Raw genomic sequence first — 72,089 nt, forward strand, 5'->3', positions numbered from 1 at the left:
TAACTCTGGTGAAGTACAATGGTTAATGTAGCTCCATACTGTCCAAGATCATTGTCATTTCTGGGGGAGAAGATGGAGGAGGACATACTTGGAAAAAGGGAATTTTCTGTTTAGAAGTATTGTGTAAGAACCAAAAAAAATTGATATACTCCATCCAATTAATGGATGATCTTCCATAGACATCATCTCCAGGGGTGACTGAAGGAGTACAGAATTGAAGTGGAGAGGCTAGTCAAGTTCACAAGCATTTATTAAGTGCCTGCAGTTTGCCAGGTACTGTGCTAAGTGCTGAGGATACAAAGAGGCAAAAACAGTCCCTGCTCTCAAGGAGCTTACAATCTAAGGAGGGAGACAACATGCAAACAAGATACATATACAAAGAAGATATATACAGGATAAACTGGAAATAATCAACAGAGGGAAGGCACTAGCATTAAGGGTGACCAGGAAAGGCTTCTTGCAGAAGGCAAGAAATTGCTGAGACTTAAAGAAAGCCAGGGTTAGACAGGACATAGCTAGAAACGTGGCAGCTCAAAAACGAAAAATTCTCATGCCAAAATGCAGTCGAGAAGAGATAGCACAATATAGAACAAGAAGAACACAAATTGCTGAAGCAGTTAGAACATCCCCAGGTCACCCCTAGAAGACCTGAATGAATGAATGAGCATTTATGAAGCACCTACTATATGCCTGACACTTCATGGCGTTTGCCCCCAAGGATTCTTTAAGGTCATATTTAAACCAGCATCCTGGAAATGGGGCACCTAGGAAGTTCATAAGGTAAAAAACATACCTAGTTTAATTAGAGTGGAGGTGAGATGAGCTATATTTAGTGTTTTTAAAGATTCTTTAGATTTTCGATTAGCTGAACTATGGAAACCAGATTCTGAAACATTCAGCGACTTACCCAAAGGCAAACAACTAGTAGGGAGCAGAGCTGAGACTCTTAAAGCTGGGTCTCCTGACTTCTAGTACAGTGTAACTAACCCAGGTTTCTGTCACCCCAGGCTAGTGATCTCTCTAATAGGAATGGTCTCCCTACAATGCCTAGATTGGGTTCCAACAATTCAAAAAAGCCCAAACCAACAAAACCTTACCAAGGCCATGGCACACGCTTTGGGGCACTAAAGCTGTGGGAAATAAAATTCTAAGGGGAATACCAAGAGACAGGTCCTAGCTCTTGTGATTGACAGACAACTCCCATTTGGAGCCGTAAACAGTTACCTCATAGAGCTCCCATTTATCTAGAGCCTTCAGCATTTGCATATTGTCTCCCGCATTAGGTGAATTCCTTGACTTTTTTTGTATCCTCCTCACTAAGCACAAGTCCTAATAAATTAACTAACTATAATAGGCCCCCTGACCCTCAAAGTACAAACTGAAGTCAGCAACCAGTCCTGGACTGAGTTAATCTTTGGCCCCTGGGGGAAATCAAAAGATCAAAATTAGAGCCAGAAAGGACCACAGAGATGATCTAATTCAAGCCTCTCATTTTACAGATTAAAAAACAAGCAAACAATTGAGATCCAGAGAGAATGTGACTTGCCCACAACAAAAGGTAGCAAAAGGCAGCTTTGGCATCTGAATTTGTTTTCTTTGACTCCAAATCCAATGTTTATCCTTTATACTTAGATGCCCAAGTAAGGACCCCCTCACATAATTGTTCAATGCTCTCTTTCTTTCCCTTCCCCTCTTTCTCCTTCCTCCCCCACCCCGCCAACCTTTGTCATTCCCTTTTCCTCTCCTTTCCTGTTTCCCTCCCTCCCTTTTTCTCTCTCCCTCTATATTCTCCCTTTCTCTTCTCTCTTTTTTCCCTTTCCTTCCTATTTCCCTCCCTCCTTTTTTGTCTCCCTTCCTCTGTATTCTCCTTCTCTCTCCCCCTCCCTCTTTTCCTCTCCCTTCCTAATTTTCTCTTTTCCTCACCCAACCCTTTTTCCATCTCTCCCTTTCCCAATCCCTCCACCCCCATACTCTCCAAGGTTGTACCTAGTTGCTGCAATTCTGATTGCACAACATGGGTTCTCCAATTCTTTCTCAGTCTCTCTTTTCTCCAGTCTCGTTTTCCTAATGAGCACCCTGTAGCTTTTCACTACTCAGCTCCTTGAGCCATATTCCCCCTACCTGACCCAGATTTAAAAAGTATCATCTTCCATTCTGCCTCCTCTCCCTTTACCATCTTCCTATACAGTACTAATGTGCATGTTAAGGGTGTTCCTACTTAGACTTGGAGGATCCCCATTAACTTCTATTACAATGCTGACAATATTTACAATGTTGACAACATTTAGGACCCATGTTTACATTTTTATAGGAAATACACTAGTCTTCTTTACAGGTGCAGTTCCTAAATTCACAATCACTTCTTGAAAGGAATATTTTGCCACAACCTTCACATGGAATAAAAAGCATCATTCCATAAACTTTTTACTTGCCTTTTCTAGGTTCACTGGAGCACCAGGGGGAGGTGCTATGCCAGAAGTTAATAAAATCAGGAGGCCAAAGATGTGGGTCTAATATTGAATTTCTAATGAAATTCCAGGTGAGAAAAATATACTAAGGCAATGATTTATCTTCATGGGAGTTATAAAATCACAGGACTTTACATTTGAAAAAGACTTTAAAGATTATCTGGCTCATCCTAGTCCTTTTATACATTAGAAAATAGAAGAGAGGAAATGATTTGTCCAAGGTCACCCTGTTATTAAATGGCAGCGCCAGGATGTGAACTCAGATAATATAACTTAAAATTCAGATTTCCGTCTACTGCACCAAGGCCATCTGAAATCTAACCTGGACTACTTTCCCAATCTTAATTCCTACTATAAAAACAAGATTAATCATGATAACTCACATTTACAGCACACTTTACTCTTATGAGGCTTACTACAACCTGTGAGGAGATACTAAGTTATTTTTATTACCCTCCATTTTCGGATGAAGAAACTGAGATTCACAGAATTTACGTGACTTGTCCAGTGTTCATACAGCTAATGTTGGAGGAAGACCATCAGACCTGGAGTAAGGAAGACAAATTCAAATTTGATTTCGTATACTTACTAGCTGTGTGACTGTGGGCAAATCACTTAATCTCTGTTTGCCTCAGGGATACTAAGAGCACCTATTATTGATGCGAGGCTTAAATGAGAATAATTATAAAGCTCTTAGCACATAATAAGAGCTATATCAATGTTAGCTATTACAATTTAACTTATGTTCTCTTGATTTTAAGCCCAGGCACTAGGTACCTACAACCTAGAAGCACCTAGGTGGCATAGTGGATGGAATGCCAGGGCTGGAATCAGGAAGACCTGAGTTCAAATCCAGCCTCAGAAATTTACTAGTTGTGTGACCCTGAACAAGCCACTTTTAACCTCTGGCTGCCTCTGCATCTTCAACTGTAAAATGAAGGCAAAAATAGCACCTACATGCGGGGTTATTGTGAGGATCAAACAAGATAATATTGTAAAAGTACTTGGCACAAACCCTACCGCATAGTGCATCATCATCAGTGTTTGTTTCCTTTCTTTCCTACAACCTGGGTTCTATGCCCAGATCCATTATCAACTGGGAGGTGACCTTGGGCAAGTCACTAAATATTTTTAGATCTCCTTTTGCCTTATCTATCAAATATGAGGGTTGGATCACTTGATCCCTAAGGTCATCCTGTTAAGGGAGACACCAGGAAGGGTTCAAGTCTTGTGATTTCATGGGTAGAGGCTGATGGTGAGGGAACCCTCCACCCTCAGTAAAAATTAGCACCTCTACTGGGATACAAGTCTTAGGGAGTTGCCTGGGGCACCATATATATTTTATTTTTTATTCTAAAATTTCTTCTTTGAAATGATAAATCCAGTGATTCATTCTCTTAATCTAACATCTATCATCTTTGTAGAAGATTTTTGGTTTAAAAAAAAAAAGCAAAACACCAACCTGGTGTCAGGCTTTAGACTTGAGAGTCAGAAGACCAAGGTTACAATTCTGCCTTTCCTACATTTGCCTTTGGGCAAATTACTTCAGTTACTTCATCTGTGAAAGAGGCTGAACCAGATGATCACCATGGACCCTTCCAGTTCCCAAAGCTCTATCTGAATAGAACATGCTTTGGTTTTGCTCCTGCCAATTCTTTTTTCCTGAAATGTCTACTGGATTGTACCATTTATGATCATTTTTATTTCATCTAGTTTATGTCTTATTACATTATAAGCTTGAGTATGAGACAATTTTTCATTCACTTTATGCCTTCAACAATGCCTAACACCATATGATTTGCTTATTAAATGTCGAATTATTTTCTCCAACTGTTCATCCTACTCTAACTTAGCTTTCTCCAAAATGGTACTCTATACCCAAAATATTTTTTCGAGACTCTAGAAGTGTTTGTGTGGTGGAAGGAGCACTTGATTCAAATTGCTTCTGACTCTAACTGTGCAATCCTGGTGTAAACCTTTCTTTCCCAAAAATGGGGATAATGTCTATGATACACTAGACCTCACCAGGGTTGTTACATATGCTCCCCCACTGAGAGACTTTATGTAAAAGCACTAGCAAACCTTAGAGCATTATATAAGCGTCAGCTCTTATCTCCTGAAATCTGCTTCCTACAAAGCCTCCACAGACTGACTGGAGGACTGACAAGCTTTATCCTCTTCAGTTCAGTCTGGACAAGGAACTGCCTAATCCCAATTCTAATTATGTCATGTTTAATGTATCTCAGTGATCAGCTCTGTGGTACCTTTATAGCCATATTATCAACCTGATGGTTTATTTAACTGCCCTGAGGCCTCTTAGCAAATCAATTTATAATTTGCGTCTTTATCAATGTGCATTTTCCCTCCCACACAACCATGTCCTCTCTTCCCGAGCAAATCACAAAAGGGATTAAAAATTTTATCATGATCAGTTCAGAACTAAGAAAGTGGTAAAGACTGGAGCCGTTAGTTAAAAGACTACATTGTGGTACTATATTCATTCAACAAACATTTGTTAAGTATATGCTAAGAGCCCAGTTTAGGCATGTGGGAAATACAAAGTATAGATAAGAATTGAGGCCTATTACCTACTGGAAGGGGGTTACAGATTAGAAACAACCATTCTGTAACTTTGTAGACAGTCTTCTCTGAGCTGTTTTCCCTTTTCTGAAAATAAACATAAGAAAATCTGTCTTCCTTCCATCAAAGCATTTTGAGTAAATGCAGTATAACATAGTAGAAAGGCCATTTAATTTGGAGTCCCTGGATCTGGGTTTAAATCCCAAACTCAAAAGATTATTTCTTGTATGCCCTTGGGCAAGTCAGTCATTCTGGGCCTAAATTTCTTAATTCATGTATAAAATGAGGGAGAGGGACTGGATCAGGGTGAGGACCTTGAAGAAGCTCTATGAACCTGGCATCCATTAACTTCTAAAAAATATTTAACTATATTTTAATTGATTTCCTTTGTAAGCCTATGTATTTCATTTCATGCATTTATTCTGAGATGGGTCCCATAGGCTTCACCAGACTGCAAAAGGGGTCTAAGATAAGATTAGATGATCTCCAAGGTATCTAAGATCTAAGTAAGAGCTTAAGTAATATACATGGTAGAGCTCTGTAAACTGTAAAGTGTTATTCAAAAATAAGGTGAGACTGTGACCTTCCAGAGAACAGGGTAGAGGTCTACCGACCTTTTTCTGTAGGATACCAAGCACACCACCACAGAATTATGAGTTTGATAAGCATTGACTGGTGCTGATGATCTTATGTTCCCAAGGAGGAGTAACATTGATAGGAGAATATATTTTCCCTCCAACTCATACCATAGTTGTGGTGGCCTCCATCCCACCTACCTCCTTGGATAGAAATAAAACTCAAAATACAAACACATTTGTTAAAATTATTTCCTACAATGGAATGTACAAAAGTCAAGGTGACCATCATAGTTACTGTAAATAGTTCTGTGGGAGCCATGGATACTGGTGCCTTCTCCGGCAGCTGAGACCTGGGCCTTCCCATCACACCATGGCTCATATCACTCAATCCATTCATACCATTTTATTGTGTTTATTTGACAACTTATATACATATGTACAAAATCCCTACCGTTAGGATACTTTCTCTTTTTTTTTTCCATTTTCATTTTGATTTACAAAAAAAATGGGACAACAAAATAACTTAGGTCACTAATACTGTACAAAAATAAAACTGATTAAACAGTTGTCAAGATTGGTATTTTACAGTGTTATAGATCATTCATCTGTAGTGAAAGAAACAGTCTATCCAGAACGATGAGTACTGTGCTAAATCTATCTGCAAATTGACAACTAATTGGTTTTCTGTAATTATAAGCTACCAAGTATAGTTCTCAAAAGAAGCATGATGTAAGCCATACCTTTGAGCCACAGCATCTTTCCACCATGAGGAAGGGCTTTTCCCCCTCTAATCAAGGAGAGGAGTTATCACTAAAACTACTGTTTTCCCAGAATAACAACTACATACAGAATTATTAGATAAAACTTTTTTTCTTCCTTTTTAACACCTGCAACAGTCTTTCAAAAATTCAGTTGGTTAAAAAAGTAAACAAAAATTACTATCCTGAATTTGGATTTTTAATAAGTTAAATCCATGATCTTTTTAATATAAAAAGTAATTACTTCATAGTTTTAGTGTTCAATGAACTCTAGTAATCCTATTTGATCTATATCAAGATATAGTCATTCTAATCAGGATGCTGGTTCCTGTCTGTGAATTTTAAAACAGGATTTATCACAAAGAATAAAAAGTAGCCTTGAGTTTACCCGGTTTGTCATGGTAACAGGTAAGAGAATATCAAATGTGTGTTTTACAACTTGAAAAGGTAAGTAGCAACTTTAGGGAGGATGGGGGAGGGAAATAAATTGTGCATCTTATTTTAACAAGTGCTACATTTGTCCACAGAAGTGCTAGACAGAAGCCACAAGTAGACTTTTAGAAAGATTGTCTTGATTTACTTGGCTTTTTTTTCTTTTCCCAAATTTCCTTCTGGGGGAGGGAGGAAGATGAGGTTTGGGAAGTTAGTGAATTGCTAGGCAACCACCAACTCCCTGAGTCACCAAAGGCCACGTGCAGATTGTCAGCGAGCACAGTCGTTCTAGGAGTTCAGCAGGAAACAGGCGACAGGCCTATTTCATATGGAAGAACAAATGTCCCTAAAACTCAGTTTGGACACAGAAATGAAAGTTTGGTTTTAAAATAAGTGTTTCAAAAAGCTGAAACAGAGGTAGAAAGTGTTCATTATTTTCCTGACATGCTTTCCCTGGGGAAAATTCATTCCTATTTTTTTTTTTAATTCCTTGGACTATTCCAAGTCCCAAAATGTTAAAAAGCAGTTCTCCTTACAGAATTACAAAGACAAGCAAGTGCCTTCGATGCTCCACCTCTCTGGGAGCCTCATGTTGCCGCTGCTTCTGCATTAGAAGCAGGCTTCTGTCAGGTAAAATAATGTGTTCACTACAGGCATGCACCCTAATTTTACATGACAAGCTCTATAAACATGTATAAGTTAGAGTGTGTACCTTAGCTCCCTGTTTTAAAGATCTGATCACAAAATGCTCAGAAAGTTTTATTTCTGAAAAAAAAAAATGTAAACATTTCCCCACTGTCGCTTCTATTTTTCCTCCTTTGAGGTGTCTCTTTTAATCTGAAAATGCAGTTAATTTTTTTTTCTGGCCACTTAGCTTTAAAGGCCAAAAGTGCAGTTTTTAGGCCCGTGCTCTATTGTTGACATGGTGGTTTTTCAGTCTTTGTAGACACCTACATTCAGTACAAGGTGTGTAGTGGTGAAATCTATGCCGTAAAAAACATGGCGATATGTTTTCAGGGTGGTACAGTAATTCAATTGCCTATGTCCTCTAAAAGAGGCTGCTACGTAGGGTGCTCTCTGAAATCACTTTAGCAATTTTCATCGACATTACCTGCGGAGTATATATCTCTTTCTAGATCTCAGCTCAATTATCCCTTCTTTTTTGTTTTTGTAACTCTTGCTCCTGTGAGTGGGGGTTTTACATGAACATGGTAAGAAGAGACCTTTAACCCACCAGCAGGTTTCAAGATGTAGCTGCTGCCAGGCACCCATTCAAACACAACACAATAGAGGAAAAGCCCTGCCCATCCGTGGCATTATGGTACAGTAAGATGATGTGAACAGAAAGGTTAGGAAACCCTGACCAAATTAGTAGAGTTAAATTCAAATCTGAGCTGCTTGCATACCAGTGATCCCATCTTGATCACAATTTCCTAGCCTGTACTTGGCAACAAATGACACAGATCTACCTAAGCAAGTTTATAACATGATGCCAAAAGGGATCTTGGATCTCCACTTTAAAAGTATGTGCTTAACTTACTCGACTTTTGTAACAGCAAATAAAAGTACAACCTAGGTTCAAAAGAGAAGAATTCCTATAAAGAAGGTTGTAAAGGGGGTTGAACTTAGCCGTAACCTAGGAGAGAAAGGTTTGTCTTTAGTGGAAGTTGAATGTCTGCATACCCACCGCCTAGGAGTCGTCTGTTTTCAAGTCCTTTGAGGGGTGATCATGCTGTAGTAGATGTGATCTTGCTTCCGAAAGAGAAGGCTGTGCTACCCATTTTTATTTCCTAAATTAACGTGATTCAGAGAGTGGTTTTTGCTAAGGAAATTTAAGCACACTCAGCGTATACATCAAAAAAGGAAAACAAAAAACAAAATTCCAAGAGAGATAGCGAGCATAATGGCCCTGGGATCACCATGTGATAACCTCAGGTCGACTCACCCAGTCAAACATATGTACACCAGTGTTTTGATTCCTTAAATTACTACCCCTTTCCCCTTAGCCCACCCCCTCAATCCCTTCCTTCCCCTCCCCCCTCCCCCCAATGCATCTGCTCTCCCTCCTTAATCTGAGATGGTTTAAGACTGTTGACTCTGCAACCTCAGGTACATGTGCTTAAAAAAATGCAAGGAGAGAAACCTCTGAATGTCGACTGTACAGCAGTTGCCTTCCTGTGCTGAAAAGTGGGCCACCTCTGGGGCTTGGGTTTGTGTTTTGTTTTTCATTGTCTGTTTGCCTCTGAGGGTCTTTTTTCTTTCTTTCTTTCTTTTTGTCTTTTTCTGCTGTCCTGATCTCCCCTGGGACATCCAGGGTCTCACAAAGGATGTGCAAGGGCCTTTTTAGATCGCTTGATCATACTGGGGTGGAACTCAGTGTGACGCCGGGCATGCTTGGTCAGATGGTCACTCCTCATGAAGCGCTTTTCACACAGCGGACACCGGAACTGCTTTTCGCCGGTGTGGGTTCTGTAGTGGCGGGTCAGCTCATCTGATCGGGAAAACTTTTTAAGGCAGTCCGGCCACGTGCAAGGAAAGGGTCGTTCACCTAGGAGAAGGGAATCAAGACAGTATGAATTAAAAATATATATATATAAATATACATATATATATTTTAAAAGTCACAGGATCATAGACTTAGAGTTGGAAGGGACCTTAGTGGTCATCTAGTCCAATCTCCTCATTTACAGATGAGGAAACTGAGGTAAACAGCGGTTAAGTGACTTGCCCAAGTCACTTAGGTAGTAAGCATCAGAGGCAGCATATAAATCCAGATTTTCTGACTCCAGAGTAAAGTATTCTTTCCCCTGTACCATACTGCCTTCCATAAATCCATGTGTGTGTGCTCAATGCCATGGTTAATAGCATTAACTTGGGAGCAATGATATATAATGTACCTTATATTCCTATATCATTTTACTGATGACAAAAGGCTTTTTACAAGTTAGTGCTTTCAAAGAGATTCTCTCATTTGAACCTCATAACAGCTCTCAGGTAGGGAGGGCCATTATAATTATTTCCACTTTACAGAGGGGAAAACTAAGGCTCACGCTACTTGGCTGAGGCCAGGCAGAAAGTGGTAGAATTAGAGCTCTAATCTGACATAGTCCCTTTATATTTTTTCTAGATTCCTGAAGCTTCATAAAATTTTTCAGGGAGTAATTATATTCTATGCAAATGAAATTGTTATTTAGCACTTTTCCCTGGTCACACAGTACCTTGGAGATCAGAATAACTCCTTTTTTTTCTTCATATTGAGTGGGGTACATATTAGTCAGTAGTTTCTTGGTTTTTTTTTTTTTTTGGTCTTTGTCTTTGTTGGTTTGTTTCATTTTATTGCTAACAAGAGCCTAAAATTGCAGTCCTATTCACATTTCACATAGAATCTTCAGGTTGGAACAGACCTTATGGGTCATCTAGTCCAATCTATCACCTACTGCAGGAATCCTTCCTCCAATATAATAATAACAGCCAGCATTTCTATAGTGCCTTATGGTTTGTAAAGTACTTTACAAATATTATATCTTTTATCCTCACAACTATCCTGGGGAGTAGGTGTGATTATCATCTCTATTTTACAGATAAGTAAACTAAGATAGAGGTTAAATGCCATTCCCAGGATCACAGAGTTAGGTAATGTTTGAGGCTTCATTTGATTGAACTCAAGTCTTTTAGACTCCAGATCAAGCACTGTATCCACCATACCACCAAGCTGCCCAACTAGGTATGTATCTACCAAATGGTCCTCACCCTGTGATGGAACAGTTGCCAGGGAATGAGGACTGCACAACTTATTGTGGCAGTCCATCAACTGGCAGCCTGTTCAACTGTTAGAAAGTTCTTTCTTATAATGACTCAAAATCTCCCTTGCTGTACCTTGTACTCATTGGTCCTAGTTTTGTCTCCTAAAGCAGCACAAGGAGGATCTATTTTCCCCCCTTCCATGTGACAGCCCTTTTAAAGATTTTCAGTTTCATTCTCCCCTTAATTTTGCACACTTTTGGGTCAATACTCCTAGTTCCTTCAGCTATTCCCTATCAAACTTAATTTCCAGACCCTTCTTTCGCTAGCTGCCTTCCTCTGGGTACGACATGGTTTGTCATGGTCCCTCTTAAAAATGTTCTATCCAGAATAGAAAACAATGTCCCTGAAGTGATCTGACCAGCAGAGACTGTTAAACTCCAGCCTTAGGGAGAGGGAGTGAAAATGGGGGTATTTGTGAGGCCAAAGGAACTTAATATAAGGTAAATCTGCGCCCCCCTCCCCTTTTATAGGGACTTCTTCCCATCTGCCTGTCTACTCCTCATGCCTTTCCAAACATGGTCAACAGTGCTGCTGTTGGGAGATTTTGCATACATAGACCCTTCTTCTCCACTGAACTTCCTAGAGGCTCCTTTGGTAGGTGCAAGGAGTGACTATTTTTCTCACTCCCATCCTCACCTTCCTGGAGCCCAGAGAGACTCACAGAGGCTGGGAGCTGTCCAGCGTGGTGCATCTGAGACATCCAAAAATTATTCATTCTTTTTCCTCAGATTCTCTAACCTGTGCCAATGAGATGCAGAAATAAGGATAATAATAATAATATTAAATAATATTAATAATAATAAACTCTATCATGTTAGGGGCAAGTTACAATTAACTACATGCTCCCCTCTCCCCTTTTTTGTTAAGAGGGTCATTCACCATAAGAAACTCTACCACTGGCTTGCTCTCATCCAGACTAAAAGACGAGCCAGGCTAGGATGTAATAACTGACTTACTCCACCCAAGATTGGAACATCTTTTCATAGTTGCAAGTCAGCCACAGAGCACACTCCAAACCAAAAAGCTATGCCACTAAAAGGCAACCAGAAGCCTTTGAATCCTGAGTTCTGTATACGAAGGATGAGATATTATGGTAGAAGTTGGATGTGAACATTCAAAAGCAATGAATGAGTAAATGAATAATTAATAAATGAATGAAAAGGTATTTATTAACTGCTTACCATATGCTAAACACTATGCTAAATGCTAAATCCTGGAGATACAAATATAAAAACAAAGACAGTCATGGGCCCCTTAAAGTACTCATAATGGCAATAAGGTTTAAAATAGCTCATATCTTTTGCAAACTCCAGCGGATTAAACTGTACTATATATTACTCAGTTCAAAAAGATTGAGCTCAAAGGTACCAGACTACCCAGTGCATAAGTGTTCAAGGATTAGGTCAAATGTTTCTTTGTATCTCTTCCTCACCACTCTCACCCCACAGTACCTAGAAGTGCTGAGCACAGATATGGTGTTCAATAAATATTTGTTTACTCTAAACTGAATTCAACACAGTTGGTTCTGCCTATAACGTTGCCCACTCAGGGCGGGTAAAGGGTTGACTAGTGTCCCACTACCAATCTATCCTAGAATCAAGGGATTGCTACAAAGAAATATTCCACGAGTTATAATTTCCTCTTGAGACCAAAGATAAGAATGTTTAGCACACAGAAACAGAAGCAGTTTAACAATGCTAATCTAAAACAGTGATTTATGGAGAAGGTATTATTTTAAATTTCTTATGTTAGAAAGACAGCTTTCTAGTAGTGATATCCATTAGAAATTTCCCATGAGCTAGAAACAGGTGTATGAAATAGCTGGATCAGAAATGTATATGCATCTCATTTAGACGTGTTTCATAAAGACTTACAGTCAATAGCCAATCAACTAGTTATGCAATTTTGTTTAAATTTCAGGATTGCTCCCCTAACAGGTGTAATTTCATGTTTGCTTGTTTTTCTAAACTCAATTGCTTCTCAACAGCCACTGTCACTGAGTCATATCCTCTATCCTCAAAGCATATGGCAGAGCAGAAACCTGCAGAGCCATGAGCCATGGAAGGCCGCTAGCATCTTCTGCTAGACTTCTTTGGAAAAAAAATAACTCATAAGTTTCCTCCTCAGCCTGAAGTCAAAGCTGATTTTCAGTACACTAGAAAAAAAAAAAAACCCAACAACCCCTAAATTCCCAAGAGATATCTCAGAGAAAATGGTACTGAATGTTTATCTATCTCCTGGCACCTTTTTGAAAGAAAATTTTGAGGCATGTACCTAAACTAGCAAACATCCCCTTTCAAATTAAAGGCCAATCTCTCCATTTCTCTAAATAAAAGTGAGAGAAGTTTGTGTATCTTATTATATAATTAATACAGCACTAAACCAACATGTTTTAAAAATAAATATGCCATATTACTACCTATAAGTGAACTTGTATTTTAGGCCTGGAAAACTAAAGAACGGAGAAGGGAGAAGAGAGGATATCATAAGCATCTTCATAGAATCACAGACTATTAGCATTTGGGAAGGGAACAGGGAGAACATTTAGTCCAATGCCTTCATGATAAAGATGAGGAACCTGAGGCCCAGAAAAATCAAATGCTACAAGCCAGTTAGTGGCAGAGCCAGGAACTATAACGCCAAATCTCACTCTCAGATGAGAACAAAGGAAAATATTCAACATTCCTAGCACTGAAAGCATCATTTTTTTAAGGGGACAATCATACACCAAAGAAATTATCCAATAAAACAACTTACACTATCTTATGTAATTCTAACAATCATTTACATCAGAGCCAGAACTTTTCCTTTTGAAAAAGTTGAACACATCTATCAACAATGCTTTCTATCTATCATTAGCAAGAAAATGCACCCAGATCCTATAAACACAATAAATTCAATTTTACAGAAGACACTATTGAATACCTAACAGGCATTCTGAACTTTTACTGTTTACAAGCTGTTCTCCTTCCATTTATTTCCACACTGAATTGAAATTCTCTGACAAATACAGAGCAGAAGGGGAAAAAAAATTCATGGAGAAAGTTGCTTGCTATACACCAAGTATAGGCTAGGCCTTTTTTTTTTACAGTTATCTATTTCTCAGGGGACTTCTTTGTCTTTAGTTCATAATTGCCCTTAGTAAGTTCAGACAAACTGGAAGATATATTCTTTTTCTGGATAAGGATTTTCCCACTTTTCTCAAATAAAGTATAATTTTTTTTTAGAGCAATGACTTTACCTGGTTGACTGAATTTCAAATTAAGCTTATTCTTCTTGGTCAAAGTCCTGAAATGTAATCTTGATGCTTGGTTACAGGGAATGTCTTAGTGGCGGACAAACTCAAAGAAGAAAGTAGCAGGCTCTTTTCTAATTTTTTTTATACTCATTCCCTCTTCAGGCTTAGCCATCCCAGGATCGGGGAGACCGAGACTATTTCAGAAGTGTCTCCCCATACCTTCATTCTCCTACTTTTCTCTTCTTTCCCCTCAATTTTCCCTCCTCCAACTTAAGTCAGAATTAACTCTGTAGGTTAGTTTAGATAGGGAGAAGAAAAGATCGAATACTTCCACTCCTATTCTGTAGAAGCATTCTTTTGAAAAAAACAACTTAACCATGGAGATTTTGGCATTTCTTTGAATGCAAAGCAAACATCAATTTTTGTTGAGAATGATTGTTTCTGGCAGATTTGTAGGAATGAGACTTTGTTTAGAGAGACTTGGTGTTTAGTAATTGCTTAAAAGCAACCACAAATGCATTGTAGAAGAGATCTTGGTAAGGGGTTTGGTGATGTTTCTTAAGGTCTTCCAAACTGGGTACACGGGCCATCTGAACATATGTTTTCTAAAATGTGAGTTCATCTTCTGTAGAAAAATGACTCATTTAGCTAAAGGCTACTAAAGAGACAGTGAGAATGGTCCTTGGAGACAGGAAGACCTCAAATCCTGTCCCTGATTCATTTGGGGTGTGTTGTCCTGGGCAAGTCACTTCACCTGAGCACCTTAGGGAAACTTGTGTAAGCCTGTAAGGTGAAGAGAGGATGCTAAGCTACACTGGAAGGAGTTTTCTCACTGGAAGTTCCCTATATTAATGGAATCACTTCTGTCCCCTATCCTCAAAACTTCACCAATATATGGGAATGCCACTTTCAAAGAGTCTATGCTAGCACAATTCAAATTCTGGAAGGGTCTACCAATAAAGAAAAGTGTCCAATACGGGTCCAGCGATAACCTAGTTACCAGGCCAGTTAAGTTTGCAAAGGTTTATAATCAGAAGATTGACCACAAGGGTTATAGATTTATAGCTGGGAGGGTGCATGGAGGTCAACTAGCTCAACCCCTTCATTTTTCATGAGGAAACAGGTGCAGAGGAACTACATGCAGAAGTGGGATATAAATGCATGTCCTCTGACTCCAAATCCAAGGCTCTTTCCACTCTGTCATGCTGCTTAATGACTGCAATGATTCTGGGGAAGCCACAAGAGCAGTGGTGGAAATAAGATCTTTATTGGTGATCATGGACCCACAATAACAAATTCATGGATCCTTCAAGTATTGCTATGTAACAGGAATACTTTCCCATGCTATGTCTCCTTGACCAGGATCACCTTCTCTACCTTCTCCTTATTAGTCAACCTGTATTTCATTTCTGGGTTCCTTAACTCTATTATTTCAGTATGTCTTATTATTTATAGCGTTTCTCATACTGTTTAAATCTAACTTTATGTGATTAGAGATTGTTTGAACTCAGAATGTTCCCCGACCTCATTAACTCTCCAGGAATGCTATAGATGGTTACAAGGAATTTTGGGTTCTCCCAGTTTCTGGATTCACCAAAACATTCTTATTCTGTGTCTCCATACCCAGGTCTTGTTTTATAAAGGGCTACACAAGCTCATGCTATGAGTTCACGCAAATTTTATTGTATGTTTACATTTTCTGATATCCATCTCAATCTACCTTGTTTTCATGTTGCTCTCTGGGCAAAACTGCTTAACTGCGCATCCGTGGTTCATGTGCAGGTATCCTCGTCCAATTCCTATATCATACATACCTCCCAGAGTCTAGAGGAAAGGGGAGCCGCATCTCCTTTCTGGCTCCTTTCATCCCCGCTACCAAACCAACTAATAAATTTCGTTCTAAAACTATTTCAGATTTTGGGGCTTATTCTTGTAAACAACATCAGTTTTTGCTTTGGTTTGCTGGGGCCCAGGCCTCTCTAAGCTCTGCTTCCAAGTCACCACAGTACCCACTCTATCCCCTTTTCCAGCTTCCTTTTTATGTGTAGTCTTTCCCCATTATAATGTAAGCTTGTTTCAGAGCAGACACTCTCTTGCTTGCACTTGTATACCTAGTGCTTAGCATAATGCCTGGCATATAGTAAGCACTTAATAAATGTTCACTCACTAACTTTACCTTTCTATCTTTATCTAACTATTTCTGTCTGTGTCTGTCCATGTATGTCTTTCTAATCTCTCTTTGTCTCAAGGTACCTTCCATCTGGATATGGCAGAATGGACTTGCCTTCTAAAATGAGTTGAGTTGTAAAGCAACTTTTCCTAGATTTAGTGCATCAGACTTCCTTTTTTTCCTGCCCACCCCTTCCTCTTTCTTTTATATTTCTACCTGCAAAAGAGAAACCCTTTCACACCTGAGCTACCAAGATAGCAGTGCCCAGGTTGTTGGCCAGGGAATGTACTTAAGAAAATGAGCCAAACAGGAGGAAGAAAGAGGAGTAAGTTTCACAGAAGCATGTAAGTTAAAAAGTTCTTGTCTCTGGGGCTGCTCCTTCACAAACAGGTTTGGAGGTAACCTAAGCCATCAAGACAGCTTGTGGATCCGAAAACAGAGAAATATGGCGATCCATCAACAACTGGAATTCTTCTAGACATAAAGGCAATCATTACTTGCAGATACAAAATTCAAGTAGTTACCTTTCCCTCCTAAAAGTACAAAATATTCCAGTTCATGGCAAAAAAAAAAAAAAAGTTTGCAGGACCTTCATGAATGGAGAACATACCTTTTTTTTTGCTAAAGGAGTCATTTCCACTCATGCTAATTTTGAACATCGTTAGAAATCAAAAACCCAATTTTCTAGGATTATACTTGACTACACAAAGATGTTTATGTAAGGATGAAATAGTTTAATATGCTTTAAAAAAAAATAACTGCCTGAATGCCAGCATCCCATTTCATTATTCAGTCTTGTGCAGTAATCTAATCCCTCTTTGTGATTTAGTTTTCTTACCTATAACAAAGATTTAGTAAGGTAACCAGACAACCCACAAGTAGATCTTTAACGAGGATTTTGGATCTAGCCCTGGAAGGGACCTCAGAAACAATTGAGTCCAACCTTTTATCTTACAGATGAGGAAAACTGAGGCCCAGGGACGCCCTTAATTGCCCAAAGTCACACAAGTATAAGCAAGAGAGGCAAAAATATAAATTCAGGTCCTCTGAGTCCAGAGCCAAGGCTTTTCCTAGAGCACCAAGCTATCTCCCTCCCTTATGTAGTCTTGGAAGTCCAGGAAGTGGGAGTATATATGTGACATTCCCACTCCTGGTTCTAGCAAGTCAATATCCTGTAACTCTAACCATAATCTTAAATTTGCCTTGTGGTGTCAGACCTGGCATTTACTGGCAGAGGAGGGTGTGTATGTATATAATAATAGTAGCTTGTTATTTCAAAAATTAGACTTGAGAAGTGTGTATGTATACACATGTGTATATATATGCACATGCATGTACATATACATATGTATAATATACAGGCATGTATTAATCTGTTGGTGTGTATATATGGTGGCGTGCTGCCCCCTTTCACAGTATATCTGTATTATTTTTTTCCTGATTGCAAAATTGGAGCCTAGAAAGCTACTTTCCTTGGGAAGGGAGCATGAACCGTAATGGAGTACCCTTGAACATGAAATTGGCATTTACAGTAGCAATTATTTAATTCTTTGCATTTGTATCCCCAGCACCGAGCATGGTACCTGATACATAGTAGCATTTATCACCTATTCACTGGTTGATAGGAGGAATTGAAATAGTATCTGAACTAGGGAATTCCTGAAACAACATGGTGGGAGGGCTATTAGAGGAGGCCTAAGCTAAGGGATTGTAGAGGGTCTTACTCTCAAGGTCTGCTGGAGAGGGATCATGGCAGCCTTGTTTGCAAAGTAGAATAGGGAAGGCCAAAACATTAGTTTATGGCCAAAGGTCAACAGTGAAAGGTATTTTATTAGTAAGGGAAGATGCTTCTAGCCAGTAAATTTACTTTTTTGACAAACCAATTAGCACTAAGAGGACAGATTAAAACATCATAGCTCTAGAGCTGAAAGAGAAAAATGGCTCAGGGAAGTGAAGTCCTGCTCCAGGCACCTTAGATAGCATCTAGTATAAGCCTCTGATTTCACAAATGAGGAATCTAAAGCCCAGAGAAGTCAAGAAATATGTCCTACAGGTAGTAAGTAGTCACTTAGACTCAGGAAGGAAACCGGGAAGAACCAACCATCTAGAAGTACTTTTAGAAAATGAAAGCTCTTATAAGTTTGGGGCTTCCATACCCACAGATACAATCAGCAGAGGAGATTCTGGAAAGTTTGAGAAAATAAGAACCTATTCCAACCAAAGTCTACATTAAGAAAGGCAGTACTCGGGCTAACATCCTGCCCAGAGGGATACGACCAGCTGGCCCCAAAGGATTTAGAAGAAGTAGTTTAACCAGGGCAGAGAGGAGGGAACTATGAAAGAGTTGGGCTAAATTTTCCGCATATTTGCAAATCTGACAAGGCTGAACAGTTAGGAATTCTGTAACTCTGTAACCTCATTGTCTGTTTATTATTTACCTGGTTCCCCACCTCACCCCCAACCTTGTTTCCCTCAAAGAAAAAAAAGCACTGAGTCACCTACTTGAGTTCCAAAGCTGACTCTTCAATTTGCTTTCTATATGACCTTGGAAAAATCATATAATCTGTCTGGGCCTCCATTTCTTTATAAAATGGGGGAGGTTTGATCAGATGACCTCTCAGAACTACTCCAGACCTAGACATATGAACTTATTGACTGAAAGGAAAGTTACCCTTTTCAGAAAAGCAGAGGAAAGGCCTGTGTCCTCTCCTGAACAGGCTGAATGGGTCCAGAGGAGGAGAGATGGTCATGAGAAATCAATAGAAATCAAATCTGCAACTTGCAGAAATACCAGCCTTGGATATTTACTAGCTATGTGACCTCTGTTTGCATTAATTTCCTCATCTGTACAATGGGGATAATAACAGCACCTATCTCCTCTTAAGTGTTGTAAGGATCAAATGAGATAGTGTCTGTACACAGTAAAGCACTATAAATGTTAGCTGGTATTTATAGTATTACGCACTTTTTAGGTTCAAGTAATAAATTCAACAAACATTGAGACTCTGTATATCTCATTTTCTAAAAAACTGAAAGTTTAAATCTATGACCTTGTGGATATGTAAAACCCATCCCAATTTATGTTATTGCCCATGTGATATGATATATCAACCAATTAATTAATCTTCAAGTGTTTACTCTGTGCCTGCTATGCGCCAGGCACCTGTACCAGGTGCTAGGGATACAACTACAAACAAAAAATATGAAAGGACTCCTACCACAAAAAGCTAAACCTTACTTTTCAAACAAAAGTACAGATTAAAGCTTCGTGGTATCATCAGATGAATGACAAACTAACTCATGGTCATAAAATTCAGAGCTGGAAGGATCATTCAGAGAGACTTAGGAGAGACTTCAGAGGCCATCTTTTCCAATACCCTCTTCTTACAGATGAAGAAACTGTAGCCAAGGGAGGTTGTGCTCCTTCCATTGTACTACAATGCCTTCACTTTGTTTAACCACATTCATTTTTACAGATGAGGAAACCAAGGCCCACAGAGATTAAGTGACTTGCCCACAGTCACACAGGTACTAAGTTAAGATCTGAACTCAGGTAGGTGCCATCATACCAAGTTCAGCAAGATAGTCTAGCCTACTGAACCATGAGGTCATCTAATCCAACCCTTTCATTTTACAGATGATCTAAGAAACTTGCCCAAGAGACCTTCAAATGCATTTAGTAAACGTCCCTTATTTTATAGATGAGGACAATGAGACTGTGTCAGAGATTTGCCCAACATCAGACAGCTGGTGGCAATATTGGAACTCAAAACCTAGGTCACTGGACTTCCTTCCATTTCTATATTCTCTCACTTCACACTGTCTCAAAATACAATAATAAGTAGCTGGTAGTATTTTAACCATGTATGTGTTAAAAACCACAGAGATAATGAAACATGCATTTTACAGCTAAAAAGGGCTCAGTGTTCTTCTTAACCTGTTTTTTGTGATGGAGCCTGCTGGGAATAACTCTAGAAATTTCAGTGTGACTATCTACCTTGGAACTCAGCAAATCAGGGCTTGGTTTATTGTTTTGTTGATTGTCTACACTGAAGAAAGTGATGGAGAAAATGCTAATGATGCACATTAAACTTAAAACTGTATAGTGTGCCATACACCCCATGCCCCTAAATCAATTCTTAAACATTTACCAGTACATTACTACATGGAACCCTGTAACAGTATGGTGAAATCTATGGATCCCTTCTCAGAAAAAACGTTTTTGAATGCATACAATAAAATACTTAGGGATTATAAAGCATAATATATTGAAATAATATATATGCCTTTACATGACATATCTAATATTATATATATGTATATATATATATATAATGCTGAAATACAATTATCAAAATATTTATCAAACAAATTAGTGTATTTCATGTTAAGAACCCCTGATTCCAACTATGGCCTCTTCTGCCTTCATCAAAGAAAATGTTAGGTTTTTCTCCTTTCACATAATACTTGGAGCTCAAAATGATTCCTAGTGACCATCTAAGTACATAAATTGTTTTTGACCTGTGACATGTATAAATGAGGTAGCTGAGTGGGACCCCTGGCCAGAACAACATTTGGCAAAGAAGGAAATAATCTCGAATACTTTTTGAATGCTGGAAGGTGGGGGTCTAAGTTGTTGGTCAGTCAGTGGGCAGAAAGACGATAATTCTTACCTGCTACATTAAGACCTTTGGGTTTGATGGATAGATGGGTAAAGAAATTATTAAGCACCTGTTTATAAGGCTAGAATGACCCTACAGTAAGTTTCCCAACTTTTTTCCACTTAGGGATCCACTCTTTTCTTTCCCATAATATAGAAATTCAAGTTTCTCAAGACCATTTGACTAGGGACAGGCAAAGGCGCATGTCTGAGGAGGCATTTTTTAATGTTATTATAAAGGGCATAAATTATAAAGATATATTTGTCATGAGGATAAGATTATTTCTAAGGTCCTTTGATGTCACTTACATTCTCAGTGCCTCAGATAACTCTCTAAGACTTAAAAGTTACAGTTCATTAGCTGAGAGAATTTCCAAAACAATTCTCTTCAACAAAAGTCATAGACCTCCTGTGTGTATACAGTATGTATACACACATGTAAATAATACCAGCATTTGATACTGGTCTGTACTAATTGCTACAAAAATTGGTATATGTATACCAATATATTGATATTGATATATATACATATATACATATATGTGTGTGTGTGCGTATATATATATGTATGGTAAATCAAGCTGCACTTGTTATAGGAAGGTTCAAAACCTCTCCTGGACAGTGGAGGGGAAGGAGGTGGGCCTATCCCTTTTAAACTTTCCCTTCCTTAGGGCATACAGATGCCTTGCCTAAGCTGTACCATCAACTTTCAACAAGGGGCCACAATTCATCTGTAACTCAGACATAAAGAAAAAGTCCTGGTGAAGAAAGGACCAGCTTTCATAGATTGTATCCAAAACACAATTCCAACTATAAGCTTTGCTTTATTGCTTCTACTTTAACATCCCCCTACCCTGAGACATTGGAACAAAAGTCTCTTTTCTATATTGCCACCATGAACCCCAGACCCATTGTGGACTGAGAAGACTTCTGAATTGGGTATCATCACCATGACATGACCATACAATTTCTCTTCATAGTTTTAGATCTCGTCTTAGAACTATAATGCCTCTTATAAACTGAGAGGACAAGATCAGGGAAACAGCCTAGGAGGTTCACAGGATCATAGTTATAACTGGAAGGGCCAGTACAAGTCACTAAGTTCAACCTCCTCACTTTACAGATGAGGAAATTGAGGCCCAGAGAGGATAACGACTTGCCTGAGGTCCTACAGGTAATAAGTACCTGAGGCAAGATTCCAACAAAGGTCTTCCTGACTGCCCAGCACTCTACCCATTACAACATGCCAAAATTGAGCCCATTCAAAAGCCTGGCATTAAGTACAATGCACACCAAATGGACAAAGCTCTGGTGTGTGCATCTCTTTTGAAATTCCTTCTCATCTTTTCTCTCTTAGGTAGAAGGCAGGATGACACGACCCAAGAGTGTTTACTGGGACTAAATCTCACCCTCAATGGTGAAGACCCACTCAAGGTGGTGCTGGCCCACAGTGCCCTCAGCCTGGGCTGTGGTGCAATGTAGGGCATGAGAAATTACCCAGGTTAGCACAGAAATAGGACCCATGCTCTCCTCTGATGAGACAAGGGTGCTTTTCACTACACATGCATCTGTAGCTAATGACAATAAGAGGAAAAACTCTACAGCACATCCTTCTCCCTTTATTATTGATGTTCAAACAAACAAACAAGAAATAATCTCAAAAACCATAATGCCTCCCAATGGTGTCAGTGCAGGGCTCTGAGCCATTTCTCTGCTCACATTTTAGGAGTTATTTTTAGGTGCAGGGTTTTTGGGGTTTTTTTGCCTCTTAAGATGATTATGGTGCCATGGTTGTGTACAGTGCAGCTAGCAACCTTCTAAACTCCAATATAGTGCTAAATAAATAATTCAGTCTCATGTATTTTAAGTCTTTATTATTATATAATATTATATTATATATTAGCATATAGGATAAGAAACGTTCATGTTAACATGAGATATTTATATCCCTATCTCCAGGCAATTAGAAAAAAAGAAAAGAAACACCTGAAAGCCAGATCAAGAGAGTGCCTAGCCCAAAGCTCCTGTCCACTTACTCTGCTTCTATCTTAGGAACTAAATTCCAGAGAACCGATCAGCAGGGTCCCTCAAACAGCTATGGGCTACTTTTTCTACTAAAATATTGTTCCTCGATCTTCGGGCCTATGGCTCGAATCCAGCCAGAATGGCAGAATGGGATGACCTTAGAAAGGACCATAGAACTCTAGTCTAATACCCTCATTTACCAAATGAGGAAACAGTTTCAGAGAGGTGACCTAACTTGTCCAGGAATAAAAACAGCGCATGTCAGAGCTGGGGCTCTAACCCAAATCTAGCTTTCTTTCCATCTTTCCATGCCCCCTCCTGCATATCTCCTCTCAAAATGGGGGAGAAGAAACATGAGAGGAAAGTTCTATTTTACTTCCTACTTGGACTATGCTATCTATAGTCATGAACGATCTATAGACACACAACTGGGTTATCTTTGGATGAAGGCAGGTGGTTTTTGCTCGGGCCCAGAAGAGAAGGCAAGTCGCAGCAGCCAAAGAAAAGGAAGGATAAGAGTGGACAAGGTCTGAAGTTGCAAGATTACACTGAACCGAGCCTCTTCAATCACAGCGGCAAGCCATGTTTAGGGAAATGACTGTCTGACTTTGGGATCAGATCCAACTGGGCCTTGGGAGAGAGGGGTGGGGTTTAATCCCACTGGCAGGAAGCCCAGATAATCCAACCTGGATCCCTATAATGTCCAGCCCCAAAGAGTCCTGGGAAAGCCTACAGATGCATCCATTGCTCAACGACTTATCTGCAGCAAGTCCCTTATTTAGTCCAAGGTCTCTCAGGAATCTCAAGTCACAGGGTCATAGATTTAGAGCTAGAAGGAAATTTCGAAACAAGCTTGTCCAATCCTCTTATTTCATGGAGGAAACTGAGTCCTCCTCCCCAAAAATTAAATGGGTCATATAGTGAAAGGCAGAGCCAGGACAGGACCCCAAGCCCTTCTGGACTCCATACTCCCCTTCTATACAGCCCAAACAGCATTTTTCAAAGCCTGTTATCAAAACTATCTGAAAGTTATGGCTGGAATATCTGAAATCTTAATCAAAGTATGAGGAAGTCAAATGGTCATATGTGAATTTTAAGGAGAAAGAAGCTTTTTTCTGAGAGGCCACCATACTACAAAGAACTACTCAGCCTGAAAAGGTGTCAGCAAGTTAGGTCAGGACTTCCTTAAACTCTACCCCTCTTATTTAATAGTCTCTACACCCCTTTTCAACATCAAAGACTTAAAACTAGAATGAACCTTAAAAGACACTGAGTCCAAATCCCTCATTTTATAAATTTTATATACCTATATCTACGTATATCTATATATTTACTTTCTCATTCACCATAAAGGTTTATTTTGACTATTCAGAGACAAATGAGGAATGAAGTGATTATAGGATCATAGACTGAAAGGAAAAGGGTTTTAGTATAGTATATAAATGAGGCCCAGAGAGGTTAAGTTACTTGCGCATCATCATACAGCTAGTGTCTGACATGGCATTCATTCCTGAGAAGCCCGACTTGGCAAGAAAGATCTTATGCTGAATTTCTGCATCCATTTTGGCCTTTTCTGCCTCACTGGCACACTTGGCAGGGGCTCTCTCTCCCAGGGGACTGCTTGTATAAGCCAGAGGTGAAGAAGGTAGGACCTAGATTAACATTTGCTCATACTTGCCTTAACATAAAACAAAATGGCCCACATTTCAGATTTCGTTTGTTCTATAAAGCTGAAATTCCTCTCCCACCACTTTTTTTAAAAGGTCATTCTTAACTTTGCTTTGGATTTTATATATTTACTTTCTCAATCACCATAAAGGTTTAATTTGGTTATTCAGAGACAGATTCCATTCCATTGTCCAAATGTCCTGTTATTCTGAGTTTTATCCAGAAGCAGAAAGGCTGATTAATCATGGGTAGACAGTAACCTCCCTGGATTCAGCAGCTGTCATATGGGTATGCTAGAAACAGTGTCCATCCAACATCCTTAGACCTCCCCTCTCAGGTCCTAATTCTGAGTTTCCCTTTCCCACATGCCACATAAGATTTCCAAAAGTCTTATCACTAAGCTTAGGAAAAAAGACTCCTGGTCACATGCCACATACATACACTTGACTTGCAAATGGAAATAAGTGACTTTCACTACTGGAGGCATGAAAAATATATGTCTCTCTTTCTCTCTCTCCTTATGAGTTCTCTCTATGGGAAACGCCAACTCTGAAGGTCAGAATGCACCAATTTCTCATTTGCTCCAGTGATTTGCTGGAGGAAAAGGTTGAGGCCAGCATTAAATACAAACATTAAAAAAAGAACTACTTCAAACGGCATCCTAATGGACTCTCTTTGCCTTCATCAGTCAAATGGCATTAAGGACATTTGGATGTAACGAAGGCCCTCAGGAAGGGTGGTTTCAGAAAAAAAGGTGGTTGTTCCAGTGAAGTTTGCTAGAGGACAGCAGAGGGAGTGCCCAAATGCCCAGAGGTCAGGGGCCACCAGGCCCAGGGTGGCAGCCTCTAGCTGGACTTTTGCAGCTATCACCATTTCACTCAGCTGACAGGAGGTGGTATAAGGCCAGGGTATTAAACCCTGGACTCGACTGGGCTATTTCAGGCCCCTGCAGAATCTCCTTCTCAGGAGTGTCTTTACCAAAAGAACAAATTTCTCTCTGTCTGAGGAGGCCCTTTCTTCCCCTCACAGACAGTAGTTAAGTATTAAATAAGAAAAGGGACCAGAATTGTAGCATGAAGGAGTCAGGACTGAGGGTCTTGCTCCTTACCCTTTTTGTCATGGTTTTTGGCCTTGTGGTTCCCAGCACTAGAAAATGCCCTTTCACAATGACCAATCCAGTAAGGATTTATGGTCTCAAAATGGGTCCCAGCACTAGTTAGGACAGAATACTCACGTTTGTGCAGTTTTCTGTTGATCAGGCTCTTTACGTACATTATCTCATTTGATAGGCTTGCTAGGGAAACATTAGACAAGGGAGGGTTGGGTCTTAAGAGGAGAGGGGTTGTGGCAACCGTGGGACGAAACTTAAAGAGCTTTTTTTTCCCTTCTGGGTGAGAGCGGCTAAAGGAAAAACTGAAGAGTTGGAAGTAGTGATTACTGGACATGGAGCTTATTCCATCCAGAATGCTAATAACTGTAAAGTACCAAGTAATCAAATTGATGGGTTAGAAAACAAGCTCACTCCAAGGCCTGCCAGGTTGTTTTTAAGGACTCCTGAAAGAATAGACACTGGGAAATAATCTGGCCATTTCTCCCATATCTCCCCAGTCCTGGTAAAATTGCTCAGAAAGACCCTTTGGTTCACTCTTTTCTCAATATATAATGTAATTATCCCTGGCAAATCCTATCCAGGAATTTCCCACAGATATTATGGAACAGTTAGTTCTTGGAATATGCTTATGGTGTTCAGAGTGGAATGTAAATCTGATGGGTACTCATTTTAGGAGGCAAAAATCAATTTTCCTCAGGATACATTCTTCCTCTAATGTGCCTGAATTGACATGGGTATTATACACTAAATACACCACCACACTTAAATTCCTATACAGGAACATGGAACCTTAGACATAATCTGGTCACACAATCGTAGAATCTGAGATTTGAGACATCGTTCAACTACATACCAAAGGAACCCTTCAATCACATAGTCAACAAGTCATCAGTCGGCCAATGTGTGCTAGAAGAACTCAAAAGAGAGGGAAGCCATCAATTCTCAAAGCAACCCACTCTTCATTTTTAAAAAAGTCCAATACCCTCATTTTCCAGATGAAAAACTGAAGACAAGTCCAAGAGCACACAGGTAGAGAGAGAGAAATAAACTTAGGGCTGGTGACTTGAAATATGGCCTTTCCACAATATTACTTTGACGAATAACTACCTCTCACCCTCCTACTTTCCAAGTCCCCCACAGTTGTACTTTCCCTCTTTCTACATCTATTTTGAGGAGACAATCAAGGAAAATGTCTTCACTGAATAATTTTGGCAGAACTCGCTTTGTTTCTGCCATGGCACACAAAGGGTTAAGTGAAAGTAGTAGCCAGCTGCCTGCCATTGACCATCATCGGGTTCACACTTTTGGCTCAGAACTTCTACTCAAAGCCACACCCCTTTCCTTCTCTCTGCTCTGAGTTACTGCAGCAGAGTGGCCAAGTCCTCCTTGGCATCCCCACCCCAGGGTGTACCTCTGCGTCCCTGGGGATGGAACAGCCCGTCCAGGACTTCACATGCAGCAGATGCTGGGCCTTTCCCTTTTTTTTTGGTCACCTGTCTTTTGCATGTGAGGCTCAGCACCAGATCTTGCCCTTGTACAAATCACCAGGCCCTTAGTTAGGCCCTGCAAAGCTGGTTACGCAATCCGTTGTGCTTATGCTCCAGACCTGATGCTTAGAAAGGAAAGCAGAAATCCTCCAGGTGAACGTTACCTTACAGTTGCTGGCCAATCATTTCCCTTGGCAGACTGATGCTTGCCTGAAATCTCTTCCTCTATTCCACTAACGTACTTTTATTTTTTTTTCCTAAAATAATTTAGAGAGCTTTACATAACAATGCAAAGATTAGGAGGTTCAGTGAACAGTCAGGCCTGGAGTCAGGAAGACCTGAGTTCAAATTTAGCCTCAGACATTTACCAGCTGTGTGACCCTGAGCAAGTCATTTAACTTCTGTTTGCCTAATGTGCTGGAGCAGGAAGTGGTGAACCATTCCAGTATCTTTGCCAAGAAAACCCAGTGCAGGGTCAGAGTCAGACATGACTGAACAACAAAGCCCTCTGTTCAGCTTCAGTTACTTTCCCAAGACATAACAGTGCTACTTAGATAAAGTCACAGTCATGAGATACTGTCTTGCTACATTTCTAAGGGCTGGCATAAGAGACCTTGGATCAGAAAGTCAAAGAATTCTAGATCAAGAGCTAGGAGGGACGTCACCACCATAGGAAGTCCAGGGAAAGTAGGTAACTTCTCAAGGTCACAAAAGCAGTAAGCATCGGAGGTGGGATTTAAACCCAGACCCTCTGACAGTCCCTCAAGCCGTTGAGTCAGAATCTATTGTGCACCTGCTGTATACAAGGCACTATGTGTTCATCCTTAGAGGGGTTGAAAAGCTTTGTTTTGAATGAAGGGCTACTTGGCAGATGCTGATTCTTGAGGGTCTTCTTTAAAACGAATACCTGAAATCTGGGGCCCAGGACTGAAGAGAAACCTATTCTCTAAGGGGTTTGATTCCTGGTTAAAGCAATAGCTCCAGTGCCATTCAGAGGGCTCTCTTCAGGCCTTGGTCAGTAACATTCAATCAGGTGACTACAGTTATTTGTCATGGAACAAGGAGGTAAAAAGGAATCCCCAGCCTCCTCTAGAACAGAACTCAGGTACTACTTTCATCCCACCTGAGGCCTTTCCCAATCCCCACAGACATTTACCCTCTCCCTATCTTGAAATGACTGGATTATTTTTGTTTCCACTTATTTGTGTAAACAAAATATCTGCTGTAAAGATTTCCTAGCAGAATGTAAGCTTATTGAGGGTAAACAATATTTCTGTTTTGGTCCTGGCATTGTCAGCAGCTCAGGACATGAAAGGGAGTTAATCAATATTTGTTGACTTGAAGGTGGTGGGGAAGAGAGAGAGGAGGAAGAGATTGAAACAGATAATTGAAGTAACATTTTCAAGGAACTATGAACTCAACCAGAATCAGGGTTAAACACTGCTTTTTATGTGTCTAGCCAAACTGCCTTCTAGAAACCTTTGCTGAATGCACTAACAATGATAAAGGAGATATACAGACAAAAGGGGAAAAAGCAGCAGCCATCCTTAATTCAAATGCCCTTCTGGCCTGACCACTGGGCCTGCCTGTGTGGGTCATTTTTTTACTTCAAATTGGGATCTAAGTATCTCCTAGAATCATAAATTTAGCACTAGAAGCCTAGAGGTCATCTAGTCCAGCTCCCTTATTTTACAGAAACAGAGGCTTGAGAAAGGATTTGGAATCTGAGGGCACCCCAGGTCTGCTGCCTTCTAACCTTTGTGACCTTGGGTGACTCATGTCCCTCTTCTGAATCTCTGTCACCCTCAGTTTTCTCATCTGTAAAATGAAGCTGGACTACATGGTGTCTAAGGACATGTCTAGTTCTAAATCTATGATCCCATGTTAGTATATATACATATGTGTGTATATGTACACATATAGGATATACATTCATATGTATATTTACTTGTATAAGAAACCATGTGCAGGAATAGATTTATATCACACATGTGTACAGATGCACACATAAATATACATGCTTTCCTACACAAGCATTATACATATGAGTACTAGTAACAGGCTACACATATCACATATGTGTACTATATAATATACACACAGAGGGGCAGCAAGGTGGTGCAGTGAATAAAGTGCCAGACCTGGAATGAGGAAGATTCATCTTTCTGAGTTGAAATCCAGCCTTAGACATTTACTAGCTGTGGGACCCTGGTCAAGTCACTTAACCCTGTTTGCCTCAGTTTCCTCATCTGTAAAATGAGCTGGAAAAGGAAATGGCAAATCACTCCACTATCTTTGCCAAGAAAACCCCAAATAGTTCCTGAAGTTGGACATCATTGAAACAAATGAACAACAATAATATGTACATATACCTTTCCATAGGAATATTATTTCTTATATAAGCATATATTTATATATATATATATATATATATATATATATATATCCTAATCATAAGATTATAGACTTAGAAGTAGAAGGGATCCTTGATCTACTTTAACCTCCTAATTTTGAGATGAGAAAGGCCTAGAGGGGTGACCCAAGGTCACAAATGTTGGAAGATTCAAATTCAGGTCCTCACCCAAAATACAATGTGTGTGTGTGTGTGTGTGTGTGCATATGTGTGTATATATGTTGTGTGTATGTTTGCAAAATAAACTCTGTGCCCTTTTATACAAATGACACCAGAGAGATGAACTGTGTTAAATGTGCCACCTTCCAGGGCCACTGGTAGTGCAGTTGGACCAAGTTCAGTATTTGGGGTGCAGCACAGTTCTTAAAATATGGGTGCTGGGTAGAGTTGGGGACATAGCTCTTAGAACTTGCAGGGAGAAGGAAGAATTTCCTAGTGAGGCCTCTGTCAAGAGCCTCGTAATTTGTAGGCCATTATTATGTAATTAATTTCTCTCCTCAGAATCTAGCACCAATAAAAACCACAATTCTTAGATAATCTATCTGTGCAGAAGAGACCAAGGCTAAGGTATTTAACAGCTAATCTTACCTTGAAACTGCTTTTAAAGCTTTGGGGGGGGGGGGTGCCACCAAAAATTCCTTTGGCCTCTACAAGGACCCTTACTTATGGTATCTTTAAATCTGCTTCCTGCAGTGGGAGCTCGGTCCACATTCCATTTACATGGGCCAATAGCCCCATTCACGACTGCATTAGGATTACAGGCCTGCAGATTATAAACAAGACACCTGCAATCACCATATTTATAGTTTTTAAAGGCTGTCTGGAAAATTTTAAATGGTTGTCAATAGATTTTATATATTATATAAAATAATAATTATTATAATTTTATATACTTACATCTATATATGTATGTATTGTGTATGTGTATATATATATGTATATATGTACTGGGGTTATCATTTTCACACTTTTCATGGCCAAAACATCCCAATGAGGTAGCTTGAGGTACGGTCTCATGGCTAGTTGAACAACTGCACACAGACACAGGGAGTCACCATTTCCGAAGAAACTGTAAGTATCTGGGAAAACCACTCCCCTGACAGTTCCAGAGATAGAAATTCTTGTGCTCTCATTATAAGTCCTAAGAAGCAACAAGAGCCTCTTCTCCCCCTCCCATTTGACCTAACAGGGGTGTCGAGAAGGAGAACTTGGACCTTTGGGCCCATTCTCTCTCCAGCCTCTCTGTTAAAGGTGGCAGTCAGTAACGATGTGGACTCCTGCCTACCAGGGAACAGGCCTGAGCCTGCAAGGCCAACAAAACAGCTGTTGGATGATAACCACCCCTGACCAGCTCAGTACTGTGATGCAGTGATCAAAACTAGACTTAACCCAGTCATTTAAACTAAGAAAAACCAGCTTTAAACCTTAGGTAACAAGCTCTAACATGGTGGGCGAGGGGTGGAGAGAAGCCTTATCATGAAAATATGGCTAGTAAGTTACCTAGCTTTTCTTTGAAAACAATTAAAAAAAACACAAAAGCAAACCCCAAACCTCAATCTATGCCCAAGCTAAAACTGAAAGCATTATCTTCACAGGTTCCATTTATGGCTTTCAAAAAGCTCTATTAAACGTTTTCTTCCACAACACAGGTAAGTCTTCTAAACACAAGTGTCACAAAAAATGGTGACTAACAAAGGTGATTTCACAGTGGCCAGGATTTGGGCTGTTTTATCAGAGAACAGCAGGTGTAACTGGGCCTTCTAAAGATGGTGGATTAAAGTCTCATAGTATTAAGGTCTTACAACTTTTCCCTGGTGTGTCTGTCTAACAGAGCCAGATTTGGCTCATTAAGGGACTTGTAAGTCTCCCAAGGAGGATTTTATACTGCGGATGTCTGTCTTCTCACTGTCAATGATTCACTTACTATTTTCCATTTTGCTTTACCTGGGATCGCCAGTTGGGCATTGTTTCTAATAAGAGCCTCCTAACATTCATTACCAAGCCAGGACCTCTGAAATGAACCACGCCCTGAGTTTCTCTGCTTGGCTTATGGGTGGGAGTGACACACATAACTGAATAAGGAGAATTAACTCAGATATCTGATTTGGTAAGGAGCTAACCTGCAATGTGGTGGGCCTGTTGTCCATCATTTGGTCAAAATGCTTTGCTGCTCTAAGCAGTGTTATTTTAAACCTCTCCGGGGACTCTTGGCCAAATTTAAAGCCATCTTGGCAAGCCCAGAAAAGTAGCCAACATAAGGCTAAATGAGAGAGGCATTCCTAAATGGCTGGCTATAAAACCTTCGACTGTCCGATTTATTCCAACTGCACAGGGGGCAAGGTGGGGAGAACAGAAAGATGCTATTTGACTGCCTTTTTGAATTTACCTACTCAGGCAGAATACTCAATTGTGGGGACGTTGGGGGCCTTCGGAGTAAGAGAGGAGAGAGGGAGAGAAGGGAAAAATGAGGGAAGTAGAAAGGGGGGAGGGAAAGAAAGTGGGAACGGGGGTGGGTCAAACAATCTGCTCACCTCGAAAGCCACCTCGCAAGCCTTTTGAACGCCCTTGGCACTCAATACACAATCTGCGCATGAGGTTTTTAACAACGTGCCATACTTTTAAAAGGTGGGCTCTCATGAAAGAGATAAATACAGGGTAAAATACAGTTGAAAAAAAAAACTGAAATCGAGGAGGAAAGTTTAAAAAGCAAACAGTTAAAATGATTTTAAAGAGTTCAAAATAGCACAAACCATCTTATCCAATTTGTTTCTCTCTCTCTCTCTCTTTCTCTCTCTCTTTTTTCCTCTCCAAAATTTGCAACCTTTAGGAAAAGTGCAGCGTCCTTAACTACCACCAACGTTGCCCAGGGCCCAGAGGCTGGCACGCAAACAGTTAACCCCAACAGCACCTTGGCTTTAAGCGAGAGACCACCGCTAACCTGTATGCACTCTGTAATGGGCTTTTAGATGGGAGGATTTTCCATAGACTTTGCCACATCCACTGTACGGACACTTGTGCCTCTTTTCTGAGGCTAGTTTCCCCTTGGCGGACACTCCAGGGTGCAGGAGGGACAGGGGGCCGGGCACCCCAGCAGAATCCTGCCTCTCCTCGGGGCTGTGCGAAGGGCTCGACCCAGATTCGGTGGTCACGTCGCTGTCGGATCCCAGGTCTTCATCATCGGGGCTTTCGATGCTGTCGCTGCAGAGCGAGGGGGTGGCCAAGGGTCGGTACTTGTTCAGGTCCAGCAAGCTCTTGGCGATGGTGACCAGAGTGCAGTAGTCCTTCCACGTATCCCCGGGGTCACCGTGCTCCTTCGTCCCTTCCCGCTCGGGCATCCTCAGCCTCTCCGCCTCGGCGGCCCCGCGCTCCGGCTCCGCAGCGCGGTTGGAAATGGACACCAGGCACTGGGCAGCCACGAAGTCCATGTAGGCGGCTGCGGACATGGTGCGGGCCAGAGGGCGCAGGGAGGGGCGCGAGGGACCCAAGTCCAGCCGCACCAACTTTGCACCCCTCCGGTCGTACCTCCTGGAGTTTGCTTGCCGTTGGAGGAAGAGGAGGATTTGCTTTATTATCTTCCCCTCTAATTCCCCCACGATCAATCAGCTCGTCCTGTCTTCCCCCGACGAGCGAGATCGCGGAGCCAAGGGGGCGGGGAGCAGAGAGCCGTGCGCTTTGGAATCCGCGCAAGAAGTCGACCTCAAGCCCTCATCTTTACGTAACCACCAGGGACTCCAAACGCAGCCTCCACAGCCCGGGCTGCCGCGGGGGGCTCCTCGCTCTCCCCCAGCCCTCCCTTACCTGGGACTGGCCGGCCCCTCCAGCTCTCCAACCAGCCCCACAGCCCAGCGCCACGGACTCTAATGCCGAGGCTGGGTTGGACAGATGCCACACGTGGCGATCTCAAGTTAGGGTTCTACTGGGGGAAAAAAGAACCCGAGGCGTTCCAGGAGGGTCAGGGCTTCCAGGAACGCGGAGGGCTCCTCAGGTCCCGGCTGCCCCGTTTCCTTCGTTGGACTTCTCGCCTTCACCCCAACCAAGCCCAACAGCCGCCTGGAGACAGCAGGGGAAGACCTAGGTCTAGCTGGCACTTTTGCCCCCGCGCCCGGCCCGGCCCGCGCCCCCCTCTCCGGCCGGTCCTCACTGTTCCGGCATTCTCCTGCTCAGTAACAATTTCGCAGAATCCCATCACGTCACAATCCAAACCCCCTCCCATTGGCCAGCCAGAAAGGTGATTCAACTCTGTTTACTTTCTCCCCCCGCCAGTCAGAATGGCCTTTTGGAGGAGAGGGGGCGTCTATAACCGAGGCGCCTGGCCAATCCGGCCGTTCCGTTTCAATGCCTCGTGCTACCCCTCCAAGCCTTCAGCCCGGTGCTTAAAAGGGTAATGGCCCGGGGCGCGGGCTGGGGCTGGGACTCGGTCCCCGCCGGAGCTAGACCCCCCTTTCCTTGGCTAGACCGGGTTCCATCGCACACGTGTGCTTCGGTGCCACACCGCACGCAGTCCCTGGGCTGAGTCCCTCGAACCAAGCTAATTTGGATTTCCATTTCCGGTCCGTAAGCAGTTAAATGCCTTGCTGCAACTGCTACAGTCCCAGCAACGAGCCTTCCAATCAAAAGTAAGTTGGCTGATGTCACTGACATTAGCTCAGCCAATCAGAAAAGACTTTCCAAAAAGTAAGTGTGAAACACTTGTAAACCGGGTAGTTCAGTTCATTACCGAGCTGGACAGAGCACTGTTTTGGTTTGGATGATAGTAAAATTTGGATTTGAATGAACAAGGGGCGTCATGAAGAAATGTAATCTAATTATCCAAATGCAACAAGAGAGAAACAGCACCTAAAAGCAAAAAATTTGTAAAATACAGAAATCTTTTGTAAAATCTTAAAAAAATAAAAAGCCACCACAAAACATAGTTCATCCTGGATGATATTTCAAGGGGAAGAGTAGTTTTGACTGGATCCATATTAACTTTTTGCAGACAGGTGATAGATGTGAGAGATATCATTTTTGTCTTTGAGTTATCTTAAATTTATAACGTTATACCCCATGGGCAAAGCCATTTTCCCCCTATAGATATCTGTAGTGGGTTTTTTGTTTGTTTGTTTGTTCTTTTTTAATCCCTTGTTTTTTGGCTGTAAAGAAAAAAGGCAAATGTTTTCTCATGGTTCCTGCAGCCTGTCTTAGGACACATTAAAAGATCCTAACCTGGTGGTTTGAGTTGAGGAAAACATAGTTTGTTGGCTTTCTTCACGTGGCTAAGACATACAAATGATGAAGAAGGCTTTTGGGGGGAATGGTGCTTTTAAGAAAATCTTTTCTAAAAATTTCATCCAGTTAAATATTTGAAAGAATAGTTCCTGATTTTATGACCAATTTATTTTTAAAGTACAGTGTAGATAAAAGTTTAGTTTTTAAAGTATCTTTTTGATTGTCCATCTCAGAGGTTTTCAAACTTATGCAGTTCATTCATTTATTAAAAATTATTACAATTTAATATGTACACATACTAAGCAGGCATTGTTAGAGTGTGCAGAGATGAGTATGATACAGCCTCTAACTTCAAGGATCTTACATTCTATCAGAAGAAATAAGACATGTGTCCAAATAACTTGAAGTCAAGGTAGGATATCATAAAACAGGTACTAAGTGCTTATGGGAATTCACAGGAAGTGGGAATTAGAGAATGAGAAAGTCTTTAAAGGGCAGGCTTTATTTTACATAGGTCTTAAGGAATGGGTTTGATTTCTCAGAATCAACATTAGGAGAGACAGAGAGAGTCCTCAAAGCAAAACAATCCTCTAAGCTAAGGTAACATGGGTAGGTGTCATAGGAACAGTGTGAACCAAAGTATAGATATGAGAAAACAAAAAAGAGCCAGATTCAGGAAATGATAACCCAGTTTTATTGGAGCTTAGTCCAAAAAGAAGGGAATAATGAGAGATAGGTTTTAGAAAGATGGGTGGAAGCCAAGATATGGAGGGCCTGGAATACTAAGTTCAGGCTTTGCCAGGAGGAACTGATGAAAGTTTTTGAATGAGGGGGTGGTGGAGAAGAGATTGTGATCAAAGCTTTGAATTAGTATGATCGGTCTGGCAGTGGTATATAGGATGGGTTGAAGGAGACATAGGAAGACCAGTTGGAAGACCCTTGCAACAGTGGAAAAATGATGAGAACCAGTTTATGGAGCTAGTGGGAATAGAAAGGATGTGAGAGATTTTATCAATGGTTGATATGGCTACTATTTTTCCTTCTTGCTGCCATATGCCCTGAAATTAATTAGAGGGAATTAATTTTGGTTGGGGAATTTTGTGACATCCCTTGAGATACTCGGAAACATATGGAAGAGTCACCAAAAAAATTAGTTCCTAAAAATACATCCTAAAGCATGTCATGAATAAGGCTTTATATTTTAACTTCATCACTTTCAGCACTGTTACTTCATTTTGTCTCACAACAACCTGAGAGGGCACAGAAGACCCCCAGTCTTTATCAGTGCAGAGAACTCCCACAATGATGAGATGATGGTGCCAACAAAGTAAAACAGCATGCTAGGGCAGAAAACACAGGAATCATCATTATCCCAGTGGAGGAGAGAAACTAAAGATTGGGAACACATCTAGGGAAATCTCAAGAGATCCAAACCAATGATTTAGATGAAGAGAAAAAAGCTAGATAATGCTCTGTGTTTACAAACTCAAAGTCAATGTCTGTTGAGTTACAATCAATGAAATCTTCCATATTCCCCAGTGTTCCAATCGAGAAAGATAAGGAAGCAAATTTTTCCCAAGTTGTGGTTTGGAATTCTGGCTGTACTTATATCTGTATGTTCTTAGCAAGTTACCTACCATTTCCTGTGCTTTTGTATAGCCTCTCCCTAACCTTGAAGTGTGCCCTCTGGCCCTATCCTGTTCCCTGTGTCTGCAGACCTTTTGATCTGTCTTTCTATGCTGACCTAGGGCAGACAAAGGACTCACTGTGACTTTTTTTTTTATTCTGGATTTCTCCCTTAGGATTCAGTCTAGCACACTTCATAGATCTGTTTGGAGGAACTGTGGACCTGAGCTCATCTGCATTGATTCTTTCTACTCTGCCATCTTTGCTCTGCCCTGAGGTCTAATCTGCCCATCTCTCTGATAATCTCCGTTTCTGTAGAATAAAGAAGCTGGACTCTGTGATCTCTAAAATCCCTTCTGACTCTAAACCCTATGATCCCATTTGGTAGAAGAGGAAACTAGAGTACAGAAAGGTTGAGACATTTACATAGGTCACACAGTTAATGTGTTCTGTGTCTCAGATTTTCAGGTTCCTTTCTCCTTCCACCAGAGCAAGTGCCTCCTCAGTTAAATGAAGCAGTTATAATACCACAAAATAAAGTGTTTTTATGATATAAAATAAAATATAGCCAAAGACTCCTAATTCATAGATTTTGAGTATTACATGACATGATGAGAAATAATTATTTTGTGACGGTCTAACTACCATATTTTGTGTTCTGGGTACCTCAATTTGTCTTTCCCTAGAAAAACAACTGATCTGAATTTTGTGAGTTCTTTTCCATCATGATAGTTGAGAAGAGCAGCTCATGTCAGTTAATCTTGCAGGAGGCACAATGTCAGAACAATTGATTAAAAATACATTTACTTTCCTAGTTGGGTGTGAGAGTTACTGGCTTCTTCTATGTAAGAAGGGCCCCAAGGGGATACACACATTACCCACTGGCTGTCAACCTGGTCTTTTGGGAAAGTTAACAGCCAGGTTCTAGAGAAGAATCTATTTCCTGGGCCTAAGTCGTATGTGTGTGTGTGTGTGTGTGTACAATACATATATATATTTTCAGTTTTATCAATGTCTTTTATATTTGTGTATATGTATGTATATAACATATATTTTCAGCTTTATCAATGTCTTTTATATTTATGTATATGTATGTATACATATATATAACATATATTTTAAGTTTTATCGATATCGTTTGCATCTCTATCACAATCAGTTTCTGACACGTACCACTCTCCACTGAACCCTTCCTTGTAACCAAAAGTGAAGCAGAACCAGTTGATATAGCAACAGCAGCTGGCAGCATGTGCAAAATTCTTTACCCACAATCCCCTGTCTCTTTTCAGAGAGGAAGAAAGTATGTTTCAACATCTCTTTGCCTAGAACAAGATTAGTTACTGTGATTAGTCAAAGTTTAATTGCCTTCTTGTGTTTTAATTTATATTATTGTAGTTATTATATTAGGTATGTATGTATATGTGTATATATAAACACATAGATACAGTACATGCCCATACAATACATGTGCATGTAGGTATATATATACACATATACATATATGCATATATGTACATACGTATAAATGGCGTTCAGTCATTTTTCAGTGTTGTCCGACTCTTTTGTGACCTCATTTGAGGTTTTCTTGGTAAAGATAGTGGAGTGGTTTGACATTTCCTTCTCCATCTCATTTTACAGATCAGAAAACTGAGGCAAACAGGGTGAAGTGACTTGACCAGAACCACACAGCTAGCCAGTGTCTGGGCCAGATTTGAACTCAGAAAGATGAGTCTTCCTGACTCCAGACCCAGCACTCTATCCATTGTGCCCCCTGGCTGCTCCACATAACTATGTGTACATATACGTATATATATATATATGTGTACACACACACACACACACACACACACGTACAGACATATAGACTATTCCAATCTGCTAACCATGTAAGAGATAGAAGGCTCTTAGATTAACCGCAGTTGTAGAAAGGGAACTGGGGACACCTTCAAAAGTCACCTAGAACCTACTCTCCCCAGAGAATGAAGTGGTATAGGGGGAGTGTAGAGTGCATATCTCTAGGGTATTGGAAGGAATTGGTAGTTCTTCTGTTGTAGTTTTATCACATATTCTTTTCTAAAAGCTAATTCATATTAAATGAGGTGCACTAGTCACTGTGGCTGACAGCAAGGATAAAAATGAATAACTTGAACCAATAGCATTACAGACTCAATACCTCAAACCTCTCAGAGTTATCCCAAGAGGTAGGTGTAGTTAGCCTGGCTCTGGGAGAGTGAGTCCAGAGTATCCTTGATACAAAGGGGGAAAAAAGAGAACCTGAAAATTAGAGATCAGTCATGTCAAACTCAAACAAAAATGTGGGCCACTAACCAATACATAAAGATCCTTACAGGCTACATATTGACTTAAGTTTTAAAATGGAATATTACCTGTATTTTATTGTATTTTTATTTGATTTGTTAAATATTTCCCAGTTACATTTTAATCTGGTTCAGGCTGTACTGGCAAGTGTTATGGGCCACATTCGACCTACAGGCCACATGTCCAACACCTCTGTACTAGATTATAATATAGTTAGGTAGCCTTTGAACTGGTGAAATGACTGATCCCCCAAAGCAGGCAATGAAAACTTGAAGGGGAGGCCTCATGTTGTTGTGTTTGTCCTTCTTTTTCAAAGAAGACCATGACATCAGAGAAATGATGACATGACTTACATTTGACTTTGTTCTGAGTGAGGGAGAGCTGTACAAGGCCATCAGCCTCACTTTCTCCTCCTGAGCCATCTGGGTTCAGTGACCAGATATTCCTCAGGATGACTGGAGAAGGCCCAGGATGCACTGGGAAGCACTATGCTAGGTGCTTTGCAAATATGACTTCATTTGATCCTCACCACAACCGTGGGAGTGCGTGCCATTATTAGGAGCATCTGTATGCACAGGGAAATTAGAAAGAAAAGAAAGTTTAATAAAATAATGACCAAAATAAGGCTGAAAGCAGAACTAAATATGGTGGAACCAAGGTGCTAAGTACTAGAGAAGAGGAGTTCCATGGAATCCCCTTCCTGTGGGGTGGACCTTCTTGGAGCCCTTACCCAAGGGAGGAGCATCCTAGAATCCTCTTCCTATGGGAGTAGCTTCTTGGAGGGAAGAACTTTCTACTGCTCTTATTCTGTGGGAGGAGCTACCTGCAATCATCTTCTTATGGGAGGAGCTTCAAGGGCACAAGCTTCTTAGGGGAGAAGCTTCCTGGAGCCCTTACCCTATGGGAGGCCTCTAATAACTTTATTAATAGTTTTCATTTAATCCATTGACTTGCATAATGGCCTGGATGGCATGGTTATCAAATTTATAAGTGACATAAAGTTGGCTAGAATAATTACCATGTTGAATATAAGAATCTACATTCAGAGGGGTACTGATGAGACAAAGATTTTGGACCAAATGAAATAAGATGACATTTAACAGGAATTAATGTCATGAGAAGAAAATGGTGGAAACATGTCTAGACAGGAGTTCATCTGAAGAAGACATGAGGATTTTGGTGGACTTATAAGCTCATGATTAATCAGAGGTGCTATATGATAGCCAAAAAAGAGAATGTGATCTTGGGCCATGTTAAAAGTGGTATAGTGTTCAGAACTAGGTAGGTGATAGCCCCCACCCTGTACTCTGCTGTCATCAGATTACATCTAGAATGTTGTGTTCAGTTCTAGGTGCTAGGAAGGACACTGATATGGAGAACTTCCAGAGGAAGATGCCCCAGATGGCAAAGAGTCTTGAGATCATACCTTATGAGAATCAGTGAAAGAGAGAGGAATGTTTAGCAGAGAAGCCCTAGGGAAACATAATAGTTATCTCCAAGGAAGGACTGTCATGTGGAAGAATTTCATTTCTTCTTCTTGACCCCAGAGAATATACAGAGGGTAGAATTGTGGAGGCAGATTTAAACTCAATGGCTACCTCAGAAGGCATTGAGTTCTTCTTCCCTGGCACTTTTTAAATAAAACCACTGGTTGGATATTTTAGGTCTGGTGTGGTTTAGATTAAGTGGATTCTGTAGTTCCTTCTAACTTTGAAAATCTGAGATTTCATGAGTCCTGGTTGGGTTTGAGGTCCAACTAATCTTTATGTGATCCTAGCAAGTCACTTAAATTCTCAATTCCATCATCTCTAAAATAGGACTAGATGATTCCTGAGGTTTCTTCCCATTTCTACTAATCAGTGAGTGTATAATAGTTAACATTTATATGATTTTACAATTACAAAAAAAACTTTCATACTTAGCTTTAATTGATTGTCACAACAATTCTAAGGCAAGTACCATTATCTCCATTTTACTGATAAGAGAAGTGAAATGACTTGCCCAAGGTCATACATCAAAAAGTCAAGTAAACAATGTCCTTACAAATATCTACCAAGGTTTCCCATGTTTTCTCCCTTTCCCTGAAACATGGATTAGCTTTCTGTGAAGGGGGACCAAGCTGTCCCTTGGACTTGATTGGCTCCTGCCTCCCTTGACAAAGCTTAGTGGTAGCCTCTGGGATCCCCTCCAACTTGGTGGATGTCTGAAGACCACTCTACTATCTTGACCAGACAAATTTCCATACAGAGATGAAGCATGTATGCGTGTATGCATGCATGTGTGTGTGTGTGTCCTTGCTGCATATCTTTGCTATGTTAACCTTTTTTTTTAACTGTTTAATGACTTATGAGTACCTCATTTCATTCCAACATTGAACTTCAGTTAACAGGGTACTAGTGACTGGCCCTGCCCTAACACACTTTCTCCTATAGTATATAGGCACATGGTAAAGGAAAATGTTTGCCATGGAATGATGAAAGATTAGAGCTTAGAAGAATCTTAATGATAACTTAGTCTAATCCCTCATATGAGGAAACTGAGGCCTAGAGATTTAAATTACTTGTCCAAGGTTACACAGGATAACACCCGGATTAGAGCCTAGATCTTTTCATTCCTAGCACATAGTACTTTTTACAGTACATGTTGCCTTCTGTATCCTTTTTCCCCCAAGAAGTAATTTAGAACTTTAAGTATAGAGACACAGCAAAGCATAATGAATAATTAGGAAGACCATGGTTCAAATTCTTCCTGACATTTGCTAGTTCTGTAACCATGGATACATCACTTACCCACTCTGAATCTCAGTTTCATCATCTATAAAATAGGGGTAGTGTCAGTAATACCTACCTCACAAGGTTGTTGTGAGGTTCAAACAATATAATGGGTATAAGGTTTTTTTGATAACCTTATAAAGTTCACATAGAAAAAATCAGCTATTACTAATCTTCCTGAAGAAATCTTCTCTAGTCTTGAGACAATTTTAAAAAAGAAATGAATAATGCTGATAAAATTATACAGTGATCCTAAAGTAAAGGAAGTTGTGGGGGCAAAACCTCTTTTGAATGAGTAGAACCTCTATCCTGAATTGTGAACTGCCTATTGGGCATGTCAAACTGGATGTTCCAGAGGCATCTAAAACTTAATGTGTCCAAAATTTCCCTATTTCTATTGAAGGCACCATCATTCTTCTAGTCTCCCAGATTCATAATACTGGCAAACTGGTTCTGACAGACTGTGCTGCTGTTGGATAGAACTGGGCAAGCTGTTTGGCACCTGAACTATTTTCAGGACCCTGCATCTTTGCTACATAGGTATATTCACTGGACTCCTTGGGCTCAATCTTCAGTGGGCAACTGAAGTCTTTTTCCACAGTCTTGGCAGGTTGGTACTGTGTTCTCTTTAGCTGATGTGTCTTTTCAGCTAGAGTGCTATGGTGCTCTTTCAATTAGGGGAATAAACCTAGCCTAGACTAGTTCTCTTTGACTCCCTCAGGGCCTTGTTGTCTCTGAAGTTTGCTACTTCTAGGCATGAGGTAGGAGAGATCTAGTCTCCTTAGTGAGAGATTTTTCCTGGTTCAGAAGCATAAGGCACCCTTTGCTAGAGTGATCAATTTCAATTCAGTTTCCTTTCCATGCTCCTCAAGGGATCTTATTCAGATAGGTAGTTAGAGACAAAGTTAAAAAAGCAGTCTAGCTGCTAGAGGTAAGTTCATGGTCTTGATGGTCTCTACATATGCGCTTAGGCTGTACAAGTATCAGAACCTTTCTAAGGTAGAGAATGTCAAAAAAAGACATTCTCTGTTTTGCTTCTGGAGGCTTCCTCTTTTACGTTTTGATGCCTCTAACTTTTTATTCCTTCCAAGTTTTGCAGATCTCACCTGAGCACTCCTCTTTATACTGTGTATTTGTGTTCTCAGTGCCTAGCCCAACGCCGTGCATATAGTAAGAGCTTAAACAAAAGCTTGTGGATGGAGCGATTGGGAGAGCAAGAAAGGAATGAAGGTTGTGTCATCGTTCTGGACTCATCTAGCACTTATCAGTGAGTTGATAATGGTGAGATGTATTGAGACTATTAAGTGGCTCGAGCACCAGACTTGGGGTCAGGAATCTGACCTCAGACACATTAGCTCTGTGACCTTGGGCAAGTCACTTTACTTCTGTCTTCCTCACCTTCCTCATCTGTTAAATGGGATAATAATAGTATATACCATCCAGGTTGTGGCGAGGGTTAAATGAGATAATAATTGTATATCACTTAGTACACTGTGGGGCATATAGTAGACGCTATATAAATGATGGTGATGATGACGACGATGACGATGATGATGGAAGCCCATTCAACTCCAAAATTCTACTTCAGAGGACTAGTTGAGCATAAAGCACTGCTACCCTCCCTAGTGTTTTCCACCCTAGGAAGTGAAGCACATAGATGGGACCTAGATGTTCAGTACAGAATAGCCACTCAAATATTTTTGCATTAACTATAGGGGGGTAGTGCTATAATCTCCCCAAAAGATCTCCCTGTGGAACTTCATATTTCAAAACTTACTCCTTCAGCTTAATGTTAAAATACTAAGTCGCCTGGGAAGGGTAATAACTTAAGCTGTTATTGTCACTAGATATTATTATGACCATGGGCATTCAACCTCCCTGAGTCTCAGTTCCCTCATGTAAAATGGGAATGATAATATTTGAACTAGTAGTCAATTGCCTAGGATGGTTTTGAGGAAAGTACTTTATAAATCTTAAACTGCCATATGGTTACAAATTCTTCTTATTACTGTCTCCCATCCTTTCCCTGTAGCAGATTTTGTGGGTGCTGAGTGCTAGAGGGAAAGTAGGAGACACGTTTCATGAAATGAGAGTGAAGATGAGGAAATGAGGTTACAATGTTGCACATGGGGTGGCCAGACACCAACTTTACTGATTTCATAATGGGGCCCAGGGCCACTCCTGTCTTCCAGGCTACCATAAGCCACCTACTGCTTGTTTGATACTTTGTTTGCACTGAGTGTTTGCTGGCTTCCTTAGATAAGCACAAATATTAGCAATTGCCTCAGAACTTTAGTACAGCATCACTATAATGAGTAATAAATACTGTACTGCTGACAGCAAACTAGTTTTCATTCCACTGACCAACACTGAAACTACACTCTGAGGAGTACAGGCTAAGGTCACACACTGTACTCTGGCATGTGGTCCAATAAAAGGGACCCTAAACCATTATTCAACCTATAGAATATACCAAAAAACTCAAGGCTACTTCCTAGTATTAACATCAATCTAACTGTTGAAACTCTGCTGTAGAACTAGAGTTTTATGGCCTGAGAATCTTTTGACTTTTGCTATTTTGGCAGTTTGCCCAACAAATTACACACACTCAAATTTCCCCTTCAGAACAGAAATGGGTATTCATCGAACATAAAATGTTAAAATATACACCATTTCCTTTGGGGAAAATTTCAGCTCAAAAACAAACAAGCCCATCCACCCAACTGCTTCTTTCAATGGGAAATTTTATTCTGATAAAATCCTTACCATTCACCCAAAGGAAAAATGTAGAGAAAAAGGAACTGGGAAAAAATGTACTTTTCTAAGAGTCTCTGTGGATCATCCTTGAAATTTGGGGTGCCTTAAGAATCCTTATACCTTTAAAGAACTAAAAGGATGGGAGAAAGAGAGAGACCACAGAGAAAAGCTGCTAGGAGCAAGATAGGCAAAGGAGATGAAAAGGAATTGTCATATTGGTCTAAATATATTCCACACCTGAAAAATGAAACATTTTTTAAAAGAAAATACATACACATACATGCTATATACAACATGCACATGTTCATATATCTGTACTATAAACATATGCTACATGCAATATACAACATGCACATATATATTATTAAAGTCTATGTGTTATATATAACATTGTATATGTATATTGCAATACAATTATATAAGCATATATACCTACATTTTTATATGTGTGCATATATACCATAAAAGAATATGACTCTTTAGTTTTATACAAAATAAAATTTTTGCAGAAATAATTTCTATATACCTTGCCTTTCTTTGCAGTTTGTGTTCTTGTTCTGCAATTCCTATGTAGATGGAATCTAGGAACTTCAGTATTTGGTACTTACTTTAGGGCAGCAATCAATTTCCCTTACAAGCACTGACTCACAATGCTTTAACAAAAAAGAAAAACTTGATTGGATTACACATAAAAGACATAGAAAGGACTAGCCCATGGACAGTCTGCTTAGTATCATAGATCTAGAGCTGGTAGGGATTTCATGATCTAGTCAAACCCATGAGGAAAATGAGTTTCAGGGAGGTAAATTGGTCTGCACTCACAAAGGTAACAAGCACTAGAAGCAGATTGTGAATCTAGTTTCTCTGACTCCAGAGTCAGTGTTCATTCTGCTATACTATGCTGGCTCACCTTGTACAATACTGACCCCTTTCCAGTTTGGCTGTCTCCCCTAGTGACCTATATAATTTGCATGACTTCTCTTGCAGTCCTGGGGTTGGGGTGTGCAGAAGGACAGCAAGGGGGAAGTTAGGTTTTGCTCCTCCATCTCTAGATGTGGAGAGAACTTTTCATCATTAAGTTCTTCAGAATTGTCTTGGATTGTTGTATTGCTAAGAATAGCTAAATAAGTCATTCACAGTTGGTCGTTGTACAATGTTGCTTTTACTGTCTACAATGTTCTGGTTCTGATCATTTTGCATCAGTTTATAATTTATATAATATAATTTATAAGGATACAACTCATTTTCCAATTGGTAAATGATCAAAGGATATCAACAGGTAGTTTTTAGAAGAAGTAATCAAAGCTTTCTATAATCATATGAAAAAATGGTCTAAATCATTATTGACTAGAGAAATGCAAATTAAAACAACTCTGAGGTACCACTTGAACCTTTTAGATTGCCTAACATGAAAGAAAAGAAAAATGATTAATGTTGGAAGGTATGTGGGAAAATGGGGACACTAATGCAGTATTGGTGGAGTTGTGAACTGATTCAACCATTCTGGAGAACATTTGAAACTATGCCCAAAGGGCTATAAAACTGTGCATACCCTCTAACACACTGATATTCTTCCTAGGTGTATATCCCAAAAAGATTTAAAAGGGGGGGGGGAAGAGAGGGAAAGGACTTATATCTCTATAAACGAGTTATAGCAACTCTTTTGTGGTGGCAAAAAATTGGAAATTGAGGGGATGTCCATCCCCAGTTGGGGAATGGCTGAACAAGTTGTAGTATGTGATTGTGATGGAATACTGCGGTGCTATAAGAAATGGTGAGCAGGAGTCTTTGTGGCATTTATCAAGATAACCATATTATGTCTTTTGGTTTTAGACCGGTTATAGACATGTTACAGATATTGTTAGTTACGCTGATAGTTTTCCTAATATTGAACCAGTTCTGTATTTCTGGTATAAATCCGACCTCATCATGGTGTATGGTCTTTGTGATATATTGCTGTTATCTTCTTGCTTGTATTTTATTAGAATTTTTTGCATCAATATTCATTAGAGTAATTGGTCTACAGTTTTCTTTCTCTGTTTTAGTTCTTCCTAGTTTAGGTATCAGCACCATATTTGTGTCATAAAAGGAATTTGGTAGGACTCTGCCTATTTTTCCAAATAGTTTATATAATATTGCTATTAATTGTTCTTTAAATGTTGGGTAGAATTCACATGTGAATCTATCAGGCCCTGAGGATTTTTTCATAGGGAGTTCATTGATGGCTTGTTTAATTTCTTTTTCTAAGATAGGGTTATTTAAGTATTTTATTTCCTCTTCTGTTAATCTGGGCAATTTATTTTTTTTGTAAATATTCATTCATTTCACTTAGGTTGTCAGATTTATTGGTATATAACTGGACAATTGCTCCTAATTGGGCAGTAGCTCCTAATAATTGCTTTAATTTCCTCTTCTTTGGTTGATGAATTCACCCTTCTCATTTTTGATACTAGTAATTTGATTTTCTTTTTTTAAAATCAAATTAATCAATGGTTTTTTTATTTTATTGTTTTCTCCCCATAAAATCAGTTCCTAGTTTTATTTATTAGTTCAATGGTTTTCTTATTTTCAATTTTATTAATCTCTCCTTTGATTTTCTTCAGGATTTTCAATATGGTGTTTAATTGAGGATTTTTAATTTGTTCTTTTTCCAGTTTTTTTTAGTTGCATGTCCAATTCATTGATCTTCTCTTGCTCTATTTTATTGATGTAAGCATTTAGAGAAATAAATTTTCCCCTAAGTACTGCTTTGGCTGCATCCCCAAAATTTTTGTATGTTGTCTCAGTGTCGTCGTTCTCTTTAATGAAATTATTGATTGTTTCAATGATTTGTTCTTTGACTCACTCATTCTTTAGGATTAGATTATTTAGTTTCCAATTAATTTTTAATCTATCTTTCCACAGTACTTTATTGAAAGTAATTTTTATTGCATAATGATCTGAAAAGGATGCATTTAATATTTCTGCCTTTCTGCACTTGGTTGTGAGGTTTTTATTCCCTAATACATGGCCATTTTTTGTGTAGGTGCCATGTACCTCTGAAGCACAAGTATTCTCAGTAAATATTGACTGACCTTAATTGGATCAGTGGACTAGTGGAAAAAAGGGAACTTAGAGATGATCTTTTTTGTTGTTTAGTTGTTTTTCAGTTCTTTCTGCCTCTTTGTGACCCCCTTTGTGGGGGTTTCCTTGCAAAGACACTGGAGTGGTTTGCCATTTCCTTCTCCAGCTCATTTTATAGAGGAGGAAACCAAGGCAAACAAGGTTAAGTGACTTGCTCAAGGTCACACAGCTAGTATGTGAGGTTAGTAGCCCAAGAAGTCTTTCTGACTCACAGTCCAGCACTCTATCAACTGCTTCACCTACCTACCCAGAGATTATCTAGTTTCCTTAATTTTACAAATTATATAACCAAAAGCAGAGAAAGTTGAATACCTTGACCACAGTCACAAGGCAGTGTGGGACAGCAAAAGATAACACAGGAGGGAGTCAAAGAATCTGGGTTCAGATCTCAGCTTTCTACTTACTGACCTTGGGCAAATTATTCAACCTCTCACCTTCTTCATCTGCAAAATGGGTGTTTGGATTAGATAACCTTAGGTCCCTTCTAGCTAAAAATCTATTAAATAATTAGAGGCAGAAGTGCAATTGAAACCCTTATCTTTTGACTCCCAATTCACTGTTTCTTCCCACTATTCCAATCATAACACCTACCAACAACGAGCTGTGTGTTCTGCATAGGAAATTGGAAGACGACTTTGAGTCAGCTATGCCCCTTACTAGCTGTGGGTCTCAAGTAGACAAATCACTTTGTCATTTTGGATTTCATTACCTAAAATGAATTAAATGAAAGATGATATCCCTTTTAACTCTAGAAATTCTATGACTCCATGTATAAATTTTCAGACTGTGGAATGGGATGTATGCTTGGGTCCTATGTTAATTCGTTAATTGACAAGTATTTAGCGCCTAGCAGAATCGAGGTTCTTTGCTCAATCTAAACGAAAACTACCGTGTCCCAGATTGACTTGAACGAGTCTTTTAGGAGAGAGCAGCCATAAAACTAAATTATTAGGGTGAAAAAAAAAAGTAAATTCTTTTTTCCCATTTGTTTGTTTTCAAACTGATTGGAGAAGCTGGAGGCTCAGTAATCTCTGTCATTGTGCTGCTCCTGTGTTTCCTCTCCCCTTGATCCCCTCCATGAACTTTTCTTCCCTCCTGGCCCGGGGGAAAGATACCTTTCAGAGGGAGGAATCTTGTTCCATAAGCTTCATTGGTTTAGACAGCTGTTGCTTTTCTTACTTGTGGGTGGAAGGAAAGGAGCAGAAAAGCATCCTCAGTCTCTGGAGAGAAGTCCATGGACAGAAGGGTAAGGGGTCAAATACATCTTGTTCCTTAAACCTTAGTGAGTCAGAGGAACTTCCCAATCTGGCCCTAGGCGTTTTCCTTGGTGACCCTAGTCCTGTTGGTTCGGTTATCCCATCTGGGCATGTTGTACATTTAAAAATAAAATTTCGGAATAAATTGCAGAACAACCTGAATTTGATGGAAGGAAGTGATGGCACAGAGGGGCTTCATAGGAAATACCCTGGAGTCAGGTGAGAGAGGAACTCCTGAATGGGTGGCCTGTATCTGCTAAAAGTCAGTTCATTTCTTTTCCCCAGCTTTCTCATCTGTTAAGATTCCACGGTTACAATGAATGATCTCCAAGCTTCCTAGGAACTCTTTGCCGTCTCTACAGTATTATCTTTTTGATGTGGAGTGGGGTGGGGTAGGGTTTGAGATGCTAGAGGAAGAAAGCACTTGAACATGTATTGCTAATGGCATTGCATCCAAAAATAAAATCCAAAGTAGCTGGGGTGGGGAAGAGGAGAGAGAGTATAGGGGGTGTTGTAAGTAGGAGAGAAGACGCCACAATTTCTGCAAGAAGCACTTTCCATCAGCCTTTTGAACCTCCCTTTCGCCCCCCCCCCCGGCCCCGCCCCCAAAGCCCTTTCATTTAATGCAGAGAAGGCCACCCGTTCATGCATATGCAAGAGGTTAAGTTTAGCACGCAACACCCCACACTCAGTTCCCTGCACACTAACCCCAGCCCGGGCTGGGCTCTGCGCAGAGTGAATCACTGCGGGGTGTGGGGGAGAAAAGGGAAGGGGGTAGGTGGGTGGCCCGGTTCCGGCTGCAGATCGACACGGATCGCGGGAGCCTTGGCATTGCCCTTTTAAAAAGTGTTCCGCAGGCGGCGGCGGCAGCAGCAGCAGCGGCGGCGGGAGGAGGAGGAGGAGGAGGGGAGTTCATCTGAGGACAGTCCCAGTTCTCAGAAATCCCTTCCCTGCTGGAACATCTAGCTCCCTTTACTGCAGTTGAACAAACTGCCCTAGATTGGGGGATGAAGAACCCGCCCCAAACTCGTGCTAGGAGCTCCGGGCGTCTGGGCCCACGTGAGCCGTCCCCAAATTAGCAGCTACACCTCGGAGACAAGGGGAGGTGGGGCAGGCCTGGGGAGGGGGTTGCGGGCTGGCCATCCCCCCTCTCTCCAACTCCCTTGATCTTGAGGTGGGGAGGAGGGAGACCACGCTACTTCCTCTATCTCCTCCTCCCATCGGCTCCCCCACCGGGGCACTGCGGAGTAGGGTGTCTGGGTGACATCAGCTTCTATACATAGTCCACACTGCACCCCAACTCCGGGAGCTGGGATGAAGGAGGAGGGAGAGGATGGGAGGCGAGGTGATACTAGCCCGGGCGGGGGTGGGGATGACTTTGCAGGAATCGTGCTTTCAGGAGAGGATGGAGGCACAACTCTGATGGAAGGAGGGGGCTTAACGAGCCTCCCTCCGCCTCCAACACACACACGCATACACACACACACACACACACACACACACGCGCGCGCACGCGAAAGCCAAACTCTTCCAACAAGGCGCTTTGATAAATAAGTAAATACATGAATAATAAACGAGGCATTGGCCTTAGTGACACGGTCGGGGGCGGGGGGCGCTCAGTGGTCCCCCCCTCCCCCGCTACCTAATCTGCGCTCCCGGGGTTAAGGCGGTGCGGGGCCCTCAGCCCTCCCGGTGAGTCAGATGGATGTTTCCTGTGGTTGTTGTTGAACAGTTTGTCCTTTTTACACCCCCACCCCCACCCCCCTCCTCCTCCTCCCGTCTCCTCCCCCTTGGTAAATATAGCGCTCACGTTTCATCATCTCTTTGTCCAACTAGCGCCAGACACCCCGGCCCGCGTCCCCCCCTCCCCCGCCTCCTCCCCTCCTCCCTCCTCCTTCTCCCAGTCACCTCATATAACCCTGAGCGACTGGCTGATTCCCGGAGCCCCCGCCCCACCTTCCTTTACCTGGCCGGCCTACAGCCGGGACTAATGCAATGCGCTTCTGCAATGTACCTCCCACCCCCATCCCCTACCCAGGGTCTTGGTGGCAGCTTCTAAGCTAGAGCCCCAGCCCCCAGCCCAGCCATCACCTGGCACCTGCCCCATAAGCGCTTCCCCTAGCTTAACCCCTGATGGGTGGAGGTAATAAGGAAAGCAGGTAGGGGGAGGGGTGGTTTGGTTTTTCTTTTCTTTCTCCTCTCCGTCCTGGAGAAACTACAGCGCAGTAATGGGCGCCGCCCCCATCCAAAGCTGCCCGCATCTCTTTTACCCGGGGACCCAGACAACGCGCAGCCTAGACGAGTATCTGATTCCACCAGAGCCGAGCCAGTCACCTGGGCGTGGGGGCGGGAGCTGTCCTACCCGGAGGAATAGAGGGGAGGGGGATGGGGGGGGGCGAGGACAGGGAGAAAAGAGTAGGTGGTAGACCGTCGGTAAGCCACGGCTCTTCTACGCACCCCCACGACACACACACTTTTTTTTTCATTTCTACACACACACAACCACCCAACTAAGGACAGGGAGGAGACAAGCAGGGAACGGGTTCTCCCAGCGGTCCCTTCTGTTATTTCCCTCCTCCACTTCCCCCATCCCTGTACCCCCACACTCCCTCAGCCCCTAGCAGCTGTGCCACCAGCAGTAAAGCACCGCAGTCATGAGACATTCTAGACCCGGGGCGTTTGCCCTGCCCCATATCCTACGTGGGAGGCTTCTTTTGTCTCGTAAAGGCTTCCAAGCCACCAGTCTGGAATGGGGAAAGGGCTGGGAGAGGGCACTTGCTTCCTTACTGCTGGCACCAGGCATGGTTGGTTCTGTTGGGACCGGCCTGGCTGTCTGCTTTGGCAAGAAGGTGAAAGCCACCTGTCAAGGAAAGAGTTGGAAAACCCCGAGATTTCGAAAGAGCTCATTTCTAGGTTTTTGTGTCGAGTTCTGCACCCAAGTTCACCTTGACTGGGGCTTACTTGGTTTTGTGGACCAAGGTTTTCAGCTGGGACCCAAAACATCATATCCTAGGGAGACCCTGTCTTCCATCTGGGAGAGCCTCCTCTTTGTCAAGTTGCCTTCCTAGCAGCACAGAATTCTGCCTCTCTGCTTAAGTTAATTTTTTAAAAGGCAGAATAAAGGCCTTTAGAGTTTGCACCCATGTCATTTACTCTATTAAAAACCACTTCTCCACTATTCATTCTTGCTCATTGCCATGGCTACCAGTTACTTGGTCCCTCCCTTTTTCTACAGCCCCACAAGAGACACCCAAGTAGAAGCAAGCAAAATACTTCATCATTTCATTTGATCATGATGGATGGCCCCCAGCAAGCCATCCTAGGTTATATGTACTTCATGGGGATCAGAATCCTCTCCAAATCATAGCTTAGGAGACCCTGACAATGTTCACTTTTATTAGTCAGAGGATGTGGAATCAGACATTAAGTACCTTGTATGTGATACTGTGTAAAGCACTGGAGATACAAAAAAAGGCACCTGCCCCCCAAAAAAACAAACCAAAAAGCAGCCCTTTGTCTGTGGCCTGGATTCTAAAGGAGGAGATAACGTGTAAATGACTAGGTAGAAAAATTTTATATATGTATACATATATATATAATATGCATGTGTGTGTATATACACATATATATGTGTATATATACTATGTATGAATATATGTATATCATATATGTATATATGTATATAGTATGTATGTATATATGTCTAGTAGGTGAAGGTCATATGATGATAGCTAGCATTTTATATAGCACTTATCATGCATTGTGCTGATTATCTTATTTGTTCCTCACCACAACCTCTGGGAGGTCAGTGCTACTACCATCCCCCTTTTACAGATGAGAAAACTGAGGCAAATGGAAGTTAAGTGCCTGAGACTGTCTTTGAACTCTAAGTACAGTACTCTATCCCCTGTGCTACTCAGCATTAGAAACGGGGAGGGGGTGGTACTTGGAAAGGCTTCCTACACAAAAGGAGAGTTTTGGAGGAAGCCCAGAGGAAGAACTGAGGGGGCAAATCATTGCAGGCATGGACAGCAGACAGTAGTACAAAGGTAGAGAGATGAGAGATGGAGTGTCACAAGTAGACCAATGTAATTGAATCCCTGAATGCATGGAAGGAAATAAAGTGTAAGAAGGTTAGAGAAGGTGGAAAGGGACCAGGTTATGAAGTTTTAAATACCAAACAGGGGCCTGTCTGTATGTTTGATCCTGGACTTAATAGGGAGTCACTCAGGTTTATCAAATAGGTGACATGGTCAGACCCAAAGCTTTAGAAAAAACAAAAACACTTTGGGATTTTTCTAAATTCAACTTCCACTTAGGTAGAGGATGAATTGGAATGGGGAAGGATTTGAGGCAGGGAAACCAGTTAAAAAGCTATTGTAATAGTTCAGGTAAGAAGTGATAAGGGCATGAGCTACAGTTGTGGCCATGTGAATGGGGGGAAAGGGATATTGATGAGAGATGTTGTGAAGGTAGGAAGAAAACCCCTCAGGATTTGTGGACAGCTGGGTGTGTGAAAATAGTGCGAATGAGGAGTGAAGAATGAGCCTGGGTAATTGAGAAAATGATGGTACCCTTTACAATAATGGGACAGTTAGGAGTAAGAAAAAGTTGGAAGAGAAGGATGATTAGTTATGTTTTGGATATGTGGAGTTTGAAATACCTCCAGGGCATCCAGTTTGAGATGTCTAAGAGGCAGTTGAAGATATATGACTAGCATACAGAGCAACCAGGACAGAATTATAGATACAAATACAGATATGGATATGGATATGGATTTAGAGATGTCTGGAAATCATCTAGATAGAGATGATAATTGAACTGATAGGAGTGGATGAGATCACTAAATGGGACAGGGACTCAGGACGGAGCTTTGGGGTGCACATACAGTTTGGCATGCATAAGAAACAGCAAAAAAGAGTGAGAAGTTCACATTGTTCTCTCTTGAGTTTATATTTTCCCAGGTGTTGCTTCTGTTCCATAGCTCATCTGCAGCTATCTCATTATCTTCAAGGTCACCTGATTCTTTGCTGAGGATCCCCTGGAAGTGTTGTGGTTAGTAAGCCTCTTCCTTGCAGGGAAAGTCACTGCTTTTATTTATTTATACATTCATTCATTCATCCCAATTAGCTCTTTCAGTATGCATTCAGTATCCTCAGCTATGAACTTCGACTAAGGTAATAAGTTCTTGGCTACTTGCTTATTTTGTTTACCATCCACTGGAGTATGCTGTGGTTGGTAAGTCTCCCTGGCAAGGAAGGGCTATGGTTTTACTAGCAGATATCTGTTGTGCAAAATGTTTTGTTATATTGTTCAGAAGCTTTTTATTAGACTATTTAAATCTAGGTTTATGTGACTAGACATTGTTTGAACCCAGAATGTCACCCTGATCTCAAAAACTCTAGGAAAGCCAGAAATAGTTACAAGGAATAAAACATTTATGTTTTGGGTTCCCTCAACCCTGGTCTTCTTTTGGTCACATCCAGATTTGTGTTTTGGGTTCTCCTCAAATTTTATAGAATGTTTATATTTACTGATTTCCATCTCAGTCTACTTTGCTTTAAAACTGATTTATCTGGCAATTTATGTGCAGATGCCCTGGTCCAAATCCTATATATATTATAAGCCTCTAAGAGCCTAGATGAGAGGGAGACACACTATTTCTGACTTGCTCTCCTCTACCAAGCAACCTAATCTATTTTTTTCTAAAACTATTTCAGATTTTGGGATCTGTTCTTGTGACTGACATTATGAACTACTTCTCCTTAGTTAATCAACTGGTACTTATTAAAAGTGCCAACTATGTGCCAGGCACTGTGCTAAGTGCTATGGATACAAGGAAAAACAAAACAAAACAGTACCTGATCTCAAGGAGTTCACTATCTAATTCAGGAGTCAACATAAGTATGTACAAACAAGTCATATACAGTCCCACTTGGGGGGTAATCTTAGGGGGAAGACACTAATATTAAAGAGAATTGGGAAAGTCTTCTTGCAGAAAGTAGTGTTTTGGCTGAGACTTGATGGAATTCTGGGAAACTAAGAGATGGAAATGAGGAAGGAAAAAGTTCCAGGCAAGGGGGACAGTAAAAAATCATTTGAAGTTGAGAGATGTGCTACAAATAGCAAGGAGGCCAGGGTCACTGGGTCCTAGAGTAGTGGAATATATACTAAGGAATAAGAAGATGGGAAAGTTAGGAATGGGCCAGGTGATTGAGAATTTTGATATCGTCTAGTGAAGAAGATGGCAGGTGGCTTTCTCTGACTTTCAAATTCTTTATAACTTGTCCCATTCCTGACTTTCCAGTCTTTTTATACCCTAGCCACTCCACTACTTTTCTGCTGAAGAAAATATCACATGCCGAATCTAGGATCACATCTGCTTTTTGAATTCCTCTTTGTACTCTTCCTAGGCTCCCCTGACTCCTTCTCAGTTCATCTGTTGTTAACTTATGGTCAGAAATTCATTTTAATTATTTTTTCACGTGCCTAGGGTTTTATTTCCTAAAACGGAAAAGTTGCTGAGTGAAACTGTGGTGTGGGAAATTGCTTTAAACCTCACCCCTACCATGTCCCTCTGATATTTACAGAGTGCTCAATAGATGGGTGACTTATGCTACTTCCTCATAGTTAAAAAAGTCATAGCCTTCCTACATCATCAGTGTGGGTTTTCCCTTCATTGGTCAAGTGTTCAGATTGTAACCCATTCATACCCGTGTTCTGTCATAGATCCCTGCCATGGGACCTACCCAATGTTCTGCAGGCCTCCCCTCAAGTCTTATTTGTGTTTCATGGATAAGCATATGGGGTGTTCATCTGTTATTAGTCAACCTTGCTATCTGCCTTCTGTGGCTCTCTTCCTGATTATATGCTTCTTGGGTGATAGCCCTTACAAGACTTGCTGTGCACTGGATTGTACCCAAAATGCCTGCAAGAGTATTTTAAATATCCAAAACACAGCGTTAATATTTTTGGACTGGGGACTAATTGATAATGTGATAAGACTCTTAAATCTAAATACTTTGGCCCTTTGTTGTTGTTCAGTCACGTCCAACTCTTCATGATCCCGTTTGGGGTTTTCTGGACAAAGATACTAGAGTGATGCTGTGGTCTCTGTGCCATGTAGCTGGTCCTGACTTTAAGTCAAAAGCCTTCCTACCTCCTCACTCCATATTCCCCCCCAAATTCTGTTTATTTTTGGTCTCTTCATATGTTTAAAAAAAAAGAAAGAAAGAATTACACAGTAACTTCCTTATACCACTAACAAGTGGAATTCAATATAAAGTAGGGCCATTGTAGACCTCCTACACAAGAAGGGATGATGAAGGGAAGAAGGCTTATTACCAAAGGACCTAAAACATGAGATTATAAAGTGCTACCACATAGATATGTTATGGATACTTACAAGGGAAGTTACAGTAGAAATTTCATATTTTTGGCCCCACTACCAGAAAACGGTTCTGTTTACTTTTGCTGTAGTCCTAGAGGAGATATACTGTGGTTCTATGGGTTGGGTGCCACCAGTGTATGGAAGGAAGAGACAGGGAAACAGGTTGTTTTGACTGTTACTACTTCCTCTATCCACTGCTGCATTTATGAATACATGGGCAATCAGTAGAGGAAGAGGGTATAAAAGCAGGAGAATGTGCAAGAGGAGCAGGGGAAAAGGGTCCTTATTTTTACTCTTTTTGTGACCCATTACAGAGAGATACCAAGACAAACACTCAATTTTCACCTCCAGTGGAGGAGAGCCTGAGTCTGGATAATCCTCAATGGTGAACAATCCCAAAATTAAATTTTAGGGGTCTGGGCTTGGGGTATATTACATTTCACCAGTTTTATTTTCCTGATTATGTTTTCGGTGTGCTAATAATTAAATTACTGTTACCAGAGCAATCCTCTTACTATACAGGATCAGCCAGGCCACTGTTAAAGCAAAATCAAACCAAAAATCCTTGGGTAGCTCCTTATTGTCTATGTGATACAATATTAGTTTATTCTAGCATTTAAGACCTTCTATAATCTGTCCTTAATCTTCTCTTCTAGCCTCATTTCATATTACTCCATTTAAAAATCTCCATATCACAACAGATTTGGCTAACCACTTATGTGATCTCATCTTGCACCATTCTACCTGTGTGAATTCATGTAAGCTGTTTTATTATCCATGTTTAGAATGCATTTCCTCCTCATATTCGCCTGCTGAAATTCTTCTCTAATTTTTCCAAAGCCCAGCTCATCCACAAAGCCTTCTATGACAGCCTTTCTCCTCTCCATAGCTCCCTCCCCCCACCAATGAAAGATATCTTTCCTCAAATTTTCCTATAGCACAATATCTCTCCTTTATCTTTTATGCATTCTACCAGATATAATGCCTATTTGTATAATATGTGTTATACTTAGGCAGCTAGGTGACTTAAGTCAACAAGACATTAGTTTACATCTTGCCTCAGACACTTATTAGCTGTATGACTTTGGGTAAATCACTTCATCTCTCTCAGCCTCAGTTTTCTTAACTGTAAAATCAAGTCAAAAAGTATTAAGTGCCTTAATTGCTCCTGAGCATTGGGGATAAAAAGAAAAGCAAAAAAACTGTTCCTGATCTCAAAGAACTCATAGTCTAACAGTACATATTTGTACAAACAAATATGAACAAAGATATGTAAAAGAAAAATTGGAATTACTCTACAGAGGAAAAGTAGTCATATTAGGAGGGATTGGAAAAGGCTTCTTGCAGAAGGCAGGACTTAGCTGAGACTTGAAGGAATCCAGGGAAGCCAGCATGCAGAGATGAGGAGGGAGAGGTTTCCAGGAATAGAGGACAGTCAGTGAAAATTCATAGTTAGGAGATGGAGTGTCTTGTGCAAGGAGCCACAAGGAGGCCATCATCACTGGATTATAGAGCATGTAGTAGGAAGGAAGGAGCAGGCCTAAGAGAGGAGGGAGTAGGAGCCAGAGGCCAGATTTTGAAGGGCTTTGAAAGCCAAACAGAAGATTTTGTAGTTGACCCTGACAAAACTAGGGAACCACTGAAGTTTATTGAATAGACAGGGTGATACAGTTAGATTTTTACTTTAGTAAGATCAGTTTGATGGCTGAGGAAGGGATGGATTGCAATGAGGCAGGAATACCAGGCAGCAGGGTATTGCAGTAGTCCAAGTGTGAGGTGATAAGGGCCTGCACCAGGGTGGTCGCAGTGTCAGAGAAGGGGGTGTATGTGAGAGACATGATAAAGATAGAAACTATGGGACTTGGCCACTTATTAGATATAGGGGATGAAACAGAAAGAGAGAGAGAGAGAAAGAGAGGGAGAGAGGGAGAGACAGAGACAGAGAGAGAGATGGAGAGAGAGAGACAGAGAGAGAAAGAGACGGAGAGAGAGAGAGAGACGGAGAGAGAGATGGAGAGAGAGATGGAGAGAGAGACAGAGAGAGACAGAGAGAGACAGAGAGATGGAGAGAGAGAGAGAGAGAGAGAGACGGAGAGAGAGAGAGAGATGGAGAGAGAGAGAGACAGAGAGAGAGATGGAGAGAGAGATGGAGAGAGAGATGGAGAGAGAGACAAAGAGAGACAGAGAGAGAGAGAAAGATGGAGAGAGAGAGAGAGATGGAGAGAGAGATAGATGGAGAGAGAGATGGAGAGAGACAGAGACAGAGAGAGAGATGGAGAGAGAAGATGAGTATGACAGAACACTCTTATCAGCAACACCAGGCTCTCTCTTGTCAATGTAGATTACCACCTGCTCTACAACTTACAGTACTATTGAGTAACTTGGGCTGCTGAGAGGTGGGATAACTCACCTAGGGTCACACAATCAGTGTGTGTCAGAGGTGAGACTGATGTGCTAAAAAATGTGCTAAAATCAGAGACTGAGTCTCTATTCATTCTCTAAGACTATAAATTACAGAAGAGGTATCAACCTGCATTGATAGAGGGGGTTTCCTTATTGGACAGGTCTCTATGCCAATGAAATTACAAATCTAGTCTCTATCCCTTTAAAGTCTCCTTTAGCTCTAAATCTATAATCCTATTATAGCACCCACTCCGGGCTACTGTCCTAATTTAGTCCTTGCACTCAAGGGTTGGAATCCCAGAGGGTGGCTGTGATACTTGGGTTCTAGAGAGGTCATCCTGGGGCCTAATACACTGGCCCCTGAACCCCAACTAGTGCGCTTCCCATTAATAATTAGTCAGCAGGAAATTAGTTTTCAGCAAAGGCATTTACTAAGATGGTATAGTAAGAATAGTTGTTACAATATACCTTTCCCTGCCTCCACCGAAGACCTGAGGCAGTTTCCCATAAAGAAACTATCCATGGGAAGTATATGCTTAAATTTAGAGCGCAATGCTAGTGAAGCCCAGATGTAGGATGACATGTATGGCAAAGGGTAACTCATAATTGCTAGTACTGAATTGTGTGGAAGTCTTTTCACTTTCTGTAGAATATTCACACAGTTGTCTTTGGATCAGTTTCTCTGCTGGGGAGGCTGTTTAGCTGAACTTCCTGGTATTGCTATTTTCCTAAGTCTATAGCTGGCAGTCTTCTGCATTGCAAGGGCTTAAAGCTTCTTCCTTCCTCAGGTGACTATGTCTGTATCCAGGTCTTTCCTGCTCTATGGCTCTGCATCTAGATGGACACATTGGTCCAATAATTCTGATGACTTGTTGGGATAGGGGGAAATGGTATAGGGGAAAGAGTCTCCCTCTACTTTTTTCCAAGTCCAGACTCTTTAATGGCTGAATGCCTTTAAGTTTTTATATAAAGGCCAACACATGTCTGATTCTCTCAGCCAGTTACAAGATGTTTCCTGTGTGGTGCCATTTGCCTTATTTCAAATGGCCAGTGTCCTATAGTCCTCTCAAATAGATTAAGGACTTAATTATACATTGTTGTGATATTATAGGAAAAATTCCTTAATACCTCCTTTCATGTTGTGATTACATGATGAAAGAGCTCTGTGATCACATCTTTTGAGGCAGGGAGGGAAACTCCCTTACATTAGGGTGCTTCTAAGCCTCTACCTAATGCTTAAATTTAGGTTCTCCAAATTATCTTATGATGTATATGAAGGAACAAACATGACACAAGGAAACTACTCTTGAGTATCACTTGATGTTCTGTAAGTTCAATTAGTTGCATGCTTTTTAAACCTGCATTTTTCAGATGCCTTTCTTTGCCCTTTCCAGGGCAAATGGAGAAGTTTTGAATGCTGTGGATAAGTTCACCTACCTTGGTAGTATACTTTCTACGGATGTACATGTTGACAATGAGGTTGATGCATGCATTGCCAGAGCTAGCTCAGTGTTTGGGAGGTTCCTAAGGAAAGTGTGGCAGAGAACAGGTATTAGACTGACTACCAAGCTGAAGGTCTATAGAACTGTTGTGCTGACCTCATTGTTGTATACCTGTGAAACATAGACAGTCTACCAGCGCCATGCCAGGAAACTGAATCGCTTCTATTTGAACTATCTCAAGAAGATTCTGAAGATCACGTGGCGGGATAATGTACCAGAAACTGAGGTCCTTACTTGACCCAAACTGCCAAGCATTCAAGCCATGATTCAGAGAACACAACTCTAATGGGCTGACCATGTTGAAAAACATATTCTTACCAGAAAGACCATTTTATGGAGAACTCACATGGGGCAGACAATCACATGGTGGTCAGAAGAGGCAATATAAGAACACTCTCCAGGTCTCTCTCAAGAACTTTGGAATTAATTGTGCGACATGGGAGACACTGGTACAGGACTGCTCAGCATGGGATGCCCACATCAAAGAAGGTGCTGTGCTTTATGAGCAAAACAGAATTGAAACAGCTCAAAGAAAACGTAAGATGTGCAAATTTAAGAGTATCCACCCCAAATGCACTATCAGTGCCCAATCTGTGATAGAGCATTCCGAGCTCATATTGCTCTGATCAGCCACAGTAGGACACATTGAAACTTGACTTTTTCATCATGATGTCATGTTGGTCCTCTTAGAGAGTGAAGAACAACAACCAATCAACCAACCAATCCAGGTGGTTGGTTACTAGGTAATGATTTTTTATTTTAGCCTTAGAGACTCATGAAGTGTGCCTTCTAACTCATTAAGAGGCTGTGATTTGTATTGGAGAAGGGAGTGCCAACACCTCGAAGTATTGAGTTGGCAATCTAGGACTAAGCCCAGGACTGTTAAGTTGGAAGGAACCATGCTCTGGAATTTCAGGTGGAGGCTTCCTAGATGGGAGAACAATTCCAAGATCCTATAGAATAACACAGAAGGTATGCCCCCATTGTTTGATCAATTGCAATTAAATAAGGATTGAGATAGGCATTCTGAAGTGTATATGTGCACAGTTAGCTTTTGTAAAAAGGAATTTAAAATTATTTCATGCTTGTACTGCAATTTTGCATTGAAATGCTATATCTAAATGTCAGCTTAACTTAATACGGCTGAGCAGGAGGGAGCATCACTTCTTGGCTTCCTTTAAAAATGTAGTGAGGTCATCACATAATATTTTTGGTGTCACAATGTTCTACAAAAGTGTCCCTCACTTGCAATGAAAATAAGCTCTATTAATGTCGTGCCATGGATGAAGAGATCAGTTCACAGACATTAATTGACTTTCATCTTGCTATATAATGTCTGAGTTATTCATAACCAGAAGTTCTCAATCCCTTCTTTATCCCACTGAACAATATTGCCTCTTAGTTAAAACTCCTCAGCCCTCTTGCTGACTTACCACATTGAATGAATTTCACAAGTTCCCTGGATGTTACCTTTCTCATTTAAATTGTGACTAATAAATATACTTTTCTAAACATAAGTGCTTTAGAGGAAGGCTACTGGTTATGTTAGAGGATTTATGGCAGGAAATGAACGAGGCAGCCTGTGATGGTGGAAAGAGGGCTGACCTCAGTCAGTGAGAGTGAATTTAGGGCAGGGGTTTGCATGAGTTAGGTGGAACAGTAGATAGAGTGCTGGAGTTGGAGTCAGTTTGATTGATCTTCCTGAGTTCAAATCTGGCCTCAGACACTTAATAGCTGTGTGACCCTGGGCAAGTCACTTCACTATGTTTGCCTCAGTTTCCTCATCTATAAAATCACCTGGAGGAGAAAATTGCAAACCATTCCAGGGTCATTGCCAAGAAAATTCCAAATGGGGTCATGAAGAATCAGACATGACACAACAACACACTGGAGCCAACGGGCTCTTGTGAGTCAATTGTTGAATTTTCAGTGCAACCATTTATACCTCAGGAATCATCAAATGCTAAAAAATAAGGGTTTGATTTATTGTTTTGTTGATTTCTAGACATGAGAAAGTCATGGAGGAAATGTTAATAATGCAGATTAAATTTAGCAGTGTGTCATGCTGTAATTTTTTTTTGGAGAGCTGGTTGTTAAATATTTACCTATACACTCTTCATTTAAGGTCATTGACACAAACTCACTAAGTGACTCAGTCAAACTGCACTCCAGGTGCCAATCCATGTTAGTAAAGGGAATTTTCTTTCCTTGGATCTCCTGCACCAATGAAAAAAGAGTTTAGAAAAAAAATGGCTAAGAATGCTCAAATGAGAATGTGGAATGAGTCTACACTTTTGGAGAAAATCTCTACATAAATTAGAGAAAAGATTTCATGTGCATTTATTTCTTCTTCCATCATTTTAGTCATGTCTGAGTCTTTTGACCCCATTTGGAATTTTCTTGGCAAAGATACTGGAAAGGATTTGCTATTTCCTTCTGCAGCTCATTTTACAGATGAGGAAACTGAGACAAACAGGGTAAAGTGACTCACCCAGGGACACATAGCTATTAAGTTTGGAAGATTAACAGATAAGGAATATGTTTGTTTTAATCACAATAACACATGAAGATCAGCTACCAAGCCATGATAGGGGTAAGGAAAAGGGTGATTGACGTCAAGGAGAAAGAATAGACTCTGATGAAATCATGCAGCCTTCAAAGTACCAGAGATAACCATGAGTGCTAGAACTACTTGAGGCTTGGGTGTAGATAGATAGATAGATAGATAGATAGATAGATAGATAGATAGATGGATGGATATAGATATACACATATGTGTGTATATATATTGTATATGTATATATCAGATTTTTCATTAAGAACTAGAATAAAATATTTTATAGCTAATGAATCAGCAAGCTTTTATTAAGTAACTACAATGTGCCAGGTCCTGTGCTGGGCACTGAGGAATGAATGAATAAAAAAGAATGAAAGAATCCCTATTCTTAGGTAGCTTACATTCTAATGGAGGAAACAATAAGGGCATATATTTAATCATTGCGTCCTGGGCCATCTCCATTCATCCTGATCCATAGCTCGCCACTGGACCCAGATGACTCCAGAGGAGAAAGTGAGGCTGGTGACTTTGCACAGCCCTGCCTCACTTCAATCCAATTCACTTGCAAATCATGGCATCACCTTTCTGATGAGAATGAAGGACAAGCATCAAATAACATACAAATGTCTGAGACCAGATTGAACTCAGGACGATGGGTCTTCCTGACTCCAGGCCCAGCTCTCTATTCACTGTGCCATCCAACTGCCCCATATATTTATTAATGGCTCTTAATGTAAGTGATTGATTAGGGGAGTTCCCCACTCAGCTTTGTGTGTTGACCTTGAGCCTTTGTCTGGCACTCTGAATGCACCTTCTCAAACAGGGTTTGGTCTGTCCCATAGATATCTAGTTAAGGAAGAAAATGATTGATGCTTGATTAAACATCCCAGTGAATGAGCTGCACCAGGATGACTAGCTTGGTTCAAAATAGGGAGGATAGATATCAAAGGAAGCATGTGATAGAACATAAAAGAAATCTTTATCTTAAGATGTCATGGAAACCTCTTAAAACAAAATATGCAGAAAATTGAACATCATCCTTCTAATCATGAAGGCTGGAAATCTCAGCATTATCCTTGACTCCTCATTCTTAGTGTCCCATAACCAATCACTGGGCAAGTCTTGTCATTTATACTTTTTGACATTTCTTATATGTGTCCACTTCTCTCCTCTGACACTGCAACCACCCTGGTGTAGGCCCTATCATCTTATCACCTGGATTCTTACAATAGCCTATCAGTTGGTAACCCTGCCTCAAATCTTTTCCCATTTCAGTCCATCTTTTACTCAGTTACTAAAATGATCTTCCTAAAAGACCAAGTCTGAGTATATTATACCATTTAATAAACTCTAGTGGCACCCTCTTACCTCCAAGATTAAATATAAAATCCATTGGCATTCAAAACCCTTCATCACTTGGGCCCCTTTAACCATTCCAAAGCTTCTTCTATTTTATTTTACCTCTCCTCTACTCAGTAGTTCAGTGACAATAGCATCCATCTCCATCTCTAGATTTCGAAGGTTTTCAAAATCTGGTTTAGCCCTCAAGAACTGGAACTCTCCCTCTTCATCTCCTATTACCTGGCTTCCTTCAAGTCTCAATGAAAGCTGCATCTTCTATAAGAAACCTTTAACAGTTCTCCTTAATCTTAGTGCCTTCGTTTTAAGAATTGTGGTTCACTGGTGTAGACTCTTGGTGACCTCACTTGGAGTTTTCTTGGCAGAGATACTGGAGTGTTTCACCATTTCCTTCTCCAAGTTTATTTTACAGATGAGAAACTGAGGCAAACAGGAGTAAGTGCCTTGCCCAGGGTCACACAGCTAGTGTCTGAGACCAGATTTGAACTCAGGAAGGTAAATCTTCCTGACTTCAGATCCAGCACTCTATCTACTGTGCTACCTCTCTGCCCTCCCCTTTGAGATCATACCTAGTTTATCCTGTGTATATCTTGTTTGTATGTAATTTTTGCATGTCATCTCTTATATGTTTGCATATGAGCTCGGTTGAATACATGAACTGTTCTTTGCCTTTCTTTATATACTCAGCAGTTAGCATAATATCTAACAAATACAAAGCATAAGCCTGATTTTCCTTAAGTTCATCTGGTGTGAGGATTCTATTTTAATTGATATTTTGAGGGTAGAAACATATGGGGAAATGTATGTGCTGACCTAACAGGAGAAGGAAATTCCTGCCCATTTTGCTTGTATTTTTCTCTTTTTGAGCATAGGTCATAGGCCTTAAGGTAGACTTTTCCAAATGAAGAGACACCAGGAATCTAGGCATTTGTGAAGTATCCTAGAAAATGACATGAGTCATCACACCTGTCAGATTGGCTAGCATGACAAAACAGGAAGATGATAAAAGTTGGAGAAGGTGTGGGAGAGTTGGAACACTAATTCATTGTTGGTGGAGCTGTGAGCTGATCCAGCCATTCTGGAGAGCAATTTGGAGCTACGCCCCAAAGAGCTACAAAAATGTGCATACCCTTTGACGCAGCAATACTACTTCTAGGGCTGTATTCCCAAGAAGGACCCGTGTGTACAAAACTATTTATAGCAGCTCTTTTTGTGGTGGTCAAGAACTAGAAATTGAGGAGAAGCCCATCATTTGGGGAATGACTGAACACGTTGTATACGAACGTAATGGAATGCTATTGTGCTATAAGAAATGATGAGCAGGTGAACTTCAGAAAACCTGGAAAGACTTCTATTGACTGATGCTGAGTGAAATTAGCAGAACTAGGAGAATATTGTACATAGTAACAGCCACGGTGTTCAAGGACTGTTTTTGATAGACTTAGTCCAATGCAAGGACATAGAACGTTTTCGAAGGACTCATGATCCGTATCCAGAGAAAGAACTATGGAGCTGGAACAGAGAATGAAGCAGACTCTTTTCTCCTTTGTTATATTTTGTTTTGTTTTCTCCATAGTTTCTCCCATTTGTTTTAATTCTTTTATGCAACATGACTAATATGAAAATATGTTTAATAGTAGAACCCATATAAGATTGCATGCCATCTTAGGGAAGGATTGGGTAGGGAGGGAGAGAAAATTTGGAATTTACGGAAGTGATCGTTGAAAACTGAAAACAAATAATTTAATAAATTTGGGGAAGAAAAGAAAATGATGTGAGTGCTACATGTGCTCATCCTCAGACCCTAAGACGAATTCAGGGACAGTGCTGTTCCTCCTGTTCCCTGCCTCCTTTTTAGGGGAGGGGAAATTTCCTGAACTGTGTGATCTCAGAATCTACTCTTCTATTTGGAGAGGGAGATTTCTCGGACAGTGACAATTCCAGTGATTGATTTGCAAGTAATTCAGGTTAGAAGTTTGGGAACTCAACCTTCTATGCAAAGAAAGGGACTTTTCTATTCAGTGTGCCTCTTGGAGAGATGATCAGATCATGCATATAATTCTTGGTTCTGGGAGGAAACAGCAGCAAGGTCCTGAAAGTCTCAAAATGGGGGAGCAAGAGATTGGGACCCTGCTACTTTTCCTGTTTTTCTCTGCCCTTTCCTATCCCATTCTCCTCCCACCCACCCCCCTCTGCCCCTGAATCCATTTTGGTGAATTATTCAGTCACGCAGAAGAGCCAGTCAAACAGTTCCAAAGTGTGTTTTCCTTTCTAGAGGGCGAGACTAAGCCATAGGTTAGCACGACAAATCTAAGGAACATTGTGGGAGAAAGGGATTTGTTGTATTGGCAGAGAGGTGTCTAAATTCGGTTTCTTGGTAAGGACTCTCTAATCGCCAAGTGGGATGGAATATGGAGGATTTTAGGACCCTCTCAAAAAGTGACTCAGTCCCTGCTACACACAGAACCTCAACCTTTCCGGAATTGGAGAGGCAAGAGAATTGTGTTGATTATGTATGGGCCGTTGACAGTCCCTTTATGTGTATTCTCCATTTGTTTATTGGTTCCAGTAGGCCTCTGTGTTTTGTGCCTTTTTCTATAGAGTAAAATTAGGACCTTTCTATGCTCAATATGCATTTATTACCTTGATTGCTTCTAGAGGAGTTGGGGAATCCTGTATTCACATTTGTTGTAACCTAGACCCAAGACAGATTCAGAGAATTCCCAGAGTAACCTCTGGGTACATACAACAAAGAGCACAAAAGAATGCTTTTTTAGGGTAGCCTTCGAGATTAAACTCTAATGTGCATGAAATCAGAGACTGGGGGCCCTGGACAATAGGTTACATAAATATAATCAGTGGAATAGTATGTTTTGGTATTCCTTAGACAGAGGTAGGTGGAGAAACAGAGGTGTTCAAAATTTCTATTCAGTTCAACAAATATATATTAAGACCTGATTATGTGCAGGAGACAGTACCAGGTGCTAGAGGAGTTACAGAGATGGAGATGACAGGGCCTCCTGCCCCAAGGAGTTTGCAGTCTGGTTTCCTATGAGAACTGTCAGTGATAAGTTCTCTAAACATTTTTGGGTTCAGTGATTTTAAAAGCTGGTAAAGAAATAAAGGAGAATTTGAGGCACAGTGGGGAAATGAAATTCAAAAAGTTCTTGATAGATGAAGTAATTCTACTTGGAAGTATCTAAGAGCCTTTGTTGTTGTTCAGTCATGTCCAACTGTTCCTAACTATACTGTCCATGGTGTTCTCTTGGCAAAGATACTAGAGCCATTTGTCATTTCCTTCTCCAGTAGATGAAGGCAAGCAGAGGTTAAGTGACTTGCCCAGGGTCATCTAGCTAGCATATGTCTGAGTCCAGATTTTAACTCAGGTCTTCCTGATTCTGCACCTATCCATTGAGTCACCTAGCTGCCTCCTAGGCAAACAGATAAAATGACTTGACTGAGGTCACACAGCTAGCATCCGAGGGTGGATTTGAATTCAGGTCTTCTGGATACTATACCTAGTGTTCTATCCACCAAGCCATCTAGCTGCCCAATCTAAGTCTCTTTACTATTTAACTTATTTACTACATGCTATGTTGCATACTACTAATTTGCTAGCCTGCAATGTCCTTCATTATAAGATACTGGTTTAAAAAGAGTAAAGCTTCAGAGATTCAGAGGTTTTCTTTTTGGTGTCAGCTCAATTAAAATGTTTCAAGCACACTCTCTTGGAGCCTAGTAGGTTACATCTGTCCCTTACGTTTCTAGGGTACTCATTGAATGGGTTTATCTCACTCAAAGTGAGGATGCTGTAGGACCTTAGGGTGAAAGAGCCAGGGTCTCACACTGCATCCTGGGTGGTCTCCAGCCATCCTGATGAACATCAGGCCACTGGACCCAGATGGCTCAGGAGGAGAAAGTGAGGTTGGTGACCTTGTGCAGCCCTCCCTCACTCAGATCAAAGTCAACTGCAAGTCATGTCATCCTCTCGATGTCCTTCGAGAACTAAGGACAAATGCAACAACACAAACTAGCCGTGTGACCCCAGGCCCCTTAATGTGTGACCTGTTAATGTTTTTCAGCCACCTCTGTTTCTTCATTGGTAAAATGGAGATAATAATAGCCCTTAGCTTCCAGGATTGCTGTGAGATTCAAATGAAATAAGTATATGTCAAGTCCTTTGCAAATCTTAAAACACGACATAAATGCTAGTTTTTTATTTATTATTTTATTTTTAATTTTATTTATTATTAATGTTATTGTTCTTATTATAACACTTCTGCCATCTCTGGAGAGAGTGGGTTCACACTAAACTTAGTTTCTATCCAATATTAGTCCCACCAAATGCCATTGAAGTTATAAACATTTATTAAATGCCTCCTGTGGGCTAGGCAGTGTGCTAAGCCCTGGGGATACAAAAAGAGGAAAAAGATAGTCCTTACGCTCAGGGACCTTACAACCTGCAAACAAATAGGAAGGTTTCCTATGGAAGGTGGGATTTTAGTTGGGATTTAAAGGAAGCTAGGGAGGCCAATCGTCAGAGCAAAGGAGAGAAAGGGTAGTAGGCACAGAAGGTAGCCCACTGGATGAAGATGAGTCTCCACTTCACTTACCTCTAGGCTGGGTCGTTTTTACTCTGAAGGTCATATCTTGTTCCCTTTACCCCTGTTTCAGAGGTTCTTAACCTGGGATCTGTGACCTTATTTAAACTTGGGTTGTTTGTTTGGTTTTTTTGATAACTGCATTTCAATAAAGTTGGTTTCTTTTGTCATTGTATATGTTTTATGCATTTAAACACATCCTGAGAAGGGATCCATAAACATTCCGGGACTGCCAACATGACTTAAAATAAGTCAAGAAACTCTCCCTTAATTATACTTTTCCCTTTTATTTATTTATTTTTAATGTTTCCTCCCTCTGTGGGGCCACACTTATTCAAAATCATCCTGTTTCTCTTTTGACTGTCCCCAGATCATTATTTGTACTGTGAAAATGAAGTAAGGCCAGTGAAACAGTAGTTGGATGAGAGACTAGAAAAAAGAGACCGGATTGTCCCCTCTCATCAGGAAGGTTTCCTCCTAGGGAAGAGTAAGTTGATGTTGATAATAAACCAATGACTGTATTTCAGTATTTGGTGCTCTAAAAATAGGCACCTTCACTCAATCAGCTTTGTAGTGATAGTAAACTGAATTCATGTGTATGCAATACTTTGCATGAAGAATGGAAGATTCTTCAGATCAGGGACTCTACATGTATCCATCCCCTGCATTCCAGATGGTACATGCAAAGGGAATGCTTGGTGAATGAAGTGCTTGTCAATTTTCCACACTTACCACAAAGCAGGCAGCTTCACCAGGTTATGCCGTTGCTCAATTTGTAATGTTGAGAGAACTAGACATTTTGAGGTTCAGTGACATTCGAGGTTGGCAGTTTGAGGCATGTAACAGGAAATCGAGGTTCTGAAAGATCTTAGAAGGGGAAGTGATTCTATCTGGAGATGTCTAATTACGCTATGACTACATGTACTGGTGAAAATAGAGCCTAACAGCTACTTACCGTTGAGTTTGACCTTCGAAATCTTCCAATATGAAGAAAAACTGAACTCTCAGCCTTTTCGAGTTGTGGAGCTGGACTTGATCTTGGAGCACAATGGGCATTGGCAGGGAAAGAGGCAGGGTGATAGTTAAAATGAACCATTGCCACTCCAGGGGACTCAGACATGAAGTCAGACATTTTGAGTTTGGCAATGAAAAATGAGGGACAGCTAACTGGCTTAGTGGATAGAATGCCAGACCTAGTGTCAGGAATACTTTTCTTCCTGAGTTCAAATCTGGCCCCAGACACTTACTAGCTATGTGACCCTGGGTAAATCACTTAACCCTGTTGGCCTCAGTATCCTCATCTATAAAATGAGCCAGAGAAAGAAATGGCAAACTACTCCAGTCTCTTTGCCAAGAAAACTCCAAATGGGGTCACAAAGAGTTGGACACAACTGAAAATGAAATGAAAAATGATAAGTAACAGTTTCATCTCTGAGGGCAAGAGACAGTCGGATTATCTAGGATTTTTGTTTTTCTTTGTATCTCCAGAACTTAGTACTGTGCCTGGTACATAGTAAGGGCTTAATAAATGCTGAATGACTGACAGTGTGAATGGTGATATGTTTGGAAAGGGTGAGAGGCAAGGGGGTCCAGGTTACAGAACCTGAGGCCTAAGAGACAAGGGTCAGATCCATCGGTGATTTACTGTGAGACCTTGGATATGTTATTTGCTATGAATGCTTTGTGGATTACTGAGATAACAGAAGATTAGTGAGGTTAACAGCCAAGTCTTCTTTTCAACCTTTGGAATTTACACAGTCCAGAGCACAGAGGGGAGAAGAGTATCCCTTCTGGATCTTCCAAGTTGAATGGGCTTTGCTCCAAGAGAGTTACTTAGGCAGACAGAAAAGAGTCAACGACAAATTTCTTCTGTGTAACAACTGTTAGCCATTCTTTCCCCTTCTCAGTGTAATCCTGTACTGATCAGTCATTCTTGTTTTTTTGCAGCCTAGCTGGCTCCCTTTGGAATGAACACCAAATTAAGGTTCTTTTTACCCTTTTCATGGGACTAATGAATGGTGATCTGAGAGCTGGAAGGAACTTTAGAAATCATCTTTCATTATGCAGATGAGGAAACTGAGTCCCAGAAAGGTAAAATGATTTTCCCTAGATCACACTAGGATTAGGTAAAAGAGCTTTGAATTGAACCTAAGCCCTCTGGCTCCAAATCTAGCATTTTGCTTCCTAGACCATGCTGTTTTCTCCAGATTTTGTTTATTTTTTTAAATAAAGTAATTTTTCCTAGTCTGACTAAACATGCATTTTAATCTTTGTATATAAATCCTTTAGAACAATTATTAAGATCTGAGCTGTTCTGAGCTCTAATTATAGGCATATAAGCTCAATTTTGGTCTGGCTATCAATTAATCACTACTGTAACCTTCTGTGGCTTATACAGCTGTGAGTTCCCAAAAAAATTGAGCTCCTCATTTCCCATAATGTAAACACTGGTCAGTACATCCTGATCCATTTAATGGAGGAAAGAAGGGGTAGGATGGGGAGGATGGGGAAAGGCTGAAGTGTGGAAACTGGAATCTTCACATTACTTATTAGGTTCTGGGACATGGTTGAAGATGGGTTGTTTAGCTGTCTTCCAAATAGCAGTAGTTTTATAACAGACTGTACAAGTGAATGCTCCAGCACATCCCCATCTTGTGTTTCTTTTCATTCACTTCAGATGGAAAGGTCACAGGATCATAACAGCATAGATTCAGAGCTGGAAGAGATCTCCAAGAATATTCAATTTAACCCTCTCATTTTACAGATGAGGAAACTGAGGCCCAGAGAGGTTAAGTGGTTTATCTAAGGTGTCACAGAAGTAGCAGAAATGGAATTCAAACCCTTATCTTTTTTAAAAAAATTCATTCATTCATTCATTTTTAGTTTTCAACATTTACTTCCAAAAGATTTTGAGTTCTAAATTTTCTCCCCCTTGCCAAAATGGCATGCGATCTGATATAGGTACTACATGTACATTGTTATTACCCACATTTTCACATTAGTCATGTTGTAAAGAAGAATTAGAACCAATGGGAGAAACCATAAGAAAGAAGGAAAAGAAAAGAAAGAACAAATAGTCTGCTTCCATTGGCATTCAGACTGTAATTCTTTCTCTGGGTGTGGATGGCATTTTCCATCTTGAGTCTTTTGGAGTCGTCTTAGATCCTTGCATTGCTGAGAAGAGCTAAGTCTATCAAAGTTAATCATCTCACAGTGTTGCTATTACTGTGTACGATGTTCTCCTTCTGCTCATTTCACTCACAAACCCTCATCTTTTCACTTCAAACCAGCATTTTTTTCCACTACATCCAGAATGGGGAAAAAGTCATCTTGGCTAAAATGGAGGGTGAGATGAGGTGGAGTGGAAGGAATCATAATTCATAGTAAAGGGAATAAAGTTAGAAAAATGACAGCCCATGGTGGAAAGGTGGCCATGAAAGGTGATGACGATTTGCCACTGGGGGAAGAAAAGAGCAGTATGGACAGAGTTCATTGGCTCTCCAGCATCCCGTGGCCAGGCTGAGTAGCTTGTGCAGGTTCACTCTGGGGTTTACAAGAGGCGGTGTGTTTGCCTAGCACTTGAGAGTTTTGCAGATTGCTCCAAAGTAATTTTTACTAGCTCAAGTCCAGTGGTTGTTCCTGGGCACTGTCAGTGGTTTGGCCTCCTAGGCTGCTTCTCAATTGCTTGCTGTTGACTCATGTTGTTAAAGGGTGCCACCTGCTTTGAACAGCTTGCCTAGTTCAACTCCAGACACATAACAAAAACACCTAAGCAGGAAGGCAGTAATGAGGCTCACACCTCAAGGTTTACAAGTTGAAACCAGA

General features: G+C 40.8%; 1 protein-coding gene across 1 annotated transcript; it reads right to left on the reverse strand.

Moving 5' to 3' along the window:
* Positions 1-232: 232 nt before the first annotated feature.
* On the reverse strand, positions 233-32,835 carry KLF9 (KLF transcription factor 9). The gene is made up of 2 exons (XM_072611391.1): positions 32,331-32,835; positions 233-9,364 (listed from the first exon to the last, which is right to left on the reverse strand). The coding sequence occupies exons 1-2, from the start codon at positions 32,833-32,835 to the stop codon at positions 9,135-9,137; spliced, it is 735 nt and encodes a 244-aa protein (XP_072467492.1). The 3' UTR covers positions 233-9,134.
* Positions 32,836-72,089: the final 39,254 nt, after the last annotated feature.

The sequence above is a fragment of the Notamacropus eugenii genome, chromosome 1 (genome assembly GCF_028372415.1).
Source record: "Notamacropus eugenii isolate mMacEug1 chromosome 1, mMacEug1.pri_v2, whole genome shotgun sequence".
Classification (NCBI taxonomy): domain Eukaryota; kingdom Metazoa; phylum Chordata; class Mammalia; order Diprotodontia; family Macropodidae; genus Notamacropus; species Notamacropus eugenii.

Coding starts and splice junctions, on each gene's coding strand:
- KLF9 (XM_072611391.1), bottom strand. CDS start 32,835: ATGTCCGCAGCCGCCTACATGGACTTCGTGGCTGCCCAGTGCCTGGTG. Junction 9,365..32,330: donor CCATTACAGAGTGCATACAG/GTTAGCGGTGGT, acceptor CCCTTCTCCTAG/GTGAACGACCCTTTCCTTGC.